Here is a 72,089-nt window from a genome sequence, read left to right as displayed (position 1 = left end):
TGGCACCCCATCCAGATCCTCTTTATCGGTTGTGTACCCAACCCCAGCTGCTGTGAATATTGGCTGCTAAATACTCACAGCTGTACCCTTTCCTAGATTATGACCACCCCCTTCACTGCAGACCACAACCAGGCATTGACGGAGACATACAAAGAGACCCACTGCCTTGACTCAAGATAGAGCCAACTGCGTGGGTGCAATTCATGATCCAGGGCTTTGCCGAGTAGCCTCCAGGTGAAACCCTTCCTTCCTTAGCTTTTCTAACCTACCCTATCTTGCCTCCTCACAACTTTACTCCTGAGGGTATTAAATTTAACAAATAACTGGAACAAGAGTCTCCATCTCAGGTTCAGCTTTAAGGGGACAGCAAAGGTATGAAGTTAGGCAGGGCTAATTTATGGTAGAGGCTAATGTGTCAGGGTATTGTGGTGGTTGTTGGATTTTTGTTTGTTTTATCTTACTTTTCTAGCTGCCCTCAGCAGTCAGAAATGGGAACAGTGAAAGCAGCTGGTAGGTTGACAGAGTGAAATGAAAAGCAATTGATTGTTCTTGAGAGGATAACTTTGACATATCTGACCATGAAATGAAAGCTGGGAGAGAAGATGTAAAATCCAAAGGTAGAGCTGTAAGGTAAGAGGGCTAAAATGAGAGAGCAGAAACTCTTTCTCTCATGTTTATATTTGCTCTTGCCTTTACCCATATATTCTCTGCAGTCCTTCAAGAGTCTTTGGCCCTGAACCTCCAATAATCCTGTATACCCCAGAGAAGCAAGGTCATGCCTTTGGGAAATGAGTCTCATCTGTCTTCAGCAAATTTATAGACCAACCTTTACCCCACGAAAGATGAAGTTATGTGTATGCAGCCTGATGTAGTAAATATATTTGAAACCATCTGACAGTTAACTGGGCCAGTTAACAGAGCACAAGAAAATATCATCATCGATTCTTGCTCTTATTCTTCTATCTTTTATATTAAACGTTTGATGATTAAACTAATATGATCCTTCCATTGGGTTGAGTTTCTCAGATATTCTAATGAATTCAATCCAAAGCAAGTATAGCGTATTCAAAAATATATCCTCACCCCTCTCTCACCTCTCAAGTCAGGGCTCTTCTGGGAGGAAAAAAAATGATCTGGCTTGACTGGGTATTAATGGTACGTGCAGTTTTTTTTTTTTTTTTTTTTTTTTTGGACAAAATAAGGTCAGTATTCTCATATCTCAATATCTATACAGGGATCATTTCTCTCTGATTGTTAAGAGCACTTATGCATGAGATTATACACTGCAACATGGGAGTTTTGAAAGCATATTAGAACAGGAATCTGGATGCCAAGTTTTTAATCTCAGTTTTATCATTGATTAGCTACAAACTTAAGCAATTCCTGTATTGTCCAAAGTCTTAGTTTGGTCATTGACCAATTAAGAAATGTTGGTCCCTTTCAGAACTTATAATTAATTTATTGAATATCTATGCAATGCTTATTTTGGGTGAGCACTTGAGGAGTCGTGCAAGCACCACCCTTGGGATTTTTGCTCTCAAGAAGCACACTGTTCAGAAAGATGCTGTGTAAGTAGGAGGTGGGTCAAACTAAGGACTTGAATTTTTGGAAGGGACCTGTGAAAGTACTTTGAGGGGAGTCCAAGGTGTTTTAGGCATATGAGGTGTCAGAGAAATGAGCATAGAGATAGCGTCGGCAGGAAAACTACCACTATGCCTCGCCTGAAGTCCTGAAACATACTCCTAAAATACTGCAAATACATCTCATAATGTAATACAAACTGGACTCAGATTAATAACTGAGAGATGTCACTGGAAGACTAAAAAAGATTTTATAATCTGATATATTATGTTTTATTTATTTATTTATTTATTTATATTTTATTTATTACTATCAAGTATTAGCAGATTTTCCTCTCTCAGGTATAAGAACGTCATCCTAACTGTTCGTATTGCCAATCAATCTACTATACTTAGTGTAAATAAAATATAGAGAAGATGTTTAATTTCTATTGAATTATGTTTATCATTGGGATTTTTTGATGATTTACATAAAACTTACAAGTATTTATCACAAAACACAATTGTGGTTTTTTTTTTTTACACATTTCTGAAGGAGCACATTTTACTTATTGCATTTAGGAAACACATTTTTACTCAAGAGCTGAGTCATATTTGGTAGATTTTTTTATAAATAGAAACTCTGTTGCTAAAATGGTATCTTAAACAGAAATGGAATTAAAAAATTAAACACTGGAGACAAAAAAAGAAGTGCTGCAGAAAGTTTTCTTTGACACTTGCTTATCCCTAGGCCTTAAGAAAATGCTTGGGAAATAGTAAGACACGAAATTGTGTCCTTCAACTTATGTGGTTGAGTGAACGTCAATATGGTACGTTCTTTTAAGAAAATTTTGAAAAGGCAGACTTATTTAAAGTATCACAAAAGGACTTCTACCTTTTTGTATCTTGAATATGATGTGGTTTTGGTGAGAATAAAAAGTACAGTTCATTCAAATTATACCAGCTGGAGTGAGGCAAACAAAGAGATAGTAGAAAACATTGTCCTGGATGTGTGTCTAAGCTAATTGGGGAAAACAGCATGTCAGATCATAAATGCTGCATTTTGTGGTACAACCACTATGACTACAGAAACACAGGAACAGGACTTCATGGGACTGGATTAGTCAGGGAGACTTCAGGAAAGAAGTTCAGTATTTTAGGGTTGTTAAAAAATATGACTTGATTGGATAAAATGGAAAAGAATGGCAGATACATATGCAGATCTCAGGATTGTAAATGGTGGAGTGAGCCAAGAGAGGCTTTAAATTCTAAAGGTTAGGATTTCATAGAGTTGGCAATAGCTGCCATCGTTTATCCCTTAATGTATGCTGTGAACAGTGTTGTTGTCTTATCTATTTTAATCACTTAATAGGCTTATTATTATTCCCACTTTTCAGATGGAGAAGCAGAGGCTCAGAAAGTGTTTCAGTTGTTTTAGTTCTTACAGCTAAGAAACAATGAAGCCAGCTTTTAATTCTAAATATATCTGGCTCCAGTCCTAATTATTGTTTATTCTGTGGCTTCTTTTTCAAGATTCTTAAGCAAAGTAGAGCCGTGTTATATTGATAGGTAAGAAAGATTACCTTTTTAGTGATGAGGTTGGTGAATTAGAAGGGGAAAACAGACTAAAGATTAGGATATATCACGTAGAGTACTTTGGCTGTAATTCTGATCTTTCCATTTGATTCTTTCTTATTGTTTCCATCTCTGCTGAAATTACCTATCTAATCTTGTATGTAGTCTACCTTTCCCATTGGAGACTTCAACATATTAATCTTAGTTATTTAATTTATTTATTTAAAAATTTTTTTGGAGTATAGTTGATTTACGATGTTGTGTTAGTTTTGGGTGTACAGCAAAATGAATCTGTTATACATATATTTACATATATCCACTCTTCTTTAGATTCTTTTCCCATATATGACATTACAGAGTATTGAGTAGAGTTCCCTGTGCTATGCAGTAAGTCTTTATTAGTTATCTATTATATATATATATATTAGTGTGTATATGTCAATCTGAATCTCCTAATTTATCCCTCCCCCACTTACCCCTAATCATAGTTATGTTAAATTCCCTGTCTCATACTTACAACTTCTTTGTCATATCTGAGTCTTGTTCTGATGATGGCTTTATCCCTTCAGACTGTATTTTCTTGCCTCTTTTGCATGCCTTGGAATTTTTTGTTTGACATGTATGGGAAGGTAGATACTAAGGTACATAGGCCTTTCGAGTGGGAATTTGAGTTAAACAAGTCAGGAGTTTTGCTATGTTTGAAGTACATCGTTGCTGTGAGCACCAGAAGCTGACATTTTCTCTAGCAACTTTCTCCCTTTTTGGCTTCTGAGCTTCCTTTTGTGTAGCTCTCCCAGCTGTACCAGAGGTTTGTTAGCACGGTGGCCAGGCGTTCTGATTAAATCTCCATCTCTGGCGCGCATAGAGGGCTCGCATCTTAGGGACATGACCTTCGCAAGAGTTTCTGTCCTTCTCCAGGGATAGAGGTTTTTCCCCTCTGCCCGCTAGAATGGGCATCCTCCAGTGTTCTCTGTTTGTCCTTGAGATACTCTCCATGGAGATTAAGGCTCTTTTAGTCCCCCTTAAGAGAAATAGGGAGATTGATTCTGAGCAGAGCACCCTTCCTCTAGCTGGAATGGAATTTTACCGATGCCCTCAGGTGATATCCGTTCCCCCGGCAGATTGAACCTTTTGCTCAATAAGGGAGGAGGGTCGATGGGTTTTAAGGCAGCAGCTGCTTTTCATGGTCCCCTGCTAGTACCTCTCCTTCCCAGGAGAGCCTGCACGAAAGCATGCAGAAGGGTGGGAACCTTCCTCGGACTTCAGCAATGAAGAGTTTCACACTTTGATTCTTGCTCAGCAGTTCCTCGGAATTTCTAATTTAATGTTCCTACCGACTTAACATGATGTCCAGAAGTAGCTTCCTCAACATGTAAGCAATTACTTGGCTCCTGTGTTTCCCGGCGGGCGTCGGCTGTCTTCAGGGTGTCTGTTTGTCCTGTGATGAATGTGTTCTCTAATGGGTTCATGAAAAGTCATTAACTTGTTGCGTGCCCATCTTGTTTTCTTTTTATAAGTTTGAGAACCTTTCTTTTTCAGCTCACTACACGTCTAGGTTGAGCTTGATGTCCTCTGACCATTTACTTTTAACCTATTTGGACCTTCTATTTAAAGTGGAGTTCTTTTAGGCAACATAGAGTTAGTTGGGTATTGTTTTTTTTAATCCAGTCTGACAATCTGCCTTTTAATTGCAGTGTTTGGGCTATTAACACTTATGATGATTGTTGGTAAGATTAGGTTTAAGTTTACAACCTTGCGAATTGTTTTCTCTTTGTCACATTCATCCTGTGTTTCATTTGTTCACCTTTTCTGTCTTCTTTTGGGTTAATCCTTCTGGATTAATTATATATTTATAGTGACTCTGTTTTATCTTCTTTGCTTGCTTTTTAAATATAATTCTTTGTTTTGTTATTTTAGTCACTGTTAAGGCTTTTAAACTGCCAGGCAAGTTTACAATTGACCTTTAAAATGCATTAAAAATCCAGCTGTTTTCTTCTTACCTGTTTCCTCCAGTGGTTCCTCCCTCCTTTGCCAACTCTGCCAAAGATGAAGTTAGTTGTGTGTCCCATTTTTCCAAGGAGGGGCTGTCACTCTTCTGATTATAGTTAATTGTTTCCTTTGTGATATCAACTATGTGATGGGCTTAAAATAATCAGGATTTTGTAGGTTATCCAACTTGTTCTTATCAGAGTGAGAAAGATTTTCTTTGGTGAATTTCTATACCTCAAATGGAAGCAGAACTCTTTCAATTACTCACTCTATTGACTCTCCTTTCATTAACCCATCATCTTGTCAATAGTGGCTATTTGGGATTTTTATTCCCTCTGATTTATTCATCTTTTCATTAATTCAACAGATTTTATTGAGTGCTGAGGATCTAAGGATGCAGTGCTGATCAATACAAATAAGTAAGCAATTCTAATCAATATTAAGCACTGTAACTGAAGAATTCCTGGGTATTAGTAGAACAGTCCAGAGCTTGATGGGAACAACATGTAACTCAAAGCATAGTGTGTCAGGTGTGACTTTGTAGAGAAAATTACATGTAAACTAATACCTGAGGAGGAATTACTCAGGTGAAGAGGGAGTGAGTGCAGTGTCCCAGCATGTCTAAAACATTGCTAAAGCATAGAAATGAGGAAAAATATGGCTATTTCCAGAAAGAAATGAAATATGGTTGGAGTAAAGCACATTTACAGAAGAAGAAGAGCAAAGAGTAGCAAAAGATGGGGTTAATGTGTAGCCCCAGGCCACATCATAAAAGGGAAATTAAGCCAAGTGTTAAAAAGTATGGGCTTTAGCAACAAACAGGGTACCTTTGATTGAACTTGGCAATAGCAGTATATCAGCCTGTTTCTTCTTGCCACATGTTTTTCTCCCCTATTCTTTATCCTGCTTCTGATATGAATCCCAATTGACTTTTATTTATTTATTTTATTAACATCTTTATTGGAGTATAGTTGCTTTACAATGGTGTGTTAGTTTCTGCTGTATAACAAAGTGAATCAGCTATATGCATACCTATATCCCCATATCTCCTCCCTCTTGCATCTCCCTCCCACCCTCCCTATCCCACCCCTCTAGGTGGTCACAAAGCACCGAGCTGATCTCCCTGTGCTATGTGGCTGCTTCCCACTAGCTATCTATTTTACATTTGGTAGTGTATATATGTCCATGCCACTCTCCCATTGGCTTTTAGTCCCAAATGAGGAATACTTAAAACCAAGAAAAGAGTAGTTGGAAGAAGTAATGTTTTCAAATGACCGCTCTGTGTAGTGACCCCAAGAGGACTGAAAAAATGGTGGAAATGTTGTAAGGTGAAACTGGCAAAATAGGTTAAAGAAAGCTGACTGGAATTTAAAAAAAAAAATTGTAGTAAAAAACACATAGATTAAATTTGCCTTACTAACCATTTTTAAGTACACAGTTCAGTAGTGTTAAATAAATTCACGTTTGAAACAGTTCTCTAGAAATTTTTCATCTTGCAAATTTGAAACTCCACACTCATTAAACAACTCTCCCTTTACCCAGGCCGTGGTAACCTCCATTCTACTTTCTGTTTCCATGAATCCAACTCCTTTAAAGTCATCATATAATTGGAATCATACAGTATTTGTCATTTTGTGACTGGCTAATTTCACTTAGCATAATGTTCTCAAGGTTCATCCATATTGTAATATGTGAACAGGACTTCCTTTATAGGGCTGGATAATATTCCATTGTATGTATAAACCACCTTTTGTTTATCTGTTCATCTGTCAATGGACATTTGTGTTGTTTCCTACCTCTTGACTATTATGAAGGGTGCTATGAACATGAGTGTATAAATATCTCCTTGAGACCCTGGTTTTAATTCTTTTTAAATTGGGTTTAAATCCCATAAGTAGGATTGCTAGATCATATAGTAGTTGTACCTTTTATTTTTTGAGGACCCTTTATTCTGTTTTTCATATTGGTTGTGTCATATTACAATCCCAGCAACAGTGCACAAAGATTCTAATTTCTCTACATTCTTGTCAACACTTGTTACTTTCTGAGCTTTTTTATTTTTTTACTAGAAATCCAAGTGGATGCGAGTTGATACATCATTGTGGTTTTGATTTACATACCTCTGATGATTAGTGATGTTGAGCATCTTTTCATATGCTTGTTGCCTATTTGTATATCATCTTTGGAGAAATGTTTATTCAGATCCTTTGCCCATTTTGAAAATAATGTAATTTGATTTTGTTGTTGAGGTGTAGGAGTTCTTTAAATATTCTGAATATTAATCCCTTATTGTATATATAATTTGCAAAGATTTTCTCCCACAGGTTGCCTTTTCTCTCTGTTAGTTATGTCATTTGATGCACAAAAGTTTTTAAGTTTGATGTAGTCCTGTTTGTCTATTTTTGCTTTCTGTTGGCTGTGTTTTTGGTGGCAATAATTTCATAGATAGGACAAGTCAAACATTATGAAGTTTTTCACTTATGTTTTCTTCTAGGAGTTTTATAGTTTTAGATCTCAAATTTAGGTCTTTAATCCATTTTGAGTTAATTTTTGTGTATGATGTAAGATAAGGGCCCAACCTTATTTTTTGGGGGTGTAGTTATCCAGTTTTTCCAACATTATTTGTTGAAGAGACTGTCCTTTCCCAACTGAGTGGTCTTAGCATCATTGTTGAATGTCATTTGACCGTGTATGTGAATGTTTATTTCTGAGCTCTCTATTCTATTCCATTGGTCTAGTTATCTGTCTTTATGACAGTACCACAGTGTTTTCATTACTGTGGCTCTGTAATATGTTTTTAAATGAGAACGTGTGAGTTCTCAAACCTTATTATTCTTATACAAAAAAGTTTTTGGCTATTCTAGGTTCTTTGAGATTTAACAGGAATTTTAGAATGAATTTTTCCATTTCTGCAAAAAATGTCATTGGGAATCATAGGGATTGCATTGAATCTGTAGTTTGCTCTGGGTGATAATATCTTATCAATATTAGGTTCTTCCAATCCATGAGCCCAGAATGTCTTTCCATTTATTTTTTTTTCTTTTGATTTCTTATTTAATGTTTTGTAGTTATTAGTGTACATGTCTTTCACCTCCTGGGTTAGGTTTATTCCTAAGTATTTTATTCATTTTGATGCTATTTTAAATGGAATTGTTTTCTTAATTTCTTTCTTGGATTGATTGTTGTTAGTGTGTAGAAATGCAACTGAATTTTGTATGTGGATTTTGTATCCTGCAACTTTACTGAATTCATTGATTAGTTCTAACATTTTCTGGTGGACTCTAGGGTTTTCTATACTTAAGGTCATATCATCTGTGAATAGAGATAATTGTGCTTCTTCCTTTCCACTTAGGATACCTTTTACATATTTTTTATGCCTAATGGTTCTGACTAGGACTTTCAGTACTATGTTGAATAGAAGCAGTGAGAGTGGGTATCTTTGATTTATTTCAGAGCTTAGAGCTTTCATTCTTTCATCATTGGTATGATGTTAACTGTGAGCTTTTCATATATGACCTTTATTATGTTTAGGTAGTTAGCTTCTATTCCTACCATGTTGAATATTTTTATCATGAAAATGTATTGAATCTTATCAAATGTTTGGGTTTTTTTTTGTATTAGCTGAGAGAATGTGGTTTTTGTCCTTTATTCTCTTATTGTGGTATATTATGTTGTTTGATTTTTGTATATTGAATGATTCCTGCCTCCAGGAATAAATCTCACTTGGTCATACTATATAATTGTTTTAATGTGCTGTTGAATTCAGTTTACTATATTTTGTTCAGGATTTTTGCATCAATATTCATCAGGGTTTTTGGTGTGTAGTTTTCTTTTCTTGCAATATCTTTGTCTGACTTTGGTATAAAGGTAATGCTGTTCTCATAGAATGAGCTTATAAGTGTTCCCTCCTCTTCAATTTTTCAGAAAGAGTTTCTGGAGGATTTGGTATTAATTCTTGCCTAAATGTTTGGTAGAACTCTCCAGTGAAGTCATGTGGTTCTGGGCTTTTCTTTGTTGGGAGGTTTTTTATTACTGATTCCATTACTTACATATTATTGGTCTGTTCATATTATTTAGTTCTTCATGATTCAGTCCTGGTAGGTTGTGTGTTTCTAAGGATGTATGCATTTCTTCTAGGTTATACAAACTTTGGTGTATAATTGTTCATAGTATTCTCTTTTAGTCCTTTCTATTTCTGTGGCATCAGTTGTGATGTCCTTTTTTGTCGGATTTTTGTTATTTGAGTCTTCTCTGTTTTTACTTAGTTAATCTAGCTAAGAGGTTATCAATTTTGTTGATCTTTTCAAAAAACCAACTTTTATTTTTTAGAGTTTTGTTGACTTTTTTCTAGTTTTTCTGTTCTCTTTTAAAATTATTTTTGCTTTTATCTTTATTATATCCTTGCTTCTACTAATTTGCTTTGTTTGTTTTCTAGTTTCTTGAGGTGTAAAGTTAAGTTGTTATGGGATCTTTCTTTTTCTTTTTTAAAAAAAAAATTAATTAATTAATTTATTTATTTTTGGCTGTGTTGGGTCTTCATTTCTGTGTGAGGGCTTTCTCTAGTTGCGGCGAGTGGGGGCCACTCTTCATCGCAGTGCGCGGGCCTCTCACCATCGTGGTCTCTCTTGTTGTGGAGCACAGGCTCCAGACGCGCAGGCTCAGTAGTTGTTGCTCACAGGCCTAGTTGCTCTGCGGCATGTGGGATCTTTCCAGAACAGGGCTTGAACCCGTGTCCCCTGCATTAGCAGGCAGATTCTCAACCACTGCACCACCAGGGAAGCCCGTCTTTTTCTTTAATGTTCATATTTATAGCTACATAATTCCTTCTTAGCACTGCTTTCACTGCATCCCATTGGTTTTGGTATGTTGTGTTTTCATTTTTACTTATCTGAAGTATTTTCTAATTTCCCTGTGACTTCTGCTTTGATCCATTTGCTGATTAATAGTGCATTGTATAATTTCCACCTAATTGTGGATTTTCTAGTTTTCCTTGAACTATTGATTTTTAATTTTTATTTCCTTGTGATCAGAAAAGATACTTTGTACAATTTTAATTTTCTTGAATTTGTGAAGATATGTGCTCTAACATGTGGGCTGTCATAGAGAATGTTCCATATGCACTTGGGAAGAATGTGTATTCTGCTGTTGGGTGGAGTGGTCTGTAAATGACTGTTGGTTTCGATTGGGCTATAGTGCTGTTCAAATCCTCTATTTCTTTATTGATCTTCTGTCTGGTTGTTCTAGCCATCATTGACAGTGGGATATTGAAGTCTCCTACTAGTATTTTGTTGCTATCTATTTCTCCCTTCAATTCTGTCAAAGTTTGCTTCATATATTTATAAGCTCTGAAGTTTGTTGCCTAAATATTTTAATTGTTGTATCTTTTTAGTGAATTATTACTTTTATTATTATATATCCTTCTTTCTCTTGTAGTATTTTTATTTAGAAGTCTATTGTGTCTAATATTAATATAGCCACTTCTGCTGTCTTTTGATTATCATTTGTTTGACATATTATTTTCCATCTTTTCGTTTTCAGCCTATGTGTGTACTTAGATCTAAACTGAGTCTTGTAGACAGCAGATAGTTGGATCCTGTTTTTTATCCAGTCAGCCAATATATGTCTTTGATTGAGGAGTTTAATCCATATATATTTAATTACTGATAAGAAAGTAGTTGCTACTGCCATTTTGTTTTTTTTTTCTGTAGATCTTGTAGCTCTTTGTCTCTCCTTGCTTCACTTATTGCCTTTCCTTGTGTTTTGGTGATTTGGAACAGTGATGTTCCCTTCTCATTTCTTTCTGTGAATATTCTATAGATATTTTCTTTGCATTTACCATTGCAATTGCATAAAACATTGTAAATTTATAGCACCCATTTTAAACTGAAAACAACTTAACTCTAATTGCACATAAAGATTCTACTTGTTACATCTCTACTCCCTCCACTTTATGTTATTGATATCACAAATTACATCTTTATATTTCATATCTATTAACATGAGTTATGTTATTTTTAAGTGTTTTGTCATTTAAATTATATGCACCAAAATTGCAATAGTACAGATTACTATATTTGTCCATGTATTTTCCTTTACTGAAGAAACTTATATTTTTGTATGGCTTTTGTTTTGCTGTCTACCATCCTTTCATTACAACTTGAAAGACTCCTTTTTGCATTTCTTGTAGAGCAGATCTAGTGGTAATAAACTCAACTCCATCAGCTTTTGTTTCTTAATTTCTACTTCATTTTTAAAGGGCAGTTTGGTTAGATATGGTGTCCATGCTTGAACATTTCCTTTTTTCTTTCAGTACTTTGAACATATCATCTTACTCACTTCTGATTTACTAAGTTTCTGCTGAAAAATCCACTGGATAGTCTTATGGACTATCCCTTGTATGTGACAAATAACTTTTCTTTTTTTGCTTTCAAGATTCACTCTTTGTCTTTGACTTTAGACAGTTTGATTATATTATGTCTCAGTATGACTCTTCTTGGGTTTTGTTTTTAGTTGGAGATTTTTCAGTTTCTTGAATCTGTGTGTTCATTTCTTTTCTCAGATTTGGGAAGTTTTCTGCCATGATTTCTTCAAAGTTCTCTTCCACATTCTCTCTCTCTCTTCACCTGAGATTCTCATAATGTGTGTATTCATCCCCTTGATTGTATCCCATAAGGCCCTTAGTCACTCTTCACTTTTCTTTATGCTTTTTTGTTTTTACTCTTCTGACTTGTTGATTTCAAATGACTTGCCTTCAAGTTTGCTCATTCTTTCTTTTGCCTGATCAAGTTTGCTGTTGAACACATCTAGTGAATTTTTCAGTTTAGTTATTGTCTTTTTCAGTTCCAGAATTTCTGTTTGGTTCATTTTTATAGTCCATCTGTTTGTTGATATTCTCATTTTGTTCATCCATCATTTTCCTGATTTCATTTAGTTGTCTGTTTTTTGTTTTGTTTTTTAGCCACATTGAACATTTTTATGACAGTTAATTTTTTTCTTAGGCAGCTCATAGATCTACATTTCTTTAGGGTTGGTGTCTGAAGTTTATTTTGTTCCTTTGATTGGGCCATGCTTCCCTGTTTCTTTGTATGCCTTGTTTTTTGTTTTTGTTTTTCTGGGATTTTTGGGTATTTGAAAAAACAGCCATCTCTCCCAGTCTTTGCATATTGGCTTCTTGCAGGGAAAGGCATTCATCAGTCAGCTGGCTGGAAATTCTAGTATTTCTCAAACATTTTCTCATCTATTGCTCTCACTGGTGTCTGCCTGTGCAACTGCAGCTCTAACATGCTGCTCATCTCTGTTTTCAGCATTGTCTAAACTCTGGCACTTACCTATTAGTGGTCTGAATCAAGTGAGAGAAAATATTGCTTTACGTAGACCCCAGGCAAACCTGGATGTTGGATGCAGGGTCTATTCCTTTGTTTCTTTCTTGAGGGAGGAGCCTCAGTATGGAGGCTTCCTATTGGTTGCTTCACATTATGCTGCATAGGGAGAGGAGCACAAAGAGTATGCCAAACACTGCAAATTTTTCTGCACTTTTCATTGGAATTCATTCTTAGTTTTACAATGGCCAGGGTGCTATACTACTCAATGGATCTCTGGAGTTCTCACAGATATATTCTGGGCCATATATTGTTGTTAATTTGATATGTCTTTGGGGAAAGGATGGCCTGTAGCTTCCTAGTCCACCATTGTGCTGATGTTCCCAGAGGGAATTTTATGTCTTGGTAAGAGGTTGAATCTTGTTTCTGTGAAAATAAAGGATCAGGAGAAAGTTCTATAGAATGAAGTAAAAAGATTCCGTGAAAATTGAAGAATGGGTATTCTAGTTCAACACTCAATTTCTGGATGAGAAAATGAAGGAAATTAAATGATTTTTCCAAGGTAGCTAGTGACAGAAGCAGGTGTGTGACTCCAGTTTTTCTTCCTTTTGTCACATGTTGTATGGCAGCATAAATAGTGCTTTGTGTACAGTGACTATAATAAGTGGTAAATAAATTTTAACTTTGGAGTTTTATTACTTATTTAAAACAACCTGTTAATTATGATTATCGTAAGTTCAAATTACAAACTTTATCACATATGATTCACCTCTCTAGGAAATCCCTCTGGTTATTGCATCATCTCAACAACTGTAGATAGTAGACTTTCCATTTTAAAAATGCACTTCTTAGTTTATTTCAATGGCTTCTCTAAGACATTTGGGACTTCTCCTTTCTGATATAGTTCATATTTTTTAGTGTTCATTACTAATAACTGAAAGGCATAGGGCTAGAATTCTGAGAAGCAGAATTATCATCAGATGATTAGATCACTAATGAAATTTTTTTAAAAACCTCTTTTCATAGTCAGGAATAATAAAAGATCTTTTATAGAATAGCCACTTCAACCACAAAAAGTCATGAAGTATAGTGAATAGAGGCCTGGAAGGGCAAGAAGGGAAAGCAGACATTTGAAAATTCCTAACAATCACATGCATTTAGAAATTATGTTATACTAATAGTATAGTTGATAAGTAATCATGCTCATCTAAGTCTTGGAAAGGCAATTTGTATACAGGAAAATTGTAGTACATGGTAATATATTAGGGATTTTGGTGAATAGGAGGTTTCAGATGTGTGGTCCTGTTTAGTTTAGTAAAGATTATAGGAAAGAGAGCTCTACATTGGTGAGAATCTTCCTGGAAAATGAAGGAGGGGAAGCTTAAGCTGAATCATGAGAGATGGTTTGTATTTAGATACTAAGAAAGGAGTGCTGGCCATTTCAAATGTAGCAAGTGAAATGGCTAAAGGTACCAGTTAAAAATAGTCATTGCCTTTGTGAATGGTGACAAGAACTGTAGCCTAATTTGATTGGAATGTTTGGGGTAGTCGAGGATATAAATATGAAGATGTATAATGGGGGCAGTAGAGAATGTTAAGGCTAAATGGGAGAACTTGATTTTTTTTTGGAAGGGATCAAAGCTTTATATTTGAAAAAAATGTTCAGAGAACATGGCTAATTAATTAAGATTTGACACACACATACATATATATATACACACACACAAAACAACAACTTTAACTGCATAATATGGGGAACAGGAATAGTAAGGATGTTGCTAGCTTGAAAAGTGGGAAAAAAGCCCAGTAATAATGAAATAAATGAGAATAGGTGAAACCTTCCCACATAGTTTACAAAAGTACTAACATTTATTATTTTATTTATATTTGTAGGCTGGGTAACTCGGAGTAATTAAGAAATAGCATGATGTGAATCTGAATTAGGATTTTGGAAATGAGGATTGAGGAGCTTCAATGATATGGAAATCATTATTAATTGGTTTATTAATTCACATTATGATACTATATTTTATCTCTATTTATTCATAGAATATGTATAATCATAACAGCATTACTCAACTTTTAATATACAAAGTTTCAATGCTTTTATGTGTTGAAATCTGTTATAAGTTTATAATACTGAACCATAATTATAGATGACAAAACTCCAAAAATACAAAGTATAAGCATTTATTAGTGGCATTATATCTATCATTCTAAATATTGCAAAACAAATATGTCTACCTTTAATGAATATTTAAAAATAACATTTCTAACTACATTACAAAGTTTTAATTCCATATACAGTTAAGCACACCCTAGCCGGCTGTCAATAGATATTTTCTTTTATATGTTCTAGTTTGTCTAAGGACGTCTCACTATCTGTTTCATTATATACTTAATAGCAGTTCATTTAAGATGTAGTTTGGTAGTATTGTGGAAATATAACTGAAAACATAATCTCCTCTCAACCCAGAAATCTTCTCTACAAAGATAGGAAGGAAAGAAAGCAATTTTTATTATTGAATAAGCATTAAACCAGAATGTGACATGTATCACATATAATCCACTAAAAAGAGTTCAGGGGTTATAAAGAAATCTTACTCTTTTATGTAACCAAGCAGATACACCCACTGTACAGATTTTCTCAAGATAAACAAAACCAGTCTTCATTTAAGAGGACTTCAGCACCGTTTATTCATTATAAATTTATTTGTTAATTGGAGTGACCATCTGTGTTAGTTAATTGGCTTTATCTACAGGAAAAAATGAACTTTTCATACCTCTATAATGGAAGGTAGGTTTGCAATTTGGAGAGAGGCAGCCTTGGCTGAAGTTAGGCTGCAAGGCTCCCATGGGAACTGGCAGGTAGGGGTACCATCCTGGATGATTACATTCCAAAGAGATGGTTCCCAGGCACTTGAGGAATGCAGTCCTAGGCAGTGAAACTGGAAAGAGGCTTATTTAGCTTTTAAAAAGATTTACATACATTTCAAAGAGACTGAGAAAGAACTTACAAGTTTTCTGAAGTACATATTCTAAGAAGAGATGGGGGGTGATGAGTCTCTTCCCTTGTTTTTAAATGGGAGAATTAAGCCTCTTATTTAAAATTTTTACTTACCCTTACACTACCTAGAAGTCAAAATTTCATTTTGTAACAAATAGCTGGTTTCTAGTGAGTGCCATAAAAAGTCATAATCTTATGGTGAAACATTAGTTATAAAATAGAGCAAAAGCCATATGCTATAGTAGGATTAAGAATGCTGATTTCAAAGTCATCTAAGGCTAGCCTAAATTGCTTCACAGTGGGGTTTTATCATTCAAGTAAAGGAATATATTTAAAGTAGAATGAAAAAAAAAAAGGTATTACTCGTACCTCTAAAGACATTTACACCTAGGATCTATCAACATTATCTACATTCTTGTCAAAATACATATTTTAACATCAACGGTAGTTCTAGTTTTTGGTAATGAAAGATGGGGTTACTTAGATCAACTCTCCAACTAAAAATAATAAGAGTTGCTGGAAGAAATGTGTTATCAAAAAAGCATGTTATAAACCAGTGTGGAGTCAGAAAGACAACACAACCCAATATTTATATAACAACCTGCCAGCAGAGACATAAACACTAAATCTATTTTTGCCTTCAGGGTATTTGCTCATGAATTTCTCTTGGGGTTTGGGTTGATAGCATTACATGGCAAGAAAGACAGAAGTTAAGGCCCAGGACCTGACCAGGGTCTAGAGTCCTATAGAATTCCTTTTCCCAGTAAAATTGGGTTCTCAATGACCCACATCCTCTGGATAATGGCATACTAGATTTAATTCCACTTTTTCCCACATGCTCCTGAATCTGCAGGGACTTCATGGCTCTGAGGAAGACAGGAGAACAAGACGGAAAGGCGGAAATGAGGGTTTATGACCAAGGACCTGCCTTTGTATGGATTTTCTCTCTGGGTATGCTTAGTCCAGGGTTACCAAGGAATCGCACGACATGAGTTTTATGTGAGGTGATTCCTCACTCGTAGTAATTCTGTGCACTTGGCAGAAGCATGTTTAAAGGGTTTCTGAAAGAGGGTCATGTATCCTAGACCCAGAGAATGTTCACAAATAACTTTTCAAATCCAATGACTCTTTATTTTTAAAAGATTAACTAATCACACTGAGAAACAAGGCACCATGAATATGAATTAGCAGAACTCAACAAATTGCAACCCTCAGACATAAATTTTTAAATGACTGTGCTTACTCTGTTTAAATATATAATGTCAAACAACAAATCACTTGCAGGTAAGATTTTAGAAATGTGACATAGTAGGCTTGAAAAATAAACAATTTCTTTAAATGAATATCAAGATGACCCATATTAAAAAATTAATGGTTGTACGTAACAAGAGACTGAACACAGCAGAAGAGAGAACTGGGAGAAAGATTAAAAATAAACAATTATCCAGATGCAGCACACAGAAAAAAAAGGTGAAAAATTCAGAACCGAGGGTGAGACAGAAAACAAGTGCTCCTCCACGTATGGTTCTCAGGCCAGCAACATGGTCTCATCCGAGTGCTTGCTTAAAATAAGAATTCCTGTTTCTTGGTTTTGGGCTCAACCATGTGTATTGTTTTGGCCAAAGTGATGCGGGGAGAGAAGATACAAGCAATGATATAAAATATGCTTTTACAGTGGACCTCACCTTCTTGCACCCCTGACATGAGGGGTCCATGAAATATGCTTCTAAAATTGCGGTCCCAAGCCAGCAGCGTCCGGCATCACTCAGGAACTTATTAGAAATGCAAATTCTCTGGCCTCCGCTGCAGACCTACTGAATCAGGAACCCTGGGGAAATCTCTGTGGACATATACTCCATCTTTATGAGATCATCACTGGGAAACAAATAGCTGTGGCTAACAATTAAATCTACTCTATAACAATAATGGGAAGTTGAAAGTAAAGACTGTAAAGAGAGAAACTGAGTGAAGAGTCATCCCCCCAAAAAGCAAGTGCAGCTGTATTAATAAAGGCCAAAAGCAGACATTAGGTCATGAATCTAGAGATAGAAAGTTCAGTTCACTTGGAATATGTATCAATTCTAAGTATGTATACTTTAATAACATAGCCTCAGGTTTATAAGGATTGAGGTATAGGCTTTTTGGTAGGAGACAGTATATGCAAAGTTATGAAATGTGACACACAATTTATCTCTCCATCCACTTATTCATTCTTCAATCACTTTATAAACACTATGTGCCAGGCATCATCCTGAACATTAGAGACATGAAGAGGAACACATGGTTTCTATCAATAAGGAGTTCATTGTTACATGAGTTTAGAAATGCTTCTGCTTTGAATCAAATTTTATTTAAATCTTAATGTTTGAAAAGTCAGATCACTGCCTCTTTCTACCACCCAGAATCTCCAACAACTCTGAGAAAATAGTGGCAAAGACAAAGGAGGCAGTGGTATGTCTCAGTGGGCACAGGTATGGATATCTGAATTTGGTGAAGAAATTGCCTAAAAGGGGTTGAAAACTGTAGGAACGGTTCCCTCTGAGAAACTGCTAAGCCTCCATGACTCCAAATGTGACCCTTTACACCTTAGAGCCAACTCTTGAATGGTGTGAAGAGAGAGTCCTAAGAGGTAAACTGGAGTGCAGCATGCTAACCTGGTGATGTCTCTCCAAGATTAACTCAAGAGGTAGAGAGGCAGGCTTCACCCGGAAACACAGAAATATGATGAAACAACAGACTTCTGTAGCCTAATCTGCTGTTTCCTCCCGGAGGAGAAGTACTAATGACAAAGGATCCTCAGCAAGTAGGCTTCAAAGTGCTTATTATCTAAATGGTAAGCAATGCTCTCAGATAGCTCCCCTGCCTAATTTCTTTGTGTGTGTGTGTGTGTTTATATAGGCAATACATTCACATTGTTCAAAAATCAAGACAAGATAAAAAAGAGACATATACTGTTCCCATCTACCTACACCTTATTCCTAAAGTGCTGCTTATTGATATCTTTTCTGCAAATATAAGCAAATAAAAAATATGTTAATAGCACTCTCACTTTGTTAACACAAAAGGCTGAATACCATATATGCAAATCTGTTCCTTGTTTGCTTCCTTCATAATGCATTTTACAGATTTTTTTTTTATAAATCCAAACTTTTATTGCTGTCTAATTAATTTATGTGTGAAAGCAACAGATTTTTTACAGATATCCCTGTGTTCATATATTCCAATTTATGCCTTTCTTGAAAAAATTTATATTTTATATAAAAATTGACCAAGTGATAAACTACAAACAATAGTATAATAAAGGAGAAAAAATTAAATTTAAAAAACTTCAAATACACATTGAAATCAATTTAAAAATAGAACTGAGTCATACGAAATGGGAACTGAATGCACAATAATCCTAAAAATAAGATGTTTTTAAAACTGAATGTAGATTTCTCATTCTTTTTTTCAGCTTCACAGTATTTCATTGTGTTAATATACTACTATTTTATTGACTTGTGTCCCATTCATGGCCATTTGTTCCTAATATTTTGCTATCATAAGCAATTCTGCAATGAAATACCTGTAAGGTACAACAGCTATTTTTGCAAAAGTAGTTGCAAGGTGTCTGAAAAATCTCAATTTAGGAGATTTTATTCAAAATGATTATTGTAATAAGGGTAGTGGAATTATTACAATAGGGGGAATGCTCCAACTGCAAGATAATCAAGCATCTAAAGGTCAGGCAGAAAAGGGTTATTCTTGTATAGGAGAGGTAAATAGGCTAGAAAGAACTGAGTTTGGGGAAGTAGAGAAGTGAGTGGTGTGATCAAACAGTTGAGGTTTTTCCCTGAAGTTAGGCATTGTTTTACATCCCTGGGAACAGACTTTTTACACAAAACAGCATGTCCTCTGCAAAGTGCTATAGTTTTACTTCATCCTTTCCTGTATGGATACCCACTCTCTTGCCTAACTGCCCTGTTTGGAAACTCCAATGTGGTGTTGAATAGAATTAAGGAGAGCAGACACCCTGTCTTGTTCCTGATTTTGGGGAGAACCATCCAGTCTTTCAGCATTAATTTCTATCTCTTCATTGATAGCCACTACTTGATGCACTATTCCTTTCTTTACTTCTTTGTTTCTTTAATCATTGTTTCCTTTAGTTCTTTGAACATATTAATAATGGCAACTTTGAAGTTTTTGTCTGTTAATTCTAACATCTGGCCACTCTCACAGGCAGGTTCTGTTGCCTGTTTATTTTTTTCCTTTTTTCTGGTACATGGGTCATACTTTTCGGTTTCTTTTCATGTTTAGTAATTATTTGTTGGAAACTGGCCCTCTCCTCCTCAGGCTTGTTATTGTTACTTGTTTGTTTAGTGACTGACTAGATTATTTCAATCTAATCAGCTTGCCCCTGTAGTATGAGGGCTCTGATGTTCTTTCTCAGGGTTGGGCACACCAAGGCTGTGCCCATATTTTAGTTGATTTTATGAAATAAATATTTTGTCATTTGTTGTATGTCTTTAGTATCATTTCTAGAGACTTTAAATGGTTATTATTATTTTTTTTTAATGAGTTTTCCTGGGGAGCAGACATGTGGATCTCCTCAGTCATTCACTCCCATGTGTTCTTAATAAACAATTTTTATATTTAATTCTTTGTTCTATTTGGATGTTTTCTTCATGTAAGGTGAAAAACATGAAACCAACTTTTTCCCAGTTATTTTAACTCTTTGTATTGACTTGTCCATCTTTATCCAACTGATCTAAAATGCCACCTTTAACATACACTAAATTCTCACATATATTTGGGTCTGTTTTTAGATTTTTATTTTTAATAAGTAAATTATTTTTAATTGAAGTACAGTTGGCTTACAATACTGTATTAGTTTCATGTGTGCAACATATTCAATTTTTTTTATAGATTACGTACTTTACAAAGTTATTATAATATTATCAACTATGTTCCTTGTGTTGTACATTATAACACTTTGACTTATTTATTTTACAACTGGTGCTTTGTACCTCTTAATTCTCTTCACCTATTTTGCCCATCCCCCAACCTCCTTCCTCTCTGGTAATCACTAATTTGTTCTTTGTATCTGTGAATCTGTTTTGTTACATTTGTTTTGCTTTTTAGATTCTGTATATAAGTGAAAATGTACAGTATTTGTCTTTTTCTGTCTGACTTATTTCACTAAGCATAATACCCTCATGTTCATTCATATTGTTGCAAATGGCAAGATTTCTTTTTTTTAAATGGCTGAGTAATATTCCATTGTGTATATATATACACCACATCTTCTTTATCCATTCATCTGTTGTTGGGCACTTAGGTTGCTTCCATATCTTGGCTATTGTAAATAATGCTGCGATGAAGTTTGGGGTACACATATTTTTTCAAATTAGTGTTTTTGTATTTTTTTGGATAAATACCCAGGAGAGGAATTGCTGGATTGTATGGTAGTTCTATTTTTAACTTTTTGAGGAAACTCCATACTGTTTTCTCTAGTGGCTGCACAAATTTACATTCCCACCAATAGTATATGGGGGTTACCTTTTCACCACATCCTCACCAATACTTGTGTTTTCTGGTCTTTTTGATGACAGTGGTTCTGACAAGTGTGAGGTGATACCTCATTGTAGTTTTGGTTTGCATTTCCCTGATGATTAGTGATGTGGAGCATATTTTCCTGTGCCTGTTGGTCATTGGTATGCTTTCTTTGGGAAAAAAAATGCCTATTCTGGTCCTCTGCTCATTTTTTAATAGGATTATGTGGTTTTTCTGATATTGAGTTATGTGAATTCTTAACATAATTTGTATATTAATCCCTTATTGGACATATCATTTGTAAATATCTTCTCCCAATAATAGGTTGCTTTTTTGTTTTTTGATGGTTTCCTACAGTATGCAAAGCTTTTTAGTTTGATGTGATACCATTTGTTTATTTTTGCTTTTGCTGCCCTTACCTGAGGAGACAGATCCAAAAAAATATCGCTAAGACTGATTTCAAAGATTATATTACTTACATTTTCTTCTAGGTGTTTTATGGTTTTAGGTCTTTAATCCATTTAGAGTTTATTTTTGCATGTGTTATGAGAAACTAGTCCAGTTTGATTCTTCTACATGTAGTTGTCCAGTTTTCCCAACACCACATATTGAAGAGACTATCTTTTTCCCCATTGTATATTCTTGGCCCCTTTGGCAGAGATTAATTGACCATGCGTACATAGGTTTGTTTGTGGGATCTCTATTCCGTTCCATTGATCTATGCACATGCTTTATTGCCAGTACCATACTGTTTTTATTACTGTAGCTTTGTATTAGTTTGAAGTCAGGGAGCATGCTGCCTCCAAGTTTGTACTTCTTTCTCAAGATTGGCTATTCAGGGTCTTCTGTGGTTCTATACAAATTTTAGGTTATTTGTTCTAGTTCTGTCAAAAATGCCATGGGTATTTTGATAGGGGTTACATTGAATCTGTAGATTGCTTTGAGTAGTATGGACATTATAACAATGTAATTCTTTCAATTCATGGATATGGAATATCTTTCTATTTATTTATTTTCTTCACGATTTTTCATCAATGTCTTATAGTTTTCAGAGTACAGGTCTTTCACCTCCTTGGCTAAATTTATTCCTAGACATTTTATTCTTTCTGATGTGATTATAAACAGGATTTTTTCTTGATTCTCTTTCTGATATTCATTGTTAGTGTCCTGCAACTTCGCTGAATTCATTTATAAGTTCTAACAGTTTTTTGGTAGAGTCTTTTGGTTTTCTATATATAGTATCATGTCATCTGCAAATAGTGAAAGTTTTATTTTTTCCCTTTCAATTTGGATGCCATTATTTCTTTTTCTTGTTTGATTGCTGTGGCCAAGACTTTTACTACTATGTTGAGTAAAAGTGGTGAGAGTGGGCATCTTTGCCTTGTTCCTGATCTTAGAGGAAAAGTTTTCAGCTTTTCACTGTTGAGTATGATCTTAGCTGTGTGTTTGTCATAACTAGCCTTTTTAATGTTGAGATATGTTCCCTCTATACCAACTTTGTTGAGAGTTTTTATCATGAATGGGCTTTGACTTTTGTCAAATGCTTTTTCTGCAATTTTTGAGATGATCATGTGATTTTTATCCTTTATTTTTTAAGGTGGTGTATCATGTTGATTGATCTGCAGATATTGAACCATCCTGCCTCCTTGGATTAAATCCCACTTGATCATGATATATGATACTTTTAATGAATTGTTGAATTTAGTTTGTTAATATTTTGTTGAGGTTTTTTACATCTATGTTCATCAGGGATATTGGCCTGTAATTTTCTTCCTTCCTTCCTTTCTTCCTTCCTTCCTTCCTTCCTTCCTTTTGTTTTTCCTTTTTTTTTTTTTTGTAATGTCTTTGGTTTTGGTATCAGGGTAATGCTGGCCTCATAGAATGAGTCTGGAAGCATTCTGTCTTCAGTTGTTTGGATTAGTTTGAAAAGGATAGGCATATACTTTTATTTAAACATTTGGTAGAATTCCCCTGTGAAGCCATTTTGTCCTGGATGCTTGTTTGCAGGGAGTTTTTTGACTATTGATTCAATTTCATTACTTGTAATCAGGCTGTTCAGATTTTCTATTTCTTCCTGACTCAGTCTTGCAAGATTGTGTTTCTAGGAATTTATCCATTTCTTCTAGGTTGTCCAATTTGGTGGCATGTAATTGTTTGTAGTATTATTTTATGATTATTTGTATTTCTGTGATATCAGTTGTAACTTCTCCTCTTTCATTTAAATTTTATTTATTGGGGCCCTCTCTCATTTTTTATTGATGTGTCTGGCTAAAGTTTTATCAATTCTGTTTATCTTTTCAAAAAAACTTCTCTTAGTTTTATTGATCTTTTCTGGTGTTTTTTGATCTCTATTTCATTTATTTCCACTCCTTTTTAATTGAAGTATAGCTGATTTACAATGTTGTGCACTTATTCCCACTCTTATCTTTATTATTTCCTTCCTTCTACTAACTTTGGGCTTTGGTCTTTTTCTAATTCCTTTAGGTGTAAAGTTAGGTTGTTTCTTTGAGATTTTTCTTGTTTCTTGTGGTAGGTCTGTACTGCTATAAACTTCCCTCTAAGAACTGCTTTTGTGGCATCTGACAGGTTTTGGAAAGTTGTGTTTCTATCTCCATTTGTTTCAAGGTGTTTTTTGATTTCCTCTTTGATTTTTTCATTGAGCCATTGGTTTTTAGTAGCTCGTTATTTAGTCTCCATGTGTTTTTGTTTTTGGTTTTTTTTTCTGTTTTCTTCCTGTAATTAACTTCTAGTTTCATACCATTGTGTTTGGAAATAATGCTTGATATGATTTTAGTATTCTTAAATTTATTCAAACTTGTTTTGTGGCCTAGTATGTGATCTATCCTTGATCATGTTCCATGTGTACTTGAAAAAAATGTGTGTTCTATTGTTTTGGGATGGAAATTTTTGTAGATATTTATTAAGTCTAGCTGGTTAATGTGTCATTTATGGGCACTGTTTCCATATTAATATTCTGTCTGGATAATCTATCCTTTGATGTAAGTGGAGTATTAAAGTCTCCTACTGTTACTGTATTACTGTCAATTTCTCCCTTTATATCTGTTATTATTTGCTTTATATATTTAGTTACTCCTCTGTTAGGTAGACACATGTTTATGAATGTTACAACCTCTTCTTGGATTGACCCCTTATTGTTATGTAATGCCCTTCTTCATCTTTTTTTATAGACTTTGTTTAAAGTCTATTTTATCTGGTACGAGTATTGCTACTCCATCTTTCCTACTGTTTCCATTTGCATGGAATATCTTTTTCCATCCCTTCACTTTCAGTCTGTGTGTGTCTTTAGCTCTGAAATGAGTCTCTTATAGGCAGCACATAGATGGGTCTTTTTTTATCCATTAAGCCATCCTATATTTAATCCATTTACGTTTAAGTGATTACTGATAGCTATGTACTTACTGCCATTTTGTTACTTATTTTCTGGTTGTTTTGTAGTTCTTCACTGCTCTTTTCTCCTTTTAAGTCTCGTCCCTGTGGTTTGATTTTCTTTTTTGTTATGTTTGAGTTTCTTTCTCTTGTTTTTTTTTTTTTTGGTTTGTTTATCTATTGCAGGTTTTTGGTTTATTGATAAACTGATAGTCATTTAAGTTCAAACACATTCTAAAAGCTCTACATCTTTTATGTCCCTTGTCACACTTTATTCTTTTGATATCATATTTTACATCTACATGTGTATTTCTTAACTACTTTTGTAGATATATTTGATTTCATGACTTTTGTCTTTTAACCTTTATACTAGCTTTTAAGTGATTGATCTAATGCATTTACTATATATTTGCCTTTACCAGTGAGTTTTTTTTTCCCTTCATATATTTTCTTATTTCTTATTATGGCCTTTTCATTTTCACTTAGAGAAGACCCTTTAACATTTCTTTGTAAGGCTGGTTTAGTGCTGATGAACTCTTTTTGTTTTGCTTGTCTGAGGAATTCTTTCTCTCTCCTTCAATTCTGAGTGATAACCTTGTCATGTAAAGTATCCATGGATGCAGGTTTTTTCCTTTTATCACTTTAAATATATCATTTTACTCCCTTCTTACCTGCAAAGTTTCTTCTGAAAAGTCAGCTGATAACCTTATGGGGGTTCCTTTGTATGTGACTCTGTTTTTTCTCTTGATGCCTTTAAAATTCTCTCTTTAGCTTTAAAATTTGCCATTTTAATTATGATATGTCTAGATATGGCTCTCTTTGGGTTCATCTTATTTGAGTCTGTCTGTCTGTGCTTCCTGGACCTGGATATATGTTTCCTTCCTCAGGTTAGGGAAGTTTTCAATCATTATTTCATGAAATACGTTTTCTGCCCCTTTCTCTCTCTTCTTCTTCTGGGACCCCAATTATGCAAATGTTAGTATGCTTGATGTCATCTCAGAGGTCTCTTAAACTATCATCATTTTCTTAAAATCTTTTTTACTGTTCTCATTGGGTCATTTTCACTATTCTGTCTTCCAAGTTACTTATGCATTCTTTATAACCTAATCATGTGCTGTTGATTTCCTCTAATGCATTTTTAAAATTTCAGTTATTATGCTCTTCAGCTCTGATTCATTTCTTTTATATTTTCCAATTTTTGTTGAAGTTCTCACTGTGTTATTTCATTCTTCTCCTGAATTCAGTAAGCATATTTATGACCATTACTTTGAATGCTTTATCAAGTAACCCACTTATCTCTGTTTCATTTTTTCTTTCCCCACTCCGGGGTTTGTCTTGTTCTTTTGTTTGAAACATTTTCCTCTATCTTCTCACTTTGTTTAACTTTCTCTGTCTTTATGAAATTAGGCAAAATAGTTACTTACCCTGGTCTTAAAGTTGTGTCTTTGTGTAGGAGTGTCCCTATGCAGGCTGTGCCCAGTGGCTTTGGTGGGAGGGCTGGAGCTGAAGTAACTGCAAGCTGGGGCTTTTTCCAGGTCACGTTGGGTTGTCACCTTGGTAGGATGGGCTGGATTCAAAGTCTGGCATGGGCTGGGGCTTCTCCTGGAGTGCCAGGAGTGGTGGCCACCACCTTGGCTAGGCTGTCTGGAGCAGGGGACTAGAGCTAGAGCCCAGAGTGGTCTGGGGCTTCTCCCCTGATGCACTGAGGGCTGCCAGCTTGGTGGGGAGTAAGGATGGAGCTGGAGCCTGGTGTGGGCTGGGGTGCTGAGATGATCTCAGGAGGCTGGCTAGAGTGCCTGCTGTTTTTTAATCTGTTGCCTCTTCTCTGGGACTTGGAGAGAGTAAGTCTGTTTGTGTGCCTTTTATGAGCAAAATCTCAGTTCTCTATAGTTCTCTGGCTCTCCTGGTCATAAGCCCTGCCTGTTTCCAAAACCATTTAAGGGGACTTATCTTTCCAGTACTGGGCTCCAGGTCTGGAGTACCCAATGTGGGGTTCAAACCCCTTGCTCCTAAGGGAGGACCTAACTAGATCACTTCTCTTCCCCTTCTACACATTTTGGTGTGTTCTTTTCTTTATGTCCTTAGTTTTAGAAGAGTCATTCTGTTATTCCTCAAGTCCATCTCAAGAGAGTTGTTGTATATATGTATATGTAGAACATATATATATAGTTGTAGTTTTATTGTGTTTGTGGGAGGAATTGAGCTAAAGGTCTTCCTACTCTACCATTTTGATACCCTATTTCTGGTTTTGTAAATTTTCTTCTATTTGTTGTAATTATAGTGACATGTGGTATTCTACTTTTTAGTTTTGAGAACTTATCATGTTTTAATATCTGATGTGGCTGTTTCCCATCATCATTATTATATTTTTTAATTTACTGATTGAAATTTTACTTTTTAATTTTCCCCAGTGAAGTCTGGAATAAGATACCCTTTCTCTATAACAATAAATACATATTAGTATATTTATTTGTTTTAAGTTTTATAAATGACCTTGGTAAGAATGATGTGTTATTGGCTTCCTGCCTAAGACAATTGTATGGTTTCCATTTGTTCAAGGGATTTTTTGAATTTTTAGTGGTGTTTAAAAAATTTCCTCATGTATGGTTTACATATTTCTTGTTAAGTTTGTTCCTATATATTTTATATTTTTGATTGCTACTATAAAAACAATCTTCTCTTTTTGTGCCTTTTTAAAACTTCCTTACAGTGTTTTTTTTTTTTTTTTTGTAATAATCTTTCAATATATTCTTGCCTTTGCCAGGTTATGGTCATATCTTCTAAAACTAGAAGTTTTTAACTAATTTTTTATTTCTAACTATATTGGCTTACACCTATAGTGAAATGTTAAATAGTATAGATAATAGCAATAATTTTTTTAAACTTTCCCCTATTTTTGATGGAAATGCCTCTAGTATTTCATATATATGCATATATATCATATATATAATCCTATTTATATATGAAATTATACATAAATATATTCATAATTTTAAAGTTGGTTTTTCCTATATAATTGAATGATTTCTGTAGAATGGGTTTTCAATTTTGTCAAATACCTTTCCAGTACCTTTAAGTATAATCATATAATTTTGTGTTAGCTCTATTAGTAAGGAGAATAATAGCTTTACATTTCTTAATATTGACTCACTTTCCAATATGAGAATAAACTCCAAATATTCATGACTTTATTCTTTTAACATACTGCTGATTTTTGTTCAGAAAGATTTTATTTAGTATTTTTGCATCAACATTTGTAAATATAATTAGTTTCTCACTCTTCTTGGGTGTGACAATTCTACCTAGAACGTTAATAATTATAAAACAACCACCACCAAAACAAATACACATACACATCTAACACCTGTTTAAAAATAATTTTAAAAATTGATTTATTGGTAAGGACATAGAAATGGAACAGAGTGACATTATTTTCCTTAATACTTATCTTTATTTCAGGAAGGATTATGCATAGGGAGGCTTATAGACTACTTTGGGGTGAGTGGCAAGGAGAGGAATAGGAATTTGAAACTTGTAGGTTAGAGGAAGAGAGAAGGATGCAGGGTCATTATCTGGTAAATCCATGGATGTCTAGCCTGAAGGAAAATTCTAAGTGGGTGTTCCTGTGATAAACTTGTAAGAACTGAGGTACCTTGTATGGTTTTAAAATTCATTCCCTCTGCCACAGTGTGTTGTACTTTCTCCTCCAAGAAGCCTAACCTTTCTTAATCTACTGACACAACAGCCTTGCATCAGTCACATGAAAAACTAAGGGCAGGGAAGTGGAGAGAAGTGCAGCCCCTCCCCTGGGCCCACTTTGGCGGGAGTATCACCTTATGGAAGAATCCTAGGGTGAGACCAGGCATGCAATGTAGCCTAAGACAGAGAGTCACACTTAGGAGTCAGGGGTAGGTGTGTGAACTAGTTTAGGAGTGAGTGTGGAACAGACCATCTTATCTTGAAATGCTATGGGAAGGTGACACTTGAAAGGTAAAGAGGCAAAAATGTAGCCAGATGATAATCAAGTCTTCTCTTGCATAGCATGTAAGATCAGAATGTCACACTTACATGTGTAATTTCAGTTGAACTTTATAGGCATTTAGTATGTTAGGTAGAGCAAGCCATATTGTTATTTTCTAGATGAATATTATGAGAGGCATGTTCTTGGTCCAAGGTCACACAGCCAGCAAGAGATGAGACCAGGTTTATGTCTAGGTCTTCTGAATATCTTCAGTTTATTTTTAATAATAATTAAGACATATATAAACTATGTGTACCTAAGATAACTCTTCTGCAATCACCTTGACCTCTAACCTGAAGTGGGATGTGTTTGGCAGTATTCAGCTATCATGAAATTGATGTAATTCTTGAGACCTTCTTAGTGGTTCCTGATCAGTGCCAGCTAAAATCCTAAATTAAGAAGTGACATTGATTCCCAAGAAAGAAGCTGGATCTTGATTTGCTAAAACTCCGATTACACTTAAGATGCCATTTCTCTGCAAATTTAATGCCCTTCAAGGTATTTTCAACCACAATCAAAGTATGCTTTCTTGCTTTGAAAAATGATGATGCTAAAAGTAATTCAGTAAAAATCTCTGATCATTGCCACTTTGACAGGTATGGATCAAAGGAAACTTCTTTTAGAGAAAGTAAGTTGCTCAATGATTCAGTAAGCTGAACTTTAAAATGTGCTACTAGTAGTCTACGAATATAATGCTATGCGTGGATGACACCTCAGATTTCCACTTGGCTGCTTGCAAAGATTAATGACCAATGTCACAGGCATGAAAGAAAAATTGTACTGATTCTGGATAAATGCACAGCACACCATATAGTTTCCCTTAATAGCACTTAAGGTTTTTTTCCCCCTTGTGTAAAGTTATATTTTTAATCCTACCAGTAAGTGAGAGCATATTCTAGACTCTCAAAAAGCTTCATCAAAAATATACTGTACATTATATGTCATCTCAGTAATCCCTGCCCCCTTTTAAAACTAGGATGACCGTCTTGCATTCCAAAATGCCTGACTATCTACAACAGGATATTTTTGACAAATGTGCTCTTGACATATTGTTCAGAAACAATTTTAGAGTGCAAGTTTTAGACTTTCTGATTATGAAATAATGAGAGTCCTTTAAAGTTCTTTAGGCATTTAAGAAGATGAAGTGCTATCCTCTGAAATCTACCACTCTTTTTAGTAGTATACTCGTATGACTTATATAAGGTTTTAAACTGAATAAGCAAATTACCTTTACATAATCTGCTCCTCAATTGCTGGCTTTAGGAGACTTGTTACAATTAAATTATTTTTCTTCTAGTTTTACATATTGGGCTACAGTGGGCTTCAGCCAGTGATACAGCCAGTTCAAATGATGCAAACGAATTCTGCTTGTGGCAATACTTAAACCATTTGTAGGGTTTACAAAAAGTAGAATCTACAGGAATATACTTTCTTAACTTTCTTTATACGGCCAAACTAAACTATTACATGCTAATGAACTTTATACTAAAGAAGGCCAAATGGCTGAAATAATAGTTTCATTCTACGTTAAAAAATGAAGAGATTTTAAGTTAGGCCTCTTTACTTTTTTTTTTTTTTTTTTAACATCTTTACTGGAGTATAATTGCTTTACAATGGTGTGTTAATTTCTGCTTTGTAACAAAATGAATCAGCTCTACATATACATATATCCCCATGTCTCCTCCCTCTAGCGTCTCCCTCCCATCCTCCCTATCCCACCCCTCTAGGTGGTCACAAAACACCGAGCTGTGCTATGCGGCTGCTTCCCACTAGCCATCTATTTTACATTTGGTAGTATATATAAGTCCATGCCACTCTCTCACTTCTTCCCATCTTACCCTTCCCCCTCCCCATGTCCTCAAGTCCATTCTCTACGTCTGCATCTTTATTCCTGTCCTGCCCCTAGGTTCTTCAGACCTTTTTTTTTTTTTTTTAGATTCCATATATATGTGTTAGCATACGGTATTTGTTTTTCTCTTTCTGACTTACTTCACTCTGTATGACAGACTCTAGGTCCATCCACCTCACTACAAATAACTCAATTTCATTTCTTTTTATAGAGGAAAACATAGGCGGAACACTCTATGACATAAATCACAGCAATATCCTTTTTGACCCACCTCCTAGAGAAATGGAAATAAAAACAAAAATAAACAAATGGGACCTAATGAAACAAAAGCTTTTGCACAGCAAAGGAAACCATAAACAAGATGAAAAGACAACCCTCAGAATGGGAGAAAATATTTACAAACGTATCAACAGACAAAGGATTAATCTCCAAAATTTACAAGCAGCTCATGCAGCTCAATATCACAAAAACAAACAACCCATTCCAAAAATAGGCAGAAGACCTAAATAGACATTTCTCCAAAGAAGATATACAGATTACCAACAAACACATGAAAGGATGCTCAACTTCACTAATCATTAGAGAAATGCAAATTTACTTATTTTTGAACTAACTTTTCTTAATAAAGGAAATTTCACCCCATTTAAATAACTCTATTATAGTTAATTTACCTAAAAATCAATTCCAATTATTGCTAATTATGATGATATATTTCGATATTAAATAACTGCTGTAAAGCGAATATAATTGCTTGTTTTCTTAAAGTATTCTTTTATTTTTAATAAGAAATTTAAAATCTATTAAGTTTTTGTACAAATAAACAGTGAGGCTCCTGAAGGCAGGAAGTCTCACTTTTTAAAAGTTTCTAGTGATGCTTATGGAGCTTAGAAATGCACTTTGTATTTGTGTTTATTGAAGGCTGTGGGTGGACAAACCAGTGAAAGATAGTATGCAGAGTCATATCTGTGTATTCTGAGGGGTAGAAATGAATCTACCTTTGAAGCAGTCCCTTTTCCTAATGCTGCTTCATAGGAGACGTCACTGAGTTTTGCCCACTTTCCTACGAATTTCCTACAGTTTTCATGGAACTGGGGTCTACTTGGGTGGGACCCTGGTCATTCTCTTCATTCTTGCCAGCTTCCTTTTCCCAGAGCAAGACCTTGGTGTTCTATCCTAGCCAGTGGCTGGGGTCAGATTATCATACTAAGTGAAGGAAGTCAGAAAGAGAAAGACAAATATCATATGATATTGCTTATATGTGGAATCTAAAAAAAAAAGATACAAATGAACTTATTTACAAAACAGAGACAGACTCACAGACTTAGAGAATGTACTTATGGTTATCAGGGGGGAAGGGTCGGGGGGCACAATAGACTGGGAGTTTGGGATTGACATGTACACACTGCTATATTTAAAATAGATAACCAGCAAAGACCTACTGTAAAAAATAAAAAACAAACAAACAAAAAACTTGATAAATTGCATGGAAATCTAACATCTCACTTTCCTGATATTATTTTAAACATTATGACTGATAGACTCTCAGCAGTTAATTCCAAATGAAGATAGGACTTTCTGAATATGGCCAATAACATGGATTTTTATTTTAGCTTTTGCTTTAGATCTGTGATGCAAAATTGGAAGTACAGAGCACTTCATAACAAGGGCTCCCTCTGGTGCTCACAGATACCACCTTTTTCTCGATGTGGTAGCAAGTTGATACCCACACTAGAATTCCTAATCCTAGATGGGGAGCAGTTGTGGAAGGCTGACTTACAACTGTAAGAGGAAAGTGGGTCAACCATAGGATGTGCTATGATGCTTTGGTTGCCAGTATTCAATATTCAAAAAGAGAAGCAGAGGAGAAGAACCAATAAGTTATCTAAGGGGACTTGGTTGTCACACTTTTCCTTTTTCTCATTACCTTTCATCTTTTTCCAAATAGGAACAAGAAATCAAAAAAGTAAGGCTAAAAACTATTTCTGCTTCATTAACATTGATGTGGGTCAGGAGTATGTGTCACCTGTTAAAAAGAATTCCATCAACAACATCCCAACTCCCAAAAAGAATTCCATCAACAGCAACCCAACTCCCACTTCCAACAACAGCTCACACTTGCGTGATGCTCACTGTGTATCAGGCGCTGTTCTAACTGCTTCATATATATTGACTCATTTTGTCTTCACAAAAATTTGTTCCTTCATCTGTAAAATAGATTAACAGAGGCACAATACGGGGCATACTTCTTAAGGGTTGCATGACTATTACGTAGTGAAGAAGGGTTTTGGTACAAGCAGTGTACAGTTGAGGATCTGTGCACTTAGCAATGTTACTGTGCCTGAGGGCAAATTCTCTGTGAATTTAGTCTATTGGGGTCTGGTAATCTTTGTTCTCTGCTATGAGATGATCATTGCACAGGAAAGCATACACTTGCAGCTGAGCCAGTAAATGATGAGACATCTAGCAGGTAGGAGGAAAAATGATTTTATTGATATTACTTATCATTGTGTGATGGAAATAAGAAAGCATCAAACGTTACACAAATCACCTTTAATTAAAGTCGAAGCCTCTGACTGAACACCACTTATGTTTGGGCTCTGAGGTCTCAACTTAGCAATAGATGGGAATAAACTCTTGATTCACTCGAAAGAATTAGGTTGAACAAAATTCTGCTGAGTCAACTGTTGATACCCACAAACCACTGACACGTGAAAAATAATTATGGTAAGTGAAAGAAGCCAGAGGAGTGAACATGCTGCATTATTCAATTCACATCAATTCAATTCATGCAAAATTTTAGAAAAGGTAAATAAATCCATAGCGACAGGAAGCAAATCAGTGTTTGCCTGGTGACAGGGGACTGGGGGATGGGCGGGGGATGTAGGAAAAGGATTACAAAGGGACCCAAGGAAATTCTTTGGAGTGGTGTATGTGTTTGTTATCATGTATCCATATGTATACTTGGAGTAGGTACAGGTTGTTGTATATCAATTACATCTCAATAAAGCTGTAAAAAAATTAAGATTAAAACAAAGAAAGGACATTGAAAGCATTGACCACAATGAGGCATGTTTCTCTGACCCACCCGTACTCTTCTGCCAGAATCAAACAGAGCTGATGTCTTGTGAGTCAGGGAAGCTATTGTGTTTTGGGGAATTCTCTTGGGGCAGTCTCTCCCATGAGCTGGCTTTCTATGCTCCTTGAAATGCTTTAATGATTTTCAGGAATAAGGGAGGGAAGTATGGGTAGAACATTCTGTTTTACTTGGATTTCTGGTCTCAAGCCTGCTTTTATGGCTCTTACGACCCCTGCCAGCCCCACAACCCCGTTCATGTTCCATAACCCCTTCAAACAGTCCATGCCTTTATGCGGCAGTTCTAGCTAGATGCATGCTGGTGGGTTACTCCTATACAAACAATGAATACACAATGTGTATACAGCATAAATGGGCCAGTGCAACATGGTCTATTGCTTCTTAATGCTCTATTTCTAGCTGTAATAGGTACTTAGCAGTAAAGCCTCTGAAAATGATTTGTATCATATCATTTTTGCTTATTGCCCAAGAGTAGCTTACTGCAGTTTTTTGGTATTCTTATGAGTCCAACTCAGGTAGGCAGATTTTTTCAGCTTTTAAACATAAGGAGGAGAGCATCTTAATTTTATTGGTGTTGCTAATGCTGTTAACAGCTGTCATGACAATAACTTTTATGAGAATAAATGCTTTCTGACAAAAATTTCCTTATTAGCATACTCCTGAGAAGCTCTCCGTCAGATCAAACTAAACCAAATTTGTCTCCTGCTTGATACAATACCTCCTCTGCAGCCTTATTTAGGTGTCTGGAGCTCTCAGGACAGCCTCTTGTTTTATTTGGAAGTATCCTGCTCAAGCAATCTTAGTCATTGCTTCCATACAACTAGATTTAACACCAAGTTGTCCCTTTTTTTTTTTTTTTTTTGCAAGTTATTCCCATTTTATTTATTTATTTATTTATTTTTTATACAGCAGGTTCTTATTAGTTATCTATTTTATGCATATTAGTGTATACATGTCAATCCCAATCTCCCAAGTCATCCCTCCACCAGCACAGCCCCCCCTTTCCCCCCTTGGTGTCCATACGTTTGTCCTCTGCATCTGTGTCTCTATTTCGTCCTTGTAAACAAGTTGTCCTTAATGTGTGCAAGAATACAAAAATACACCCCATAGGAAAGGGACAATATGCTGTATATTAGGAAAGTGACAAATACAAACTTTGCTTCTCTTATTTTTGTCATTCTTTCTAAGGCAGGAAATTGGGCCAGGTAGTTTTCCTTGCCACTGCTATGTATTGCTCTTCATTGTTTCCTTGAATTCATGGCACATTGAATTATCCGTCCCTGCAAAACTTGAAAATCCATGCACTTTTGTCAGCAGGTATAAGAAAAGAAAAATCTTCTTCTTGTCTATTTTTCTTCTAATTCTGGCAACCGTAGACAGCACTTCTTTGAATGGGCAGCACTTCTGTTTGCCCTGTGTGTTTTCAGCTGTCCTTGAATTCTTTGTTTTCCTTCCTTTAGTATTGGAAGTTAGTAACAATGTTACTTCTGAAATATTGTTCATGTTTCATTTTTCAAACATTAAGAAAAGTGTCAACTTGTGCACTTAATAATGCATTAGGAAAAGGGATTTGGAGATGGAATATTCATACAGCACTTCACAATACATTCTCTCTACTATGATATCAGTTCATCAAATGTAGAGAATCGCTTTAAGTACGTAAATAAAAATAGCCCCCAAATGAGCAGTCATAAACTTCCAAAATAGTATACATTGACATTAAGATCCAGAAACAATGAAAAGATGAATATAGTACAGAATATAGTACAGTACAATAAAGTGAAATATCTCAAAACTAATAGGAATACAAAAACAAAAGAAGTGAAAAAAATTAATATTATGAAAAGCCAGAAGCTAAAGGTAGAACATTCCAGAGAGATCCCTAGTAAGGACTAGTGAGAGATCATTAAAGCTGATGAATGTAGTGTTTTTGACGGTTACAGCAGGGAGTCGCCATGAAATAATGAGTTATAGTGTCTTGAGCTCTATCACTCCCTGAGTTTGAGTGAAGTACTTTTGGAAGTACCTTTTAGTTTCAGGTGCACAGCAAAGTGAATCAGTTATACATATGCATATATCCACTCTTTTTTAGATTCTTTTTCCATATAGGCCATTACAGACTATTGAGTAGAGTTCCCTGTGCTATACAGTAGGTTCTTATTAGTTATCTATTTTATATATACTAGTGTGTATCAACTTTTTAACACATGGAAACTTCACCAGAGCTGTGTTCACTATTCAAAAGTGTACCATACAAAATGGGACTTTCTTGGCTCCTTCCAAAGGGGTTTAACTAAGAAGTGGCAGGCTTTTATTAGGAAACATTACGACATAACAAGCTATCCCAATGCATATATCCCAATGCATATACCCCAAGTACAGCTAGTGTGCCTGGTGTAAAGTAGAACTTAGTAAATTACACTTTTACTGTGTGAAAGAATACAAAATATCTAGTGTCAACACAGAACTAGGAGTTTAGAAGGACATACACCCTTTATTACGTATTTTTCTACATGTCAGTTGACTTAACAATTCCCAAAAGAAGGCAACCACAGAATAAACCTTGTAGAACAAATAACTGTAAGGAATTCAGAGCTGACAGTTAATTTATTAAATGTTCTGTGTTATAGAATATAAATGACAACATTACACCCAAACACTAATTCCTAACTTTATTATTTGTATTGTACCATGGTCATGTTCTTGCTTTAAATATCTTGCAAAGCAATGATCTTTTGAATGGGAATGTTGTCTTTTTAGACCTGGGTGAACAGAATCATTTTATTAGGAGGCAACCATTTTTGTTTGTAAATGTGATTCTATTTCTTGCTAATCCCTTCAAGAGGCTTATTGCTTCTATTTAAATCTCTTTTGCAATTTTTTTCACCTCTGGAAATTTTTTTCCTCAACATAGCCTAAATAACTCCATTTTAAGTATTCAGAGACTTGAAACTTAATGGCAAAACACTTGAAAACTTTTGGAAATCATTTTGATCAAACATCCACATTTTCTTTATGCTTAATGGTTATTGATGTTAAAGTACCATGCCATTAATAAAAGATCATAAATAAAAGCACTTATAGAGGAGAGGAGAAACAAAATTAGAAAAGGGTCTTAGTAGGGTGAATTACTGAATGAAAATAATATCTTCTTAAAATACATCAGAATTTCCAATGACAAATCAGATTTTCTTTCTTTTACAAAAATTACTGGACTGTATTAAAGATGCACTTTGTGAAAACATTCAGGAGGAGAGGATAGAGCAAGCTTTATGCAATTTTGACATCTAATAAACCTAGTCCTTCACCCAGGTCCCATGCCCTCCTCTCTCACCTCATGCACCTTGAACTTGACGTCCTCTCTAATCTTATCTCGTAATACTCTTCTTCTTTTTCTCTTATAGAGGAAATGCATACAATATAGAATCTCTCCTTTTGTTTAAAGCTACTTGAAATAGTCCTAACATATGGGGCACTTTACAGAAGGTTGCTCATTAAATCTAAAGTGCCAGAAATAGACATTTTCTCCATCAGTACCCACTTAATTTGAGTTCAATGCCTTCAGAAAATGAGAAGGAACATGATGGGTTTTTTGTGGGGATACGGAACAGGGTCTTTGTTGTATCTATTTTTCTGTTCTCAAGGGAAAACAGGACTCTTTCTGGGTGTCCTTTGAGAGCTAGGGTACCCCACATTGAATTTATATTGTAGGTATAATTTACTTAGTTGGAGGTAATTAAGAATAATTAGCCATTAATTTTTCTCCTATTTGTTTTCCTTTCATAACAAATAATGGTAGAGCACTAAGATAGTTTCAACATGAATACTCACTGACCTGGAACACTCTGAGGACGTTTCAATACCACCACGTCATTGTATGTCACCAGAACTCGTGGGCAAACCCAGTTGCCACTAACTACTTACTATAAAAGAGTGGCAATAACAGCTCAACAACAATATCTATTTTTCCCTTCTTGCATCATTGTTTATCCTGCTCTGTTTTGTTCTTTACCTTCTTTCTTCTCTTTCCCTTCAATTAACTCTCTGCTCTTTCTCATCTACAATATCACATTACTGTAACAACCTTATTGTCTGTTTCCTAACACATCCTTTCTTCTGAGCTCTCTGCAGGCTAGTTTTGCTCCTATGTGCTCCACTATAATTGTTTATTCACTCAAATACTTAATGAGCACCTACTATGTGACAAGCACTGTGCCAAATGCTACAAGCCATAATGAACAAGACAAAGTCCTTGAACTCAGAGAGGTTACAGCTTAGCTATTCTTAGGTTTCCAAATGCTTAATTCAAGTCTCTTCTTACTCAAGTCATCCTCCTTTACCCCTGCTTCTTTTGATTATTTTGTTCAACCTCTTTTAAAAACCCTCTCTTTGTTTCACTTCAATGGCCTCCCATTAGGTAACTCCCAAATAGAGCAGGAAACTTTGATGTGACACCTATGTAACTGGTGTCATTACTTTATAATTTCAACTTTTCTTCTTATGACTCCTCTGCCCTTAGCTCTTCTTCTGTCTTTCCTCTGAAGGAGAGTCAACTCTTATCTTTAAGCTCATAATTAACAGACCTGAAACATCTTATTTTACAATTTTTCTATTTCCATTTGATTACTGGTTTCTCAAAATATAGCCCCCACTCCCTCTCCAAATTTTTTTTCTTTTTTTTTTTTAGTAATTTTGCTAGTCTTCCCTTTACTGAAATGATCTCAGTTCTAATTTTCTGGGTGTATCAGTGTCATCACTCTTGTCTCTGACATAGAGCTTAAAATCTTGAATTTATGATTGGTTTGCATTTGCTACAGCTTAATGATTCTCAAGCTTTCTCTTTTGTCCCCTTTCTTTAAACATAATGAAACACTCTCTCCTTGAGTTGAGAATAACTAATATGCACAAAATGTAATATATTTTTGGTCTAGTTCTCATCAGTCAAGAGAATTTTGAGTTCTATTTATGTACTTTGAATTTTAAAAAATCAACTTTTTACTCAAATGTAAAATTATTCCACAATATCTATTATGCTTCTTAAAAGACACACACACACACACACACACGCACTGTTCAGACATCTCATACACTCACAAGTGGAAAAAGGCTTTTTCTTCATTGCATAACTTTTCCCATTTCCATAATCTCCCAGCTGAGAATCACTGTTTTACCTAATCACTCTTTTTTTTTTTGACTGACTGCTCAATGCTCTTATTCATTCCTTTAAAAATATTACTCTAATATAATTTATACAAATAATAGAAATGAAAGCACTGCATTATAAGGATAGGGTAGAGTATGAGGATAGATTGTGAGTATGGACAAGAATTCATCCCCTTTTTTCATTTACATTATAAGTGTTTCTAATACATAAGACATTTTACTTATATTCACATAGGGCTGCTTTAAAAAAATAAACTTTTAATTTTAGATCAGTTTTAGATTTACATAAAAATTTGTGAAGATATTTGGGTTGCTTCCATGTTCTGGCTATTGTAAATAGTGCAATGAACATTGGGGTGCATGTATCTTTTCAAATTATGGTTTTCTCAGGATATATGCCCAGGAGTGGGATTGCTAGATCATATGGTAGCTCTATTTTTAGTTTTTTAAGGAACCTCCAAACTGTTCTCCATAGAAAAGAGTGAAATAAGGGCATTTGTAGTGATATGGATGGACCTAGAGATTGTCATACTGAGTGAAGTAGGTCAGACACAGAAAGAAAAATATGATATTGCTTATATGTGGAATCTAAAAAAATGGTACAAATGAACTTATTTACAAAACAGAAGTAGAATTTCAGATGTAGAAAATAAACTATGGTTACCAGGGGTAAGGAGGGGAGGGATAAATTGGAAGATTGGGATTGACATATATGCACTGCTATATATAAAAATGATAACTAATAAAGACCTATTGTGTAGCGTAGGGAACTCTACTCAATACTCTGGAATGACCTATATGGGAAAAGAATCTAAAAAAGCGTGTATATATATATATGTATAACAGATTCACTTTGCTGTACACCTGAAACTAACACAACATTGTAAATCAACTATACTCCAATAAAAATTAAAAAAAAATAGAGAGATGGGTGAAATGTAAAACAACACCACCCTTCTCACTAAATTTAGTTTTGAAAAATAATTTTTGTTATTAAAATATTACATTAAAATATAATGGATTTATATTGTTATTTTAAATGAATAAATAAATATTTTTTAAATGAAAAAAATTGTGAAGGTAGAACAAAGATTTCCCATATACTCCACACCGATGCTCCTAGTATTAACATGTTACATTAGTTTGATACACTTGTTACAATGAATGAACCATTATTGAAAAAGCCTTAATAAAGTCCATACTGTACTCAGATCTCTTAATTTTTATCTAACGTCCTTTTTCTGTTCCATGGATCACTTCCAGAATACCATATTACATTTAGTCATCATGTCTCCATTGGCCCCTCTTGGTTTTGACCATTTCTTAGACTTTCCTTGTTTTTGATGACTTTGGCAGTTTTGAGGAGTCCTGGTCAGGTATTTTGTACAATGTCTCTCCATTGAGATTTGTCTGGTGTTTTTCTCATGATTGAACTGGGGGAAAAGATGACAGAGGTTAACCACATCATATCAAGAACACAGAATATAGTGTGATTTATCACTGTGGATTTCGACCTTGATCACATTTGTCAGGTTTCCTCCACTGTAAAATTTCTCTTTTTCCATACTGTATTCTTCGGAAGGAAATCACTCTGAGCAGTCCACACCCAAGGAGTGGGACGTATGCACAGAAATTATTTGGAATTTTTCTGCATAGTAGATTTGCCTATTCTCCTCTATTTGTTTATTTATTTAGTCCTCTACTTATATTAGTGTGGACTCACGGATATTCATGTCATACCTGGAGAAATAATCTAATAGTACTTTATTTTGTTGCTCGTTCAGTTGGCTACTATGTCCCTTAACAAATCTCAATCCTTGTGAGTTTTTTTTTTAAGCATTTTCTTGCTTTCTGCCACTATAATGCTCTAGGCTTATCTCATATGTTTTTCACTCCAGTCCTAGAATTAGCCATTTCTCCAAGGATCGCTGGTTTCTTTTCTTTCTTATTTTAAAAATTAGAAACCAAGGTCTGATCATAATCAACCATTTAAAAATATCTCTTGGATGGTTTTTCTTTCCTGGTAGTATTAGTTCCACCACCTTACGTTGTGGTCCAACAGACAATATTTGTTAACTTTCATACTTTCTTGATGAAAGCTGCTAGAATAATATTTAAATGATACTTTAAAAAATTTCCACTGAGTGCTTCGATTGATAGATGTAATGCACATTGACTTTTTAACCAGTGCTAAACTCTTCAACGTTCATTCAAGAACTGGGTCAGTTCTAGGGTACGTGTTAAATATTATTTCTTTTCTAAACATCTAACCTATTCTCTAGTTAGGCTGACTTTTTTGCAGACTCACAAATGCCATATCTATTCCTGCTTCTGTGCTTTTGTTTATGCAGTTTCTGTAGTAGGATATTCTCAGTTTTAGATTAAGTTCTAGACTCATCTCTATATACTAATTTCCAGATTTTGTTACAGTATCTTGAATATGCGTAGGCATCACCAGCTTGGAGGTACAAATGAGGGCACATTAATATATGTGCCCAACTAGAAATTAGTCAACTTATACTCCTACATGCAGGGTGACAGCTCCACTTCTCAAGTTCCCCACCCACCCCCAGACTCTCAAGAAGTCTTTTGAGCTATAACGCTAACTTACTAACACAGTCAGTTTCTTGGGCTTCTTCCTAAGAAGTGTTTGAGCCTCTGACAGGCATTGCCTATGAAATGAATAATCGAGCACCTCAGCCCTTCAGAACTGACTCTTGTAGGGTCTTGTCACGGTAGGGATGCTTGGGCTTTATGGTGCCATAGTGTCTATATTGTCTGAGATGAAAGATCTGATAGAGGAAAATTGAGGATAATTGAAGATTCCTGTATTAGTCAAGGTCCAACCAGTAAGATATTTAATTAGGATCATTCAAGGCAGGCTTATTTACAATGAGTCTTATGACAGAGGTGTGGGCGGGACATTAGGGAGCCACAGTAGTGCAGGGACCTGGAATATCAGCAGTGGAGCTGCTACCACTCCTAGGGCCAAAGTGACAAGGGGATGGAGACAAAGTTATATCAAGTAGGCTGCCTTGAGTAGAGAAGGGGCTTTGGTAGAGAGACGACCAACATAAGAAAAGGAATCAGTGTAATACACGGTTTACAAGTTGATGATATGGACTAGAGACAGCAGAGAATGAAAATAACTAAAGAACCAATGTTCCCTCCCTTTCTCTGATCATTCTAGAACTCCTCATTGGCCGACCTCAATTGGAAACAAGAAGCATCGTTATCCTGTTGATGCAATCCATACAGGTAAGCCTCAGAGGCCCAGAACAGGATGGAGAATGATGGAGAATGGTTGCTGAGTAGACTGTGAAAATATTTGGCACTGCCAACCTTGACTATTCATATCTGCCATATATTAAGCAATCAGGTACATTTCTTTTAATACTGACTGACAATTGTCATAATTAGCCACAAACCTCAGGGTGTCATAAAAGGCTAAATTTCATATTGATGCCCTTTGAATTCAAAAGAAAATTAAAATGTCACTTAATAAAAATAATAATGGCTTGCACTTTGTAATAGCACTTTATAATCTTAAGTACTTTTACATGTATGGTCTCATTCAGTAGATGTTAGTTAAACAATAAATAACATCCATTGGTCCCATAGTATATTCTGGATGCTATTGTGAAAGATTTAATTCCAAGAACTCCAGGAGGGAGTCTACTTTATAGACACAGAAAATGAGACACGGTGAGATTATCTAAGTTGCCAAGTAGTAGAGCCTAGAAATAAATACAGAGCCTGCCCTCAAAATCATGACAAAATACTGGTGCTTTTGACATGCACAGTGAGAATGGAGGGTAAATGTGGATTGATAGTTATTTTGCATAAGAAAAAAACCTGAGGGTTGAAGAAGATAAGATGAAATGCTTTAGGTACTTTTGAGGAAAGAATTTAGCACTGGGAAATAGTCTTCTACTCTAAGTTCAGAGCCCTTTTCATTATTTCTCATTTGTAAGAAAGATTTCTTTGATGGTCATGATGAATTCATGTTTCCAGATACTGTTAGAGCTAATGTAAAAAAAATCAAATATAAGCAGCTAAACATAAAAAGATATATTCTAGTTTTTATTTAACAGACAAAAAATATGGAATTGAGTTCATTTCATTTAGATATCCTTCAGTAGCTCTCCTGGCAATGCTTCCAAATTTCCTGTGGTGAGTGGCCTGATGTCATATCACTTTTATATCATAGAGTATACAGACTTCTTCTTGCTTTCCTTGGAGAATGAGAGATGGTACTACCATGTAACACAGCTGCGTAGAGCTGCAGAATCTATGATATTCTGATGCCTTATACCATTGTTTATGAATATTCCAATTAAACAAACTATTTCAACCATTTTCATAAGACCTGTTTGTGATCCAAAGTTTCTTACCTTCAGCATGAACATGGAAGAGCTTGAGTTGATATTTGGTACATATGTTCTTTACTTATTAATATCCTCTGTTGTCTCTAGCCCAATGTCCTTAAGATTCATATTCCTTAAGATGCCTGTATATCTTGAGATCTTACAATCTCTGTATTTTTAAAAAATTCACTTGATTCAACATATCACGTTTTTATTTTTTAAAGCCAACCCATCTTGATTTCTTTCTTTGACTTATTATGTACTTCAAAAATTGGTCTGGTCTCACCTTGTACTGAAAATGAGTATTTATTCTTTAGGATAAAAATCAAAAGGGGGGAGGGGCAACATAGGGGTAGGGGAATAAGAGGTACAAAATATTGGGTATAAAATAAGCTGCGAGGATATATTGCACAACACAGGGAATATAGCCAGATTTTATAGTAACTATAAATCGAGTATAACCTTTAACATTATGAGTCACTCTATTGTATGCCTGTAACTTATACAATATTGTAGAGAGACTACACTTCAATTAAAAAATCAAAGTCCTTAGTACAAACCAGTAGACATTACCTAACGCTATCACGCCCTCTGTAACTGCTCCCCACTGTACTCTACCTAGACTGGCCTTCCCTCAGCAACCCACATACATCAAATCTCCTTTTCATCCCAGGGCTTTTGTACATCCTCTTTCCTATGCTTGAACTGCTCTTAGTATCTCTCATTGCTTGGTTAATTCTCCCTTCATATTTCAGATCATGCATTAATATTAGTTTCTAGAGATCATGTCCATGAACTCCCAGTTTTAATATTGAAATATTTCTTTAAAACACCACAATTTATGTTTGGCAATTCAGCCTCTCCATTTATATTAATTTATGAATCTGTGTAAACTTTTATTTTCATCATCTATTGCTCCCATGGACAGTAAGCCCCATGAAATCAGGGATCATATTTCCTCTGTTCAGCACTTTATAGGTGATATAAAGCATAGGGATCAGAACATAGGAGGTACTCAATAAATAGTGGCTGGGTGACTGAATGACTTTTGCTTGTCAACTAGATTTCAATGTTATCTGTGGTAGGAATAGTACTTGGAGTCCCCGTAATATCTAAAGATTTTGACTTAATCAATCTTCATCCCATGTCCTTTTCTGTCTCTCTTCCTTTCCCCCAAATCTTATCTACTCTCTGCCTTGGTTGATCTGTTATATGAGTGCTTTCTTGGACTACATTCAGCTTCTCACCTCTCTTCTGCCATTTTAATCTGCCCTAAAATTACACACTTAGTTTATCTTCTTTCCTTTCTGATTTTACAATTTATTTATTATTCAAATCTCTCAGGGATTCATGTTATTTCCCCAGATCTGCCTTTTGAACATGCATGTTTCCTTCCTCCCTCCCTCCCTTCCTTCTTTTCATCCTTTTTTCTGCTTTTGTTTAAATTCTGAGACTTTGTACCTATCATTATCCTCCCATTGCCCTCACCCCTGACACATTCGCTTAACAAGCAAGGCTACTCTTTCATAATTACATCTTGGAAGCATTCACTTTTAATTAGAATGGCTATGCATTCATACCCACAATGTCTGAATTGCCTCCCCCCAATAGGCATCCTCCCATTCACAAATGCAAGCACAAGTGTCCTATTCTCTTCTGTAACTAGAAGACTTAGGGAATTTCTCCAGGATCTCTCTTTTATTCACTTTTCTAAAACTAATTGTTCCATGTTGCCTGGCTTCTGTGATAGCCTCTTTATTTTGTATCTAGACTTTGCCTATCTCTCTCCCTTCGGAGTTGACTCTTTTATTTTAGTCTTCTCTTACCTTCTGCCCCAAATCTTTGATTAACCAAGTTCCTCCTGTAATACGCAGTCCTTGTTCTCTAAACCTTAGCCACATCAGAGCCCTGGATTAGAGCCCCAGGTCTCCTGCCCAAGATGAGTTCACACCCACAACAGGAAAGTCTTTCTTCTCTAACATTGTGTATAAGAAGTCAACAAAAGCACATAGATAAAAAGAATGAAAGTTGTGAGGAACTGGTTGAAATGGAAAAGCAAAATGTAGGTTCTGCATGAAATGGATCCTATCCTACAATTTCTGAATATTATAATAGGTTTTATAAATTTTTTCCAATTTAACTGTGTGACAATCTTAAAAATATGTGAAATCATCCTCTTAAGTGAGAATATGTCTATATAACTTCTGCAAAATATATATTAATTCCTGCTGTAAAACATATTCTATTAAAGGTTTATAGATTTGAAGGACTCACCCCAGAGGAGATGGGTCATTTTTTGAGATTAACAACCTTGGCTGGAACATGGGTACAAGTGGAGGCCACATACCATAGGTGTAAATATTTTTAAAATTGAAATAAAGCCAGAAAACTATTTTCTTGCCTAGACAAAAGTCTTCCATAATGGCCTGAAAGGCCCTGTTTGAATTTAAAATTCTTGGCTTCTTATAATGACTTGCAGGATTATGGTGGTCTCAGCCCTCTGGCTCTTCTGTCTTTTCTTCCTATCTTTGCTGGGCCCCACACTGTGAGAGACCTCGTGCACACGTGTGGACACAAAGCCCATATGCCCAAGCTCTTTACACACCTCTGCATATGGTGGCTCCTTGGACCTAGGGATAAGTACATCTGTGACATGGCCTCTCTCAGGAGAATAGACCTTGGGAAGAAGTCTGCACATGTCCTGTATGTAGGTTTGGGATATTTGGGCAGTGGTCTCTGGCTCTAGGAGTCTGAATTATAATCTAGAAAGGTACTGGGCAACTTGAAGTGGGAACATCACTTTGATTTATAAACTCTTCCTGTTTATTGGAAGAGATATAGCCAGTAGAGGTTTCAAGAATCAGGGCAGGAAACTTTCTTCCTGGGTTGAAGGGTGGATTGGTCTTTAGGACTTATTAAGAATTTCTGCTTTGCAAATAAACCAAGGAATTTATTTTTCTTCATCTAGAATAAGAATTCAATGGAAGACCTTAGATTGGGCATGACTGTTTAAAAGATTAAAAGACCATTGTGTTTTCATTTCATAAAGGCCTCTAGAAACCTTGTGTCCATCTTCAAAAATCAAATGACGTATAGTGAAATTAGACAAAGCTGAGTGCCAGTAAAAACGTAGAGTAAGATTGGCCCTGAATGCAGACTAAATTTCCTTAAGGCTTAGGGACAGAAATTCTTCAGGAAGGGTGTAGGAAATTTAGTCTTAATATAAAATAACCTGAGGTATAAGGTAGAACTTTAGGACTACTTAATAAGAGTCTTCATCCTTATTAGGTGTACATTCAGAGAAATTTGATAGGGCCAGAGAACTGAAAAATACAGTGAAACTCAGGACTAGAGGTGATATTGAAGTCACATTTAGAAAGAGCAGGAAGTAGCTTGGGTGAGATTGAGAGTCTCAGTAGATTTCACAACAGAACCCATAGAAGTCACGTCATATTAGAATTTGCTCAGACAGAATTAGGAAAGAAATTGGTAGTCATTGGAGGGTATCTGAGTCCCTAAAAAATTATGCTAACCCTAAGATATTAGGAAATCTGTTACTAGATTTCTGTTACAAATTTAGAAATCTTCCTTATAACTATTCATTCATTTCTGTATTATTTAAATTTCTTAGTAGAGTTCTTACATCACCCAAAGTTCTTTGTTTAAAGCACCAAAATTTGACTTAGGGAAACTTTAACATAAACTTAATTTACTGAAAAAAAATTGTATAGCTTACAGAAAAATTGGAAAGGATGAAGAACATGGGTAGGAATTAATCAAGGCTAGAGGCATCTGGGAGGAATATTTTTGTCTCCCTCTTTGAGATATTTGCTCCAGATTCAGTCCCAGGTGGGATAGTATCATTAGCTGATCTGAGGTCTCATGCCCACCTGCTAACAACCTGAGGGGAAAGAAAACACAAGCTGTAGACATTTTAGCTTCTTTACAATGAGATGAATCTTGCTTCTCCTAAGATTCATATATTTGGATGCTGAGTAAATAACTTGATAATGACCACCATTGCTTTGAAAAGAATACATCTGTTTGGCTGCCTGAGGAGAAAAAAATAAAGTTATAGGGTATGTTTATACTTGGGCATAGAAAGATAACAGAGTTTCCTGAGAGTAAAAATACAGTCTTATCAGGCTCTATGACAACAAGAAATTCAGAAGAAATTAGGGGAAAGAGCAGTTAGTGAGGTCGAACCTTAGAGTGGATATATAGTCACAATTGCTGTTCCCTTTACGTTGTGTGCCTTGAAGGGTTAACTCACCATGCTGGGTTGTTAAACCCTGCACATTCCAAAGATCTTCAGGACTCACCCTTGGCTGGCCCTTGGGAGATAACCTCTGAGCCACTGGATTATCCTGCCTGGTAAGAATATCTTTGTATAACTGAAAACTTGGTCCCCACCTGACAGATTATGCTAACATGATTTATGGTAAATGCCAATTTTTGCACATATTCCTGGGGCTTTGAGCCATGTTATATCAGTTTGACCTCTGGGAGGCTCACATCTGAGTAGTTGAGGTTAGTCACATAGGTGCTGCACACCTAGGTTACTAACTCTCAAATAAAGTCCCTAGACACCAAGGCTCAGGTGAACTTTCCTGGCTGGCAGCACTTCACATATATTGTCATATGTTGTTGGGAGAATTGAATACCAACTGTGTAACTCCACTGGGAGAAGACAACAGAACTCATGCCTGGTTTCTTCTGGTGTTGCCCTATACACTTTTTTTTTCTTTGCTGAATGTAATCTATATACTCTTGCTGTAATAAACTGTAACCATGAGTATAACAGCTCTTCTGGGTCATGTAAATCTTTTCAGTGAATCATCAAACAGGATTTAACTTAGGATTTCCAAAAGATCTTGAGTTAAAAAGTAGAAGTCATTTTCTCTATTTATTAAACTTTTTCTTGGGGACTGCTATCATAATGCATTGCCTGTGATTATGTTCTGTTTTTATTTAAGGGTAAATGTAATGCCCTTTGGATAGAAGGCTAAAAACAATAAAATAGAGAGTGAATACATGACCAAATGCTTACATAAACACTGTGTAATAACGTGAGGACCAAGATAAATAAGAAACAAAGAGATCTGGAAGTTTACATTATTCATACAAAGCAAAGCAACAATACAATACTTTACATCATTCCTTTCTTAGAACGGAGTTTACTGTACACTATTTTTGCATAAATTGTTTTTGTTAACTCACTCTTTTGTTACCTTCTGTATATGTCCCTTTATTTCTTTATGAGGTTGAATTGGCAAGATGTGAGTTACAGTGACAAAACAAACATGATAAATTTCTGCTGCCCCAGTGAAATTTGTTCAGTGTGGAGTTCTTTTTCTATTTTGAATCCTAATGTTATGCTCAAGCAGCCCTTTCCATCCATCAGATAGTATGCTGCCATCTGGAGAAGTGCCACAGTACCAAGATTTATGTGTTACTATTTAAGGAATTTAGGTTTGGCAACTTCGTGCTGTTCATTTGGCCAAACAATAATATGCTAATTAACCTGCTTGACCTAAATTATACAGCACTTGAGGATGTGCAGCCAACCCAATTGCTCACTTGGCTGAGCATTCCCGACCCTACAGTTTTGCATATAAGGAGCTTTACATCATAAAACAAATAGTTATTGGACTGCTCCACTTCGTCATCTGAAAGGGAATTAATTATCTTCAGTTTACTAAAGGAAATTTATATTTCATTTGGTTTGTTATGATTATACCAGTATTTCACAATTAATGTGCATCAGCAAGGACCAAACATTTACTTTCTTTCCCAGGACAATTTGTATTTTTTAGTTGTTTGAAACACTGATAAGGAAGTATAGATATTCATATTTATTTTGGCTTGAGCTTAGGACATGGACTTCAAGATCCATATGTAGGTTTCAGAGAACATGAATGCCCAGAAGCTATATGCACACTTTTATATGCATGTCTTTAAAGTATTTTACTGGAATAAGTTTTCTTAAGATTCTCAAAATGGATTCTTGACACCCCAAATAAAATTTAAAAATAATCATTAAATATTCAAGACTAACGATCCTTTTTAAAATAACTCCTTTCTGTGAGCCCATATAGCTGGTTTTCTTATGATTATCTATCATGTAATGCCGAAAAACTACTGCAGACTCTCTCACTGCCCCTACTCCCTGCCAATCTGCCACCTCAGCAGAATCCAAATAAATGAAACTCTCCCATAATCAGAAACAGATTAAAATAGTACAGATAGAAGAAAATTATTGCAAGGAAGTTCTTAAAGGGTTAAATTTTCTAGCACAGGTTAAAACAGTACTGAAATTGCCCAGATTCCACAGCCTAAAATCTCTTGATATCTTGATGACAGAAGAACAGGAAAAGAACTTAGACAAAGGAAAGCATTCAGCAGAGAAAAGAAAAGTTAAGAGAGGGAAAAAGAAAAATGGCAAATAAAATACAAGGTAGAAAACTTTACAGGGGACTTAAAAAAATGTGTAAATACTGCACGTATATAATATATAGAAGTAGCCAAAAAAGCTAGGTGTATTGTCCTGTAAATCAGTGCTTCTCAAACTTCATAGGGCATAGACATCATCTGAGACTCGTCTTAAAATGCAGATTCTGACTCTATAGTTCTGGATTGGAACCTACCTTTCTGCATCTTTAGCAAGCTTCCAGGTGGTACTTCAGACCATACTTTAATTAGTAAGCTGTAAACTAAGATCAAAATCTAACTGCCTGAATTCCGTAACATCTGCAAGGTAAAATCAAAGCTGAGAAATTTTTAAAAACCTGTGCTAATAGCAAAAGAAAATTATGTTTGCATGTCTTATGAGAAAGCAAGAACAACTAAGTTTAGTAGAAGAATGCAGTATTATCTCGTCAATGATAATAAGCATCATGTGAAGATGCTTTCTGCCTTTGCTAGTACAGTATCAGGTAACGATGATAAACATCTTAATTCAGTGTGAATGAATTAGTGCATATGGGAAATGTTATTTAAATATTTTCCAATAACATGATCAGGTAAATGTACAAATGCTTGGCCTAATGCTTACTTTAAAAAGCATAATAATAATAATAACAGAAAAAAAGCAATTTACCAAGCAGTATAGTTGGCTTTACAGTTCTGTCCCATCCTCCCAGTACTTCTGCTCTTTTTCATATAACTATTTTTATTAATTTGTATTCATACATAGATACCTGATTCAAATATAAATAGAGAAATGTGTATTTTTATTATTTTCTCATAAAAGGCTACATACTATGCATACTCTTCTAGGCTTTGCTTTCTTCATATATACCACATTATGAACATCTTTGCATATCAGTATGTGAGATAGGATGTTCTCATTCTTTTTTATAGTGAGATATACAATGGTTTATTTAACCAGTGTCCTGTTTACAGACTTTTGTGTTTTTTCCTACAATTAATAACAACGTCATACCCAAGATATTTTGTACATGTGGAAGGATACTGTAGGAAAACTCCCCAGAAGTGGGGTTGTTGAGTCGAAAAGTACATTCGTTTGTAATTTTGATAAATACTGTCAAATTATTCTTCGTAGAGGTTGGTAGCCATGCAACTAGTAATAATGTTTCGCCATAGCTTTACCAACAGAGGATGTTAATGCTTTATTGGACTTTTGTTAAACTTATAAGTGAAAAAAATGTAAACCTGTGTAGTTTAAATTAGCATTTCTCTTGTTATGAATTAAATTCACCAACTTTTTATGTGATAAAGAATCACTTCCTCTTTGGGGGAAATATTTGTTCATGTTTTTTATTCATATTTCTATTGTGTTATTGACATTTTGTGATCACCTCGGTATTTTATCTTTTGTTTTTGGTGTTTCTGCCATTGTAAGTAGAATCTTTTCTTCCACTGTATCTTCTAAACAGTTATATATGTGTGTTTCTTTGTTTGTGATGGGTGGGAGTGTGGGGGCCCCAGGGATAATGACTGCCATCGAGGCCAGTTCTTCACATCATTTGTTGTTTCTCTAAGAACTGTCCTTAGATTCAGCCTTGGGGTGAAGGGGAGCAGAATATGTCACCCCACAATGTGTCACTTTGGCCTGTGGATTATTTTGAGCCCAAGGCAATCAAGATCCAGCAGACTCAAGAAAAACTTTTACCTCTCCCTTAACTGCCTGAAAGAATTTAGACAGGGGGCCGGGCCGGGAAAGAGAACTGTTACCAGAGATCACTTTTTATCTGAAACACTCACCTGCATGGCAGGGCAGACATCTGATTACCTAACATCTGTCCGTCTTGTCTTCCTGTGAATTGCCCTCTCCCTCTGTGAAGCCCCAGGCCTCTGTCTCATTTCTTAGCTTGGGATGGCATGTAAGCCTCATTTGTTTGACCGCCTTAGGGCCTCATACTTTTATTGGGCTCCCATACACACACAATTAAATTTGTTTTTCTCCTGCTAATTTGTCTTGTGTCAACTTAATTACTAGACCAGCCAAAGAACCTAGAAGGGTAGAAGAAAAATTTGATTCTCCCCTACAGGGTATACAATTCTTCTTCATTATCCCTGGGGCCACCACACTCCCACCCATCACAAACAAACAAACTTAGACATTCAAACAAATAAGTTTACACATTCCAGTTAAAAATGATCCAAAAAAGAAACATTATTTTAGAAAATAAGGTGAAGAAATATTAACATACAGTATTAGGGGTTGTGTGAAACAGGAAAGAAAACGATATTTCCAACAAAAAGTGCTGGTTTTGTAAAGTAGATAGATATTTAAGCAGGTAATTAGGTTAAATAGGTCAGAAGATGTTGAGAAGAAAAAGAAAGGTAAAATGGCTTAACAGTACACATTTAACATATCCAAAATTGTAACAATTCTGAGCTCTTAGCCCCATGTGAAACCATATAATTGAATTATGCTTGATTTTATTTTACTTTTAAATTATTCCCATGAATAATTTTAAAAAAATAAAATAAAATTGCTTTAAATATATAAAAAAAAAATAAAATACAGCTTTGCATAAGTGTTAGAAGACTGTGCATAGATTAAGTATAATAACCCAGGATGCTTTGTAGAAATTTGCAATATCTTAGAATTTGTTTATATTACTTTATATATTATTAAAATATCCAAACTCACAGAATGAAGAAAAGGATACATTATCCTTCCATCTGCATTATCTGACTGGCTTATGAAATCCTTATGATATACATACAAAAGGAGGTATGGATCTAATGACAAACTAGGCTAATAACTCTTATTCTTGAGGTGATAATCTAAATGGAAAGCATAACACCATACAATTTGCTTTCCTTTTGAAGAAGGACCTATTTTGATCAGGTGTGTCATGACATTTAAACTACTATTGACTAGCTCAAATCCTATGCTTGGTGTTGATAAATATAGGACATTTTATTGTAAACTATTTATATATGACCAGGAGTCATATTTTACTTCCATATTCTGCAAGGATGCTTTATGGTTGAATTGAATTTGGATGATTGAAAAAAATGGATGAGTTCTCTTAATAGCTTGAATTTTTTGACAATCATAAGAAATCAAACAGATTGTTAGAAAGTTACCTTTAATTTATATCTAGTGTTTACTCAGTAAATAATTGAATAATGATAAAGCATCTCTTGTGTTTCCTTAGCCATAAGAAAATAAACCCATAAAGGAAACTTCCACTGGGGATCAACCTTTTAGTACTCATCATTAAGTAAAGTGAAGTATGCTCAGAAAGGAAAACAAAGTAAGAAAAAAAGAAATAGCTTATTTATATTGATAAATGTTTTTACCTCACTAATTTCTGAAGGCGTATTAAATGAAATATTGGAATATTCTCTCACAGGAACACGTATAGACACACAGATAAGTACTGCTTTGCTGTTGTTTAAGGCATTAACATATACGCCAAAGATCTGAACTCTTGTTTGAATTTTGCAGGTTTACCCTTGGGACATGAGGCTTTATCTCAATGATGAAGTATAAGAACACCCTAGATTTACAAGGGTTACTTTTAAAATAGGGTTAAAATATGGAGAGATAACATATTTTTCTCCAGAATCATGCATTGAACTTCCAAGGGGAATAACTATTTTAAGTAATTCCCAACAATATCATTTACTGGCACCCTGTCATCCTTCTCTATTACTGAAGACAAATCATTTCCAGTTGTGTCTAATAAGAGAGAGTTACCCATCCATAATAGTTACAAAGTCTATTGATATCATGATATTTTATCTTCATTACTGATAAACAGACCCGCCGCTAACTGAGCAAGGCCTCCTCTGACCACAAAGGTTAACTTGTTTTTCTTGGAATAGAGTTAATGTAGCCTATGAACCCATGATTCATATTTGTTATGGGCAGAGATTGAGAGAGGCTGGCCACTGGCTAACCATAGTAAGAGAGACAACTATACCATGAAGGCCAAGTTCACAGCTCCCTTCTGGAGGCAGTGAGGTCATCTTAACACTGGTAATGTAAGTGTGGGAGGAATATTTTCCTGGCCTTCTCCTTTCAAGGTGGCTGATACAGCCAGGATTCTCAGAAGGATTCCCAAGCCATAGAATACATCCTAAAAAAAATAATTTTTCAAAACCTTTAGAGAATTAAGAATCTCTAAAAACATATCAAGCCATATACATTTATTATATGATAGCTATCAACATTTAGTAATGTTTTCTGTATGTCTGAAAACCAGTATTTATATCTTTTTGATGAGCATCTCTGTATGATTTACTGATTTATTATTTTTTTCATATTATTCAATTAACTGGTATCTCAATGTCTTTTTGCTACCTCTAATAATGAAAGTCACCCTTGCTTTGGTAATAACAAAGGGATAACTCGGAAGCATGCCTTCTTGATTCTGGGAAAGTACTTTGCTTTTCATGACTGAACTTTGTGTTTTTGCAGTTTTAATCTGGTTTTCCAGGCCTATTCTTTTTTTCTTTTTTTTTGATACTTGAAATGATGAATGCCAGGAAAAAAAAGATGAGCTATATGACCATAAGCATAAACTGTAAAATCCTTAAATTGCTTTTAAATTATCATATCTTGGACTGCATATCTGATCCAGCACCCAGCAGTCAAGAACCGTTGATTATAAGCATTATTGGTATGGCAGGCATGTCTTTATCAGGAGTCAGGCATTCTGGAAATACAGCTCCAGGTCAATTGTCAGAATATATAGAAATCAATATTGGTCTCCCGAGGAAGAAGAAATATATTCTTTCTTGAAGCTACTAAGTTTCCATGCACATACTTGACTACATATGGAACGGATCAGAATCCTTATCATTACTGGGGTTTTTTTCCTTCAACTATTAAGCAGCTATGAAGGTGTTTGCAGCTATTCATCTAGCAGGCTTTCTGCCATTGGTCTCATACTGTGAAAATAACTACCAGTTCTTCTGGACATGAAAACTCATGGCAGAAAACCTTTGTTATCAATATTATTTGTGAAACTAGGAATTTGAGTAGCCATCAGGACGATTCTTAATGGTATATATTAGGACAATGGTAAATATTACCACACATCTTTCTAACCATAAAATCATTTTTTCCCATATTTCTTCAAGAATTATGAATTTTACAACTCTAAGACTTAGTCTAAGCCACTCAACTGTATTTGGATACCGAATGAGATTTGATTGACCTTAGTATTTAATTATTCTTGAAAATACTTCCTGGTAAGAGAATTTTTTTGCAAATGTCTGGTATATATCTATGTGTATAGTACAGGAGGAAGGACTATTTTCATGCTTAACCTTCTTTAGAAACATTTAATTACAGGACTTGGGATACTGGGATGCTTGAGAGAAGGATGGGAAATGGATATTGGGAAATACATAAAATAGTAGTTCTGGTAAAACATTCTTCAATACCATTTGGTGTTTGGCTTATTTGATGAAGATAATTTTTATTGAATTGAATGTTCACATATAAGGCTTTATAAGATACTTTCTAACCATCAAAAATGGTTAAACCCATTTAAATTATTTTTTCTGCAGCTTGAATTTGAACGTTTCATTGCTTTATGAGGAAAACTAATGTTAAAAATTTCCATTTCTTTACATGTAATATATAAACCCATTTGAGATAAACTCAAAGATAAAAGATTTTGCTGTAACCTATTCAAAGGTTGTCAGATTTAGTATAAGAGGTTGTGCTAAAATAGAAACTTATTTTAATTGTTTCACTTTTCACATATACATATCCTGTCTTCTCAATAAGATTTAAATTCTGGATAGTGGGGCTTATGAATTACCTAATGCATCTACAAGTCAGTTAGGTACTGAGTAAATACATGTTGATGGTTGTTTTAGAGGCTGTTGAGGTCCCACCCAGATCTCCTTGACTAGGTTGACTTAGGTGCTACTGATATTTGTTGCAAATGACTCTCTGTTGCACCGTGTTTGGAGGATTGTCTTGGGCTGTTGGGAGTTGCCTTGCCTGATGAACCCCAGGGAGGCTTTGTACTCCCTCCCTGGGGATATAACAGTTTAGCCTCCTTGCTTTGTGCAGTACAACTGTGGTGCAACTTCTGCTCCAGAGCTCCCTGTGGGATCAAGCTGATCTTGACATCTCCTAAAACCACCTCTTTTTCCTAGCTTCTTCCCCCAAGTATGCTGCTTCTCTCATTCACTTACAGAATTCCTTTGAGATTAACTTGAAGTCATTATAACTCTGTATTCTCTAGCACAAATGAGAGTAATTTTTGAATATGGATTTAAAGAAAGAACTCAGCATGAAGACACAAGGCATCTAGTGATGGAAACATGGACCTAAGAGGTGGTGAAGGTTAAAATTAGTATGTAGGGTCTTAGCCATTCTGAGGTTAGTGTTATTTTTGCTTTTGCAATTATCTATGTAACCCTCTCTTTTCTTACTGTGTAATAATAATAATTAAGATGTAAGTAGAATGTACTCATGCTTATTGTTCTCAGAGGTGGCCACATAATGGTGTTTTTCTGTTGGTTGGAACCCAGAATGGTAAAGTGCCTGTCATTTTCCAAAGAGTGCATATTCTGCTTTTTCCCAGAAGATGCTGCCTGGGCAGGTGGGGATTGTCTGGAATGTGGCAGATTGTGTCTTTAAAGGAGACCACTTCGAAAACTACATTAACACGTTCAAGCCTGTAGGATATTATTTAGTTTAATTTAGGGCTAGTCTTAGCCACCTCCAAACTGGTGAATTACTCTAAATGAGACAGTAGAGCCTTGAATGGGTTAGTGCAACTTGCAAACATGCCACATGAACGAAAGAGCAGCTGACACCCAGGAAGAGTCCGGTGCAGTGCGTGGGGCTGGCAAGATCCAGGACAGGACAGCTCTGGTTGGCCTTTTCTGAGCGGAGAGTGATCTGGGCCAGCCTCACTTCCAAAATCCTCCCTCCTTTGTGCTGTGGAGGTGTGTTTTACTGAATGATAATCTAGGAGTCTGAAGGAGTTGATGGAGTTTCCATTTATTTAGAAATAAATGAGACTTTGGCATGGTTTGATCTGTGATCTAAAAAGGGAGATTAATTATTTTTAGTCTTTAAACAAAATCCAGGGTATTCTGAATCTTATAGCATAGCATTTGGATAAGTTCTCTAGGGCTGCCATAACACAGCGCCACAAATTGAATGGCTTATGCAATAGAGATGTATTGTCTCACAGTTCTGGAGGCCAGCAATCTGAGATCAAGTTGTCAGCAGGGTTAACTCCTTCTGAAGGCTGTCAGGAAAGTCCATTCCATGCCTCTCCCTTACTTCTGTTCTTTTGCTGGCATCTTTGGTGTTCCTTGGCTTGTAGAAGCATCACCCCTACCTTTGCCTTCATGGTCACATGGTGTTCTTCCTGTGCATATCTATCTCCAAATTTCCCCTTTTTTATGGTTACCAGTATTTTTGGACTAGAGCCTACCCTAAATATTTCACTGTGATCTGATTACCTCTGTAAAGACCCTATCTCCAAATAAGGTCGCATTCTGAGGTATTGGGGGTTAGGAATTCAACATTTGAATTTTGTGGGGATACAGTTCAACCCATAAAAGCATTATCAGAAAATGCTTTTGTGTTGGTGGATGTTACGGTTTGAAGTCACAAGACTTCGAAGAAAAGCCATATTTAAGGATACATCTGACATAACAGATGAAATACCAGTATACTGAAAAACAATTCATTGTTAAGAGAAATTAAATAAGATCTAAATAAATAGATAACAGTTATCCCATATTCATAGATCAGATGACTTAATGTTGCTAAAATGTCATTTTCCCTCAAACTGGTAGATTTAATGCAATTCCAATTTTAAAGGAATCAAAATCTCAGCATGTTCTTTTGTAGAAATTGAGGAGCAATTTAGGTATTTATGCTTAGGTGTTAAAGAATTAAGTTGATCTAGCACATTATTATTATTGTTGGTTCCTGAAAGGACCCTTTCATTTTATTTTATTTTGTTTTATTTTATATATACTTTATATATATATACTTTATATATATTTTATATATACTTACCTTCAGCCCTCAATTCAGTTACCATCCTGTTATTTGTTTATTTTTTGCATGCAATTAGTGATATTTTATTATTCACAATATTTTTAGTAAGTAGACTTAATGATAAGGAAAATCATTTCTGTGATTGTATGTGAGTGTGTGGATGTGTATATCCATGACTCTGCAAAGTCCTCTAATATTTTCCTTCCTTTTCTTTTTCTTTTTACATTTTGTGTAACCGGGGCCATGATTTTCCTGTGATGATTTTTTAGTCAAATATAGATATTTGGGCTCTTTGGTAGTGAGCACGATACAGTGGAAAGAATTCTTACTTGAGAATCAGAGAGCTGGATTCTAATTCTGGATATGCCAATAGTCTAACTCTGAGAATTTGGGCAAAGTAGTTTCTCATTTCAGACCTATTTCCTCATTCATCCTCTAAACTGCTTGGCCAAAAAAACATCTGTAACACAATAGTTTCCAGAATAATTTCAAAAACAATCAAGATCAAGGAAAAAATATAGACCTGAGTAGGATTGCCAGATTATAAAATTCTGCTATAACTGAAAATATATTTTTCAAAAAATTATGCCCTCTACCACTGGTTCATCTTCTACATCTTCAGTTCCAATTTGGATTCATCTATATCCATCCATTCAGCAGCCTAGCCAACGTTTACAACTATAGGTTCTAAAGGTCCTAACACAGAACCTGCCCCAAACTAAATTCAACTTCTTCACCTGTGAGGTAGTTCCTCCTACTGTATCCCTGTTTGATTAATAATATCAACATTCTGCTTCTCAAGTTTGAGATGTTCAAGTCTTTGGCTTTTCTCTGCCATCTTTTGTAAAGTTCAACCAGTCATAAAATCCTCTTAATTTGAAATAAAATACATCCCTCATCACCTCTCTTTACCCATCCTCACTGTCACTGCCTTAACATCTTCCCCAAATATTGTTCACCTTCATTTTTGTTTCAACTTCCCAATTGTTCCTGATACTTTCACTTAACCTCTCCTCAAGTGCCTTTTCTAATGTTATCCTCCTGAAGATGGAATATGATCGAGGTAGTCATATGCCTACATTTTCCACTGACTAAACAGTAAGAATTAACATCCAAAATTTGCAGTTTGGTGGATTCGACTTTTCAAAGTATTTTCTTAATTTATTTTTCAAGTCTCAATTCCCAGTTTCTGACTGACACCGTATACCTTACCGAATATATTTAAAAATTTTTCTGAATATATCATAGTGGATGGACTCTTGCCAGCCTGTGTCTTGTTTATTCTTCTGGGAAAGTCTTTCTTCTTCTTTGCCTGCTAAATTCAATGAACACAGATAAACATTACCTCACTCAATAAACCTTCACAAAAATCTCTCCAGGATCAGTCATTCCCTCCTTTATTCCCTACCTGCATTTAGCACTGTGATATTCTGAGGGAAAGAACAATATTTTAGTCATCACTGTATCCCAAGAGCCTCCTATCATGCCTAGAAAATCAGATGAATTAAAAACATATATTTATGCAAAATGATCATTGAACTGTTGAATGGCTTTGCCTTCTATATTTAAAAGAGTGGGGCTGAATATTAAGGTATATGAGGTCAGTTACACAAGTATTGAACAATGTTGCATCCTCTGTACTCAGCACAGTACCTGCCGCATCGCAAATGCACAATAAATTTGTTTTGAGCAGATGAGTTACCAAAGGAGTAAATGGGTGAGAATGACAGAATAGGGAAATAAGTAATGAAATGGACTTGGAGGGCTGTGAGACAAGTCCCTTTACCCTCAAGTCCCACATCCCCCAGCGTGAAGGTCAGTCTTACCCAGGAAAACTAGGATACCAGTGACCACTAATGTTAGCAACTATGTTCTAACATTGCATATTCTTGGGTTTTTCAGTTTGGAAAATTATGAATCAGAGATTTTCTACATAGTGTAATTGATTTATTGTTCAGGCTATTTTTCCTTATCACGGATATGAATAAATCATTTCCACTGAAAGAGCCTGCTGAGAGGAACACTGTTCCCAGTAAGATACACAAGAGGAAGCTTTCTCTACGGGGATAGATGGATATAGGTATGGAGTCAGGAAACTTTCCAAGAGAGGCAAACATGTCACATATGCTGGGACCATGAACATTTTCCCAAAGAAGCCAAGGTGATCCTTGTGCACGTTAAAGATTAAGCACCGTAGTCTAAGGAGTGGGGTGAAAAAGATGTTTCTATGGCATGGTAAGTCCCGAAGAATGTATCTTCCTCTAACAAGTTTTGGAGTTTATTTTCCCCAATCCTAGAGAGCTCTAAACATAGTCAACAAATGTCAACATAGCTTTGAAAATATTTAATTGGAATAAATAGAGTAACAAAATGTCTCTCACATTGTTTATTAGAAAACTTGTGATGAATTAATTATCCTTTAGGTTGTGGAGCCTCCACATCTACCAAAAGTTAGACTTATATGGAGGGGTGATAGTTTGACAGAGCTTTTTAAAGGGAGAAGTGAAATAAAACACACGTACACAAATGACATAGTTAATGCACAAACTCTGTAGAATATCAATGGTGCCTTCTTGCATGGTTTTTAATAACAGCCTAGCAACTAATTAACAATTAACTTATCAATAACCATTGATTGAAGTATGGGCAGGAAAGGCATTAAATATACAAAAGTATTTAAAAACCCTCAAATATTTTCTTTTGATGAAATACATGGACTTATTCTCAGGAAACAGAAAACAAATTAGAATGTCATCAGAAAGAAATCACTTTTTAGTTTGTTGCCTAATTAAAGGCAGCATAATATAGTATAATTTTACCCAAAGTTATAAATTTCATTTGAAAATTTACTTTCCAAAACAATTTCTTTAGAAACTTTGAAAACTGGTTTAAGGAGGTTTCATGCTAGATTAAACCGAAGATTGATTCATCTGTAAACTTTCTCTTACCTGAAAAAAAAAAAAAAGATCAAAAGGTCTCCTAAAGTTTTAGTAGCCAGATGCTTTTGTCATGACTTTGGTGGAAATAGACAGCATAACATTTCCAAACTAATTACTTTGATCTAGATTTTAATTAACCAGTGTTAAAACGTTCTTTTTATTCATTATTCTTTCTCCTTGAGTCAGTCTTTCCAGGAACTCAAACTGAAGAGAAACAAATGAAAATTGTTTACATTCATTTGTTCAAGGGACTTGATCTTTTGTTTGAAAATTGGTGAAAGTTTATAAGTAGAATAAGGTTGCTTACTCCCCTGGAGAGTTTTGTGACACTGAATAAGATACTTCAATTCATAAACATATATTGAGTTTCTTTAGTGTGGACTCTCTGAGCTTAATGCTGTGGATGATACCCAAATTTTTAACTATTTTTATTTTTGCACATGAGAAAACTACATCCAGAGAAATTTTTGTCCCAGGCTGTAAAGGGAGCTTTGGGACTCTGAGCCAGAAACAGGTCTCAAAATTGTTTCCTGACTCTCAGTCCTGTGTTTTGCACACCTCAGAATATCAGTGAAGTTTCGTATCATTTCTATACTAGCAACCCTTGATAACTGTTGAATTTGCATCATCAAATCTTCACTCAGAGAGTAATAGAAGAATCAGAATTAGAGGCAACATTTCAGGTCATTTGCTTCAAACATACCTTCTCTGAACTAAGCTAAAAAAGAGTCTGTGTTACTTTTTTAACATTTTCATTTTCCAAATGAAAACAAACAAAAAACCAAAAGAAACCCAAAACAAACAAAACCTCTATATTATCTCCTGGAATGACTTCTCTTCCATAGTATGAGTTTTTCATAACCTTTTCCCAAGAGCTATTTTCACAGGGGGAGCAGGAGTGAATAGGAGGATACTGGGAAAGACATACTGGAAAAAATATCATTAGAGGTAAGAGGGCATAGAAAGTATTTAAAATAAAATGTAATCAACATGTATTTTCAGGATATTTTTTGTAAAGTCATTTCTAATCTTAAATCCAGGACCTATTCTTTTTGTTGTTGTTGTTGTTTAACCAAGTTTTCCTTATCATTGCATTGACTAAAATGAGCTCACATTCTCCAAAATTTTTTGAAACCTTGTAGTGCTTTTGAGGTGGCAAGGACTTCTTAGTATAAAGTAGAATTAAAAATTGCCTTGTGTTAATAGTAATAGTAATACACAATTGCCTTCCCGTATAAACATTAACACTCCCCAGCTGGATAACTGGATTTCAAATACAACTGGAGACCATCTCATTTTCTAGATGAAAAGTTTTATAAATCCTTAGAGAGTAATATAAGTTGATAATAGTCAGTCTAAAAATGTAAATAAAGAGAAAAAAACCAACAGAATATATGGAAAATTATGCTAGTATTTAGAATACTTTATTGACAAGAATCCATTCCTAAACTGTATATTCAATAAAGTAGACAATTGCACTAGATTTGGAAAGGGAAATTAAACTGTGAAATTACAAAACAATTTCCCATAATTTAATGTTCATCCTTCCCCCCCAAGCCCCCACACACAAAATACCTCATAAGTAAGCAGAACATCCATAACCCTCCCTACTTTATAAAAGGGGAAAAACAGTTTTACAGTGATTTAATAAATTACTTGCCAAAGTTGCTGTAGTTTGTAAAAAAGCAAGCTATGGACAGAACAGTGCTGGTCAGAATCAAATTAGATTTTGAATTTAGATATTCTGATTCTAAATCTCATGCTCTTTCACATTGATATGAAAAAGAAGATGTTAAAATAGTCTTGGGAAGATGAAGTAACAGGACCAGACTTATCTTCTACCTTAAACAATATAAAAACCAGATAAAATATACAAAACAATGATTTTCAGACATTAGACATCAAACAGGGCAGGACAGTGATCTCTGAGAGAGGGGAAAAACATGAGGGATTCTTTCTGATTGGCTCAGCTAACTGGAGCCTGTTGGACTGGCTGAGTTGAAGAAAAGAGGGGAGACCAAAGCAATTAAAATTTGCAAATCAGTTTACCAACTGAGAGAGAAAGGGAGAAAGGGAAAGAGAAAGGGAGAGAGAGAGGAAGTATGTGGATCTGAACTCCACACAGGTTTTCTTTCAAGTCTTTAGCTGAGTACTGATGAATGCATGTGAGACAACTATCTAAGGCTGGGAAAGGATCAAGCAAAAGGACTAAAGGAAAACATTTACAGAGGTCACAAGGGATGAGAAAAGTTCTTGCTCCCGAGATTCAGAGGGATTGCAAATTTGTAATTAAAGGACTTTGGGTAGAGTACTCAGAAGTGTGTTGCCTCAGTAGTGGAGCAGAATTAGTTCTCCAGTATAGTTCTGTCTGCTCTCACCTAAAAGAATATAAAAGCAAGCTTTGAAAGGATCAAACTGTTTCCAAGTCACTCTACTGCACCTCAGATAAAGATCAAGAATATTAAAAGGAGTATAAAGATATGGAGAATCCAAAAAGGTAAAATTCACAATGTTTAACATCTGATCCAAAGTGACTAGGTATGCAAAGAAGCAGGAAAATATGATTCAGAATGAGAAAAAAATCAATTAATAGAAATAGACCCATGAAGATATAGATGATAGAATTGACAAGCATATTAAAACGGTTATTATACTTATATGGCATATGTATAAGAAACTAGAAGAAAGATTATGCATGTTAAGTAGAGATATGAAGGATAAAATAAGATTCAAATCAAGCTTCTAGAGATAAAAGTTACAGTGTCAGAGGTGACAAATATATATATCAAAAGAAGGACTGAAATCAGTGACCTCAGCTCCACCTTACAAAAAGCTTTAAAAAGAAGAGCAGGGGCTTCCCTGGTGGCGCAGTGGTTGAGAATCTGCCTGCCAATGCAGGGGACACGGGTTCGAGCCCTGGTCTGGGAAGATCCCACATGCCGCGGAGTAACTAGGCCTGTGAGCCACAATTACTGAGCTTGCGCGTCTGGAGGCTGTGCTCCTCAACAAGAGAGGCCGTGGTAATGAGAGGCCCGCGCACCGCGATGAAGAGTGGCACCCACTTGCCGCAACTAGAGAAAGCCCCCACACAGAAACGAAGACCCAACACAGCCATACATAAATAAATAAATAAATAAATAAATAAATAAATAAATAAATAAATAAATAAAAGAAGAGCAAATTAAACCTGAAGCAGGCAGAAGAAAGGTAAAAGCAGAAAGCAGAAACCAGAAAAACTAGAGAAAAATAAAGAGACCAAAATCTGGCTTTTTGAAAAGGTTAATAAAATTGATAAACTTCTAGCCAATCTCAAGGGAAGAGATGAAACAAATTATCAATATCAACAATGAGAGAGGAGACATTAGTACAGAGCTTACAGAGTTTAAAAGGATAATAAGGGAATATTATGGGCAACTTTATGCCAATATACGACAACTTAAATGAAATTTAACATTTATTGAAGGACACAAATTACCAAGGTTCCCTCAAAAAGAAATAGATAAATGAATAGTGCTTTTTCTACTAAACAAATTGAATTTGTAAACAGAAAATTCTAGGACTAGGTGATGACTTCTATCACCTAGGTAAAGATAACATGCCTACCCATACATAATATGTTGGTAAACAACCCATTTAGAACATGGTAAAAAATTGTGAACAAACACTTCACCAAAAAAACAGAAAAATACATGAATTAAAGATTAGCGCATGAAATGATACTCAACGTCATTAGTCATTAAGTAAATGCAAATTAAAACTACAATGAGGGACTTCCCTGGTGGTCCAGTGGTTAGGGCTTCACCTTCCAATGCAGGGGGTGTGGGTTCGATTGCTGGTCGGGGAGCTGGGATCCCTCATGCCTCATGGCTAAGAAGCCAAAGCGTAAAACAGAAGCAATAGTGTAACAAATTCAATAAAAACTTAAAAAAAAAAAAAAAACGGTCCATAGCAAAAAAATCTTTAAAATAAAATAAAACTACAATGAGATGTCATTACACATTCACTAGAATGCCTAAAATTAGAAGCCTGACCAAAACAATTTTGGCAAGGTTTTGTAACCACTTGACATTTTATAACTTGTTAGTGGAAATGTAAAAAGGCACAGTCATCTTAGGAAAAACATTTACACACATAACTATGACATGACTTGGCTATTTAACTCCTAGGTATTTATGCAAGAGAGATGAAAGCATATTTCCATACAAAGATATGTGTACAAATGTTCATAAAACTTTACTTGTTCCAGCTCAAAACTGAAAATGACCCAAATGTCTGTCAATAAATGAATTATTAAATAAATTGTAATACTCTTATAATGGTGTACTAGTCAACCATAAAAAAGAATGAACTTTGGTTATATACAAGAACATGAATGAATACCAGAATTGTTATGCTGAAAAGAAGCCAGAGCAAAAAAAGAGTACATACTCTATGATTCCATTTACATAAAATTCTAGAAAATTCAAACTAATCTGTAGAGACATAAAACAGATTAGAGATTGTCTCAGGGTGGGAGTTAGGAGTAGAGAGAGGCATAAGGAGCAGTTACAGAGGTGCATGTGTAAATGTTGGGGGGGTGATAGATATTTTAATTATCTTGATTGTTGTGATGTTTCACTGTGTGTGTATATGTGAAAACTGATAAAACAATACACTTTCTATGTTTATGTTAAAATTAACTTCTATTATAATTAACTATATATATATATGCATTTAATTTTATGTTATACTTCCCTAAAGCTGTAAAAATTATTCTTGCCATATCCATAACCAGAGTGTTCACAAATATTAATAATTCACTCTGGATGAATGGCTAAAGAAAAATAAATATTAGACAATTTTTGGATTGACAAGAGAGGTAAAACATTATTCTTCTTACATGGGAAATATTTGTACTAGCCCCACACTGAAAACAACTCAAATGTCCAAAAATAGGTGAAAGATTAAATAAGGCATAGTATATTCTCATAGTATACTACTCAGCCATAAAAAGGAATCAACTTTGGTTATATATATGCAGCATGGATGAATCTTAAAATTATAACTACCATCCCCAAATACTTAAGAACTTTTGGATAATAGGGTTTTTAAATACAGTGAATCTTTGTTGCTGTTGTTACTGAAATTATGTCCTATTTTCTTTCCTGTAAGTAAGATTCCTCTCTGATAATCAGAGGGTGTGTAGCTCTTCTGTTGGGTATTATAAAATGCATTCTGTCATTGGGAAGCCATTTGGATGAAAATACCATTATTTAAAGATTCACTGTAGCTTTCTAGTTAAAGTGGGCAACAAGAGAGGTGATTGAGTGAGATCTGGAGGATGGAATCAAGGCAACGGCCACTTTGCAACTCACCCCTGTTGTAGCTTATCTGCTGGCTCATATCATAGGTATAGGGCAGCTACCTGTCCTGCAAATGCTCTACTTTCCTCTGGATCTTCTTTCAGCTTTTCCAGCTCCTGGTCCAGAGGTGTGTTCATTTCCATGATGAAGGGCACCAGCTTCCCCTGCTGGACTTCCATACCCTCAAGATCAGAGACCAATAAACTGACACAGGTTTCAACCCATTCTCATGGTCTGTAGCCCTTATTGTGGTTACAGGTTGTCCTCGTTCTCCTCTACTTACCCATCTTCTCTTCCCACATGCCTTCCTTGTGAACTTAAAGTCCCAGCATCAGACTCGAAATTTCCATAAGACTCTGATTTTTATATAGGAAATTTAAACACTTCATCCACTTTGATGAAAGTTTCATTTTCATCTATGGTTCTTGATCTCATTTCATAAGATATGAAAATTTAAGTGTACATTGACAACATCACCATCCTGGGAAGGTTGCCTTCATCATTTCAAAGCTCACTTGTTGGTACAGGCTGTGTCATACAAATGTGAAGCCCTTAGTGCCATGTTGAACAGAGTAGATTTAAAGATGACAGGCCGAGCAATGGACATTCCTGTTCTTTTTAAAATCAATGCTTTTTATGATCTCCCAGTCACAAATAACATATGATGCTTTAGTAGATTTTTGTCCCTATTCCAGTAATTGACTTTAATTACCCCACAGCGCAAGGCAAAAATGTTCATGAGAAAGGGTTATTTTTTTACTTAGATATTTCAATTTTCCCTTTATCCCCTGTGGAGGGCCTTAGAATTAGCCCTCACTGTCTTTGTAATTTTGCCAGCAGCGTATTATTCCTTTTGTTTTGCATCTTTAGAATTTAACTTAATGCTGAACACAATGAACCATGCTTCCACCAGTTCTGTTCCTTGTCCCAGTGCAAATTACCCTGTAGATGAAAGAAGAAACGATGTTATTCATTTGATTTGTGTTTCCAAGCTATTTAAGTATTCAGCTGTCCTAGATGTGGGTAAAGCGTTAACTCCTAGGGGCCAGCGAATGAAGTCAGGAATCTATAGGATAGTGTTTATCTTTGACCTCATTCTCTTCCACCAAGCCATAGGGAAATCTTAGGAAGGAGAAAGCAGTTGTAGGCACAGAAATAAACCCACAAATTAGGACTCATTTTGTTGTAAACCCATCTAAAGTTAACTTAAGTTAAAAAAAAGAAAATGAATGCATTTCCTCATGAGGAGTGTGCCAGTATTTGCGTACGTATGTGTGTACATAGGTATAGTAAAAATGGAACTTCTGTTCTAGGAGAACAGTTGGCAAGATACACAAAAGACCTCACTTACCTCTCCTGTCTTATGTGTATCTTGAAAGGTATCAGCTGTCAGTGCTACTACATGAACATGATATCACCAAAGAGGACTGAACACTGCAGAAAGGAATTTCATTATGATTCGAGACTAGAGAAAGGCTAAGCTGTTTGTCATCAATTTGGATAGATTGAAATACAGCTGGAGTTTCCCTTGACTAATTATATTCCTTTCTGTATTGTTTGATTAAAGATAGGAACAAAGGAAGTCCATCTGGAAGCGCTGGCAATTTTTTACTACCTGATTTTGATGGTAATCTTGGTAATATCAATAATTTAAAAAGGCAAATGTTACTATTAGATTAATTTTTTTTTCCTTTTAGGACAAATTATTATTTTTTCCTTTTATTTACAAATTATTTCTATCTGGTAAAGTATACGTAGATGGGATCAGGAGAGATAGGCTCAAATTTCAGATTTTTCACTTTATTTATTTATGTCTATAACTACTGCTCTTCCTAATCCTCTGTTTTCTTGGTTGTGAATTGAGAGGCTGGATTAGACTTCTCAAAATTATTTTCTATATCTAAAATCTATTATTTTATCCTAATGCTCACATGTAAAAATATTACCCATTTTTAGTTACACTATTTATTATACCATTCATATGACAACCAAATTTAATGCTATCAATGAACTAACTCTGCTCTATCAGCTATCAGATGGCTCAACATCCAAAACTATTTTGCCAGCTCTCAAAACTTTTATTTGCTTTCTTCAAACTTATCAATGTTATAACAATGAAACATGGCTCAGAAAGAACATTGGTAGCCTGAAGAAGTAGAAGAAAGGGAGATGGGTTGTATTTTCAATTTTATTAAAATTCTTATTTTCCACTAGCTATATGCTTTTTATGCTTGGCCTAATTTCCTCTTAGCTGTGGGCAACTTTTCATGGGTTTTACAATCTCTTCATAAAACACAACCTATCCCATCATCACATTACATACCTCCATAAGCATGTAATATTTTGCTCAATTTAGAAGTGGGGAAATAAAGGCAAGAACAGTTTTCAAGGTTTTGAACTTTTCATTAAAGTGAAATTTATTGAGTTTTGCTTCTAGTCACATATTATACAATATGCATGATAAACTACTTGAAATCTTTTTATTTACTGATTTCTATGCATCTCTTATGGAGGTAAGAATTTTTTTTAGATAAATGAATTATTTTAGCATGTCATTTTGTTTTCATTTCTATAAATGATACACATGAATTGATATTTACTATACTAATCTATCAAAGTAAAAAAGTCAATCACTCTCTACTCAACGGGACAAAGTAGATTCTTTATTTCCGTAGTTGAACATACTCTCCACTAGGTGATAAGGGAATTTTTACATGCTGAGATCTCAGTATTTCCTGGCTTAATGAGTTCTTTTCAGTACAGGTAGTTAGTCTACCTAAATTTTAACTCCCTATGAGAATTGGTTTTACACAGTAGCCTTTGTATTGATCATTCTCTTTAGGTCAAGAGTCTTCAAGTTTCATCCCCTCACTGCTATACCTCAGGATCATGTCTGATTGAGTGGACTTATATCTGGATGGAGAAAGTGGGGCCTTGGTTGATATATTGTTCTCTGGATTTGGGGTGATGGTAGAATTGAGTTCCTTGCAGCTGGAAGCTGAAGTCCAACACTGTTCCTCACTGGCTGTTGGCTGAGGGCCTTTCTTTCAGTTCTGTAAGCCTGCCTACATTCCTTCTTGTGTGACTCCCTCCAACTTCAAACCAGCAACCAAATGCCACGTTCTTTCCATTCTTCAAATATCTCTGCTGTCTTCTTCCATTCTGCCACCAACAAGAGAACACTCGGCTTTTAAGAGCTTTTATCTGATTAGATCAGGCTCACCTGAATAATCTGCATACTCTAATTTAACTGACTTGGCACTTTAATTACATTTGTAAAATCCCTTCAAAGCAGTACCTAGATTAGTGTTTGAAAAACCAGGGGACTGGACTCTTGGGAGGGTCATCTTTAGAATTCTGCCTACTACACTTCTGCCTTCTGGTCCCCAAAGATTCATGTCCCTCCCAAAAGCAAAATACATTTAACCTGTTCCATGGTATCCAAAATTCCTTTTCATCACAGCGTCATATTAAGTTGATTTCTCATCTGTATCTCATCAGCTTAAAAATTCTAAAATCTCATTGTCTAAATCATCTAAATCAGGTGTGGATAAGGCTACCTTCCTTTCTGAAGACTCTGAGGAAGAATCTGCTTCCAAGTTCATTCAGGTGTTGGCAGAAGTCAGTTCTTCATGGTTGTAGGACTGAGGTCCTCTTTCCTTGTTGGCTGTCTGCCAGGGGTTGCTCTCTGTTCCTCGAGACCAGCTGCATTACATCTGCAAAGTGCCCTTGCCATATAACATAACGTATCATGGGCATGCTGTCTCATCATATTCCCAGTTTCCTTGGATGAGGACAGGACAACTTTGGCAACCATTTAAGAATTCTGCCTACCATTAATAGATGCTCCTGTGGGCCTTCAGGAGCCCTTCCTAATTCTCTTCTCCCTCTGCTACTCCTGATCAATTAAGCCTCAATTCTCAATGTTCTTGGGTTTCCCCATAGAGGTTCTGAGGCAGGTGGAGCAAGGACCTGGTATCTGATTTATTTATCCTCCCTTTTTCTTTCTTCTTCTTAAAAACCACTCGGTCTGGCAAAACAGGCTTTACACTTGTTCTTTCCATTTTATTATGATTTTCCTTAATGTAAAACTCTGAAATTATGTTTGCCAATTTGGTTCTTACTATGGTTGTCATAGGACAATTTGGATCCTGGGATTATAGAGTTCAAATATAACTATACACTCACTCTTTTCTAATATTGGTGAGATACTAACACATCTTTCCAAAATACACAAAAAATATACAAGAGATAAGTGGAGATGCATGCAATTGAATGAATACTGAAAACTGGAGAGAAATTGCACATTGTGATCACCAAGTGTTTACATTTGAATTTGGATCATTGATTCTGTGGTGAATAGAAATACCTTTAAATTTTGATCCTAACATTATAGTCATGTGATAAATGCTACCTGGGTCTGGTGTCCAGGAGAGCCAATAAAATCTGAGAAATATCATAGTGAACATACAGATGAAAATAAATTGTTCACATAACATTTGTTTAACAAATATTTATTGAGTACCTACTATATGTCAATACCAACTATTTGTCACTGTTCTAAGTGAATGGGATACATGAGTAAACAAAGCAGGTACAAAATCCCTGTACTCAACTATAGAAGTAAATTATATAGAATGTTAGAAAATAAATACTACTTACAAAATTAGAGCAAAATAAAAGAGATCAGAAATGTTGATCCTGGGATGGAGAGATTCAATTTTAAATATGTTTATGGAAGAAGATCTAACTAAAAATGAGAGCCAAACTTGATGAATGAAAAGGAGGTTGCTAGTGAATATCTAGGAAAAGAGAATTGCAGGCAACAGTTAAGGAAGAGTTAGGACAATGGCCCTAAGATAAGACTATGTTTGGAATATTCTAGGAGCAGCAAAGGAGCGGTGGGGCTGGAGTGGAGGAAATGATGGGGAGAGTGAGAGGAAACAGGTAGAGGGATGGGTGGGGGGAGAGAAGTCAGGTAGAAATATATAGTTACTGTAAGGATTTCAGATTTGACTTTGAAAGAAATGGGAAGACCTTCGAAGACTTTGAGTTAGGTTTGACGTAATAATTCAACTCACATTTTAAAACAATCACTTTCACTGCTTTATTGAGAGTACTTGTATGGGGCAAGGCTGGAAGCAAGGACCTGGCTAGAAGGCTACCGCAATAATCCTAACCAGAGAAGATGGTGCTTTTACACCAGGGTGTTAGAAGTGGAAATGTGAGTGGTGAGAAAATTGTTGATGTATTTTGAAGATATAGTCAAGAGAATTTTTTGAAGGATCAGCTGTAGGTGTGAGAGAAAGAAAGGATTCAATGATAAATCTAAATTTTTTGGTTTGAGCATTTAGATTTAGAGTTGTCAGCTTAGATGAAAAATACAGGTAAAAGCAGTTTGGGGGGCTTCAGAATTGCATAAGTTTGAAATACTTATGAGATATCCAAATGAAAATGTTTAATAAATATCCAAGTAGAATTTTTTATTAGCTATCCACATACAAATGTTTATTAGAGACCCAAGGAGAAATGAGTAAAGATTTGAATACATGAATCTGAAGTTCAAGGGAGAGGTGTGGGCTGGAGATATAAACTTGAAGTTTATTGGTATAAAGACAGCCTTTAGATCCAAGAGACTATATAGGATCACTGATATAGTGAGTGTGGATGGAGTAGAGGATTAAGGAGAGTCCAGGAACACTGCAATTTTAAGAGGTTGGGTAGAAAGGAGGAATAAGAAAAGGAGACTTGATAAGAAGAGGACAGTGTGGTAAGAGGTATGGTAGGAGGGTGTATTTTTCTGAAAATCAAGGAAAGAGACTGTGTCAAGAAGGAAGTGATCAAAAAGAAGGATGATCAGTGTCAAATGTTGCTGCTGGGTCAAGCGAGATGAGGACTGAAAATTGACTGTTGGGTTTTAGCAATTGACTTTGTCAAAATTAGCTGCATTCAAGTGTGGGATGATAGCTTACATGGTGGGGGTTTAAAGGAGACTGCAGAGAGCACAATGGGATGAACTGATGTTTGGACAGCTCTTTGATGAGCAGAAATAGGGAGCTTAGCTGATGAAGAAGTGGAGTCAGAGATTTCCCTTTTTATTTTTTTATTTTATTTATTTATTTTTAGAATTTTCCCGAATAGGGACTCAGAATAGATTGCAGGCAGGACCAGATTATAAGATTATATTTTATTTATTTATTTATTTTTGGCTGTGTTGGGTGTTTGTCTCTGCACGTGGGCTTTCTCTAGTTGCAGCGAGTGGGGGCTACTCTTCATTGCGGTGCGTGGGCTTCTCATTGTGGTGGCTTCTCTTGTTGCAGAGCGGAGGCTCTAGGCATGTGGGCTTCAGTGGTTGCGGCACGTGGGCTCAGTAGTTGTGGCACGTGGACTCAGTAGTTGTGGCTCATGAGCTCTAGAGCGCAGGCTCAGTAGTTGTGGTGCATGGGCTTAGTTGCTCTGCGGCAGGTGGGATCTTC

The sequence above is a fragment of the Balaenoptera acutorostrata genome, chromosome 7, assembly GCF_949987535.1.
Source record: "Balaenoptera acutorostrata chromosome 7, mBalAcu1.1, whole genome shotgun sequence".
NCBI lineage: Eukaryota > Metazoa > Chordata > Mammalia > Artiodactyla > Balaenopteridae > Balaenoptera > Balaenoptera acutorostrata.
Note: the sequence above shows the minus strand (reverse complement) of the source record.